General features: G+C 36.5%; 1 protein-coding gene across 1 annotated transcript; it reads right to left on the reverse strand.

Moving 5' to 3' along the window:
- Positions 1-3,739: 3,739 nt before the first annotated feature.
- On the reverse strand, positions 3,740-59,515 carry LOC145688223 (2-hydroxyacyl-CoA lyase 2-like). The gene is made up of 11 exons (XM_081762133.1): positions 58,939-59,515; positions 54,599-54,757; positions 47,901-48,045; positions 40,401-40,565; positions 39,764-39,875; positions 30,239-30,339; positions 28,748-29,076; positions 23,223-23,381; positions 22,031-22,164; positions 20,950-21,223; positions 3,740-6,572 (listed from the first exon to the last, which is right to left on the reverse strand). Exons 1-11 carry the CDS (start codon positions 59,083-59,085, stop codon positions 6,387-6,389), a joined length of 1,911 nt encoding a protein of 636 aa, XP_081618259.1. The 5' UTR covers positions 59,086-59,515; the 3' UTR covers positions 3,740-6,386.
- Between the last annotated feature and the right edge of the window lie 12,574 nt (positions 59,516-72,089).

A 72,089-nucleotide genomic window follows, 5' to 3' on the forward strand; every position in this document is an offset into this window, starting at 1 on the left:
TAATTCTTTAAATAGTCCACTAGTGAATGCACTGCCTTTGTCTAAAACAATTTCACAGAAAATTCCAAACTTTAAAATTACTTTATGATAAATAAATGAAGCCAAAGTACTTGCTTTAACGTCAAGAAGGGAATCTGCAATTATGTATTTAGTACAATTGTCTACTACAACCACCAAATATTTATGATTTAACATATTGGGAGAATAATTCTCACCTATGTCAATGTGTAAACGGTAGAAGGGCTGAACTGAGGGATAGGTAAGCAATGTACCATACGGAGAACTAATTTTCGATTTGGATATCTGACAGGTCGTACACTCGCGCTATTTCTGATATATATTTCTTCATGTTGGGAAAATACACTGTTTTTACTAATATATCATTGGTTTGAGAATAAGCAGAATAAGATTATTCCAATGCAGACGTATGACAAGCATTAAAAATGTTATAGCACAAAGAAGTAGGAACTGCAACTAAAAATTTCGTAGCTTGAGGTTTTGTTTTTTATACAAAATACCATCCTTAATAGTAAAATATAACGCTTGGCGTTCTATTTTAGGATTTCTATCTTCTTTCTGTTCCAACCAAAAAAAATTCTTTAAAAAACGTATCTTTACGCTCTGTTGCCAGATTTGGTTCATATAAAATTGAAAACGAATTTGTGTTGAGTAAACAAAATTTTCGGATCTTCTTGATTCTTTTCCTCATGTTCCAAATCTCTAGGAGGGTCAGAGAAACGTGAAATAGCATCTGCTTCTATGTTGCTGGAGCCACTGATATGTGAAATAGTAAAATTATAAGATTCAATTTCACTTAACCGTCTGGAAATTTTACTTACATTCTTTGTTTGCTTCAAATAAAGTAAACTGTGACAATCCGTCTTCATATAAAAATGACGTCCCAAAAGAAAATATGTAAATGAACGTAAAGAATATTGCAATGCTAGTAATTCAAGCTGATATGTGCGTAATTTTCTCTCACTAGGAGAGGTCGCACGACTACAATAACTAATAGGTACTAGATTTGTGTCGTCAGGTGAATTTTGAGGTTGCTTAATTAGACCAGAAAGGGCAACTATGCTGGCATCAAAATAGAGATGATGAGGATAATCAGGCTTATATCTCATTAAACAAGGAGCTGAAATGATTACTTGCGTGATATTATTGAATGCTGTCTCTTGCGGTTGTTTTCGGCGAAAAGGAGTATCTTTTTTCAACAAAGTAACGCTTCTGCCAATTGACTGAAATTAGGTAAATATGAACGAACAAAAGAAGCCAATCCTAAAAAACTTTTGACTTGTTTCTTTGTTTTGGGACGTTGATAGTTGGAAATTGAGTTAATTATTCGTTTAGAAGTAGACAAACCATCTTTACTAACAGTGTGAACAAGAAATCTAATGAGAAATATCCCAATTTTGTTTTTTCTGGGGAAAGCTTTAAACCAATTTCTTTTATTCTTTGAAGAAACATACGAGTTAACTGCACAGTTTCATCAAAACTATCACTAGACCAAAAATAATCGTCAACATAGGCAAATATTTTATCTTGTGGAAGACCTTCTAAGGTGAGTTTTACTGATCTATTCATACCACTACTAGATGTCTTAACACCCTGGAGCAAAAAATTAAAATGGTATGAACAAACGCTAGGAATCGAAAAAGCTGTAATAGGTTTTGATTCTTCAGTGGGGGAAATATTAAAAAATGCTCCGAAAACATCGCTAGAACATAAATATTTGCGTCCTGCCAAATTAGTCAAAATATCCTGTATAGTAGGAACCGGAAACGAGTAAGGAACCATTTTTTTATTGAAGTATCTCGCATCCTCAATAAATCGATACTGTCCATTCTTCTTTTTAACAAGCATTACCGGAGAATTATATGGACTAATACTGGGCTCAATGATCTTAATTTTCAATAAAATATCTACGTGTTTTTTGATCTCATCCCGTAGATGATGATGGCAAATTGCGGGTGACTGACGGGAACATTGACTACCAATTCAATTTTATGCTTAAATCCATTAGCACTACCATAATCAAATACATTCTAAGAAAAACTATAAGAAAATTCCTCTACTAAGTCATATAATTGCTGTTGTTGATGTGGCAACAATTCTGGGTTAACATTTACACGATATTTATCATAACCTTCAGGAAAAGATTTTGTATCTACTGCATTGACTTGATGGACCTTACTGTTAGCGCAATTTTGTTTCTTGAAGTTGGTATCACTGATAACATGTTCGGCAGAACCCAAAACATCTTTTTAAATACAGTTTACTTCTAGTAGGATTAATCACAGCAAGTACTGAATGAATTTCGTCTACAACTGATCTACGCACAAAAATTTCTGCCTGCGTATCTATTAACTCATTGGGAACAAGTAAATTGCGAGTACCTGCAAGATCATTTACTTTCTTTAATGTAACCTGAACACTTGAATTTGGAGGCAAAACAACAGAGCGAACCACTAAAAATTGAGGTTTATATAATTTTTCTATATCGTTAGAAATTTTATCAAAAGACACGTATGGCGGCAATTCAACTCTTGGAGGAATACCAAATTTAACAAAACTGAAAGAATTCTTATTGTGATCAACCATTGCAAGATGATTTTTCAAAAAATCTTGGCCAATTATACTATTATACGGAAAATCTTTATACACTAGAGAAGGCTGCGTAAAATACTGTCCTCCTAATTTGAATTTCACTAAAACGATTTGATCACTTTCTTGAGAATTTCCAGGGACGCCACGAATAAAAGCCGTTCCTTTTGAGTATTTTATGCTTATTACATACTAGGGAAGTACTAGAAGTGATACGCGTGGATCTGCATGTGTTATATATCGCTGGGAAGATCACACCGAGTGTACTTCACATTTGAATTATCTCGCTTGAATGGGGCCTGTAGAGGGCGTGGCGACCATTTGAAGATCAGAACAAGGCACACTCCGAAACACCAGAAAACCTGGACAAAATAAGAAACTATGACGTAATTGCTTTGATAAGTGGTATATATAGGTTTGAAAGATGAATACGAATTTGACATCAAATGTTTACAAATCAAAATGGCGCATCCAACATGACGGACACAAATTACAAAGAAACATGCTATGGATCTGAAATTAGGTATATAGAGATATTCAACGTCGCCATGTATGAATCGGATACCGAAAAGTATATAATTCAAAATGGCGTATCCAATATTGCACACAAAGTGCAAAACACTGCTATGGAACTGAAAGCGGGTAGGTTTTCGTTTTTGCTGAATACGAATTCAATGTTAAAACTACAAAACGTAATATGGTGGATCCAATGTGACGGACGAAAAATAAGAAAAATATGTAAGGAACGGGCATAGGTTATTCTTACGCATATAGTAGAAAAATACCTATAGTGCATAAGAAGGCAAGTAGGAGCAGGTGATGTTTTACAGTAAACAGGGATGTTTTACAGTAAATCATCTGTTCTCCTTGTCAATCATCTGTTGTAATGTAATTCAATTACTATCTTATTAAAAATACATCTTTCTAAGAAAATATTTTTGTCCTCTAGCCTGTAAACCTACGAAATCGGAGTTACGTTCCTCTTGTTCTCATGCGACGAATTGTAATATGTTCAAAATAGCTTGATATTAAAAATGTGGAAACTGCTATACATAATTCATCCATATATAGAATTCGTCATCTCTGGCTATTTCATATAAAGATCATCATAAATAAATAAATAAATGAAAAGTAAATTGCATATTTGGATATTTATTACAATCTCACAAGCATTACTACATATTAAGTTCATATTTCATTTGTAAGGCAAGAAACATATTGCACACTAGTCAATTAAAATGGGGCACAGATATAACAATTAATCTGTGGAACAAATTAACAAAATACGCGCATACACTTTAATGGCAAAAGCACATGAAAGTACTGCTTGGACAAAATTCTATTACGTCTCCTATTATTTTTTCAATATACTGTACCACGTTGCAATAATTCACCAGTGTAACCAAAATCCCCCATACAAGTATAAATGTGCTAGATATAGGAGTATGAAAAATGAGCGATCAATTTCGGGATGTGATTTCTGAAAACAGGCGACAACAAAGAAAAAATTCAATAATTTCTGAATGATCTAACACGCGTAGGGAATTTTATACTCGATAATTTCAATGTACTAACAGCGGTTAAGCTACAAAAGAGAAAACCGATCTAAGGTCAATATATACATACCAAATAATTAACCAAACTACAAACATTTCGTAAATATTAGAGTCTCCTGGAGAAAGAATGGGGTCTACGTGTTCTTGCATATCGCTTCAATATAACCTACACACACAATTTTTGTCAATAGTGATTTTTTTCCTTCGTTTGTGTGTTTTGAATTTATGAAATACTTTCATAACGAGTGAAGACTGCATGTTTCTAAGGGCGTTTCTGTTTCATTCTTGTACGGAATCACTCCTGGAAGCTTGATCACACATTTTTATTACACTTTGTATATTTCGCATATAATTGAACAGATAATAATATCACAACAACAATAACATTATTGTACCCAGACAATAGATAACAAAACTATCCTTGGGCAAATACTAAATTATTTGTACCTCCACATTAAATATAATGAAAACATGCGAAACGGTCATATGTGTTTATATGTAAGGAGATTACACACTGTGTAAATCGTAAGTTATCACTATGCACTATAAGAGTTTCCCCCTCTGCCATACGAGAGAGTTAAATTTACAAGTAAGTGTTTAGATTACAGCATGTACGATAATACATATAACGTTAAGCCGTTTTGCTGTTTCCATTGTTTGGAATATTGTTAAACCCGTTGTTATTTTGCATTTTTCCCCCACAAAGATATATTAACAAAATAATTTATCCAAAAATTACGTAATAGTTGAAACAAAATGATAGAATTGTTTATTCACACATTTGAATTTACTAACTTGTCTAGTGCAACTATAAAGTGAAAATCTACGTAGTATATTAAACACACCTTTTAATGCATTTATGCAACGACGAAAATTAGTTCATTTTACCAAACAACAATAAATAAAAAGTGATTGAAAGTTCTGCTTAAATTGGTAACGTTTATATCAAATAAGAACAACCAACAAACAAATCAAATGAAATCGACATATCCTTGTAACAAGAAAAAAAAAAAAAAAAAAAAAGAAAACTGAAAAAAATATACATAAACATAGAACAAGATTGACCATGGGACAAAAACTTCCTTTTAGACAGGGAATTAAACAGCAATGAAATTTTTCGATCTGGTATTCAATTGCAGTAACTTAACAAATTCACTGTATAATCACTCAACATAGTTTATATTTTCTAGATTTTGCAGCATGCAACTAATGTCTGAATTATTACAATTAAGTTGTTGTAACATTTAATCAGCTGTAACAATGAATGACAAGTTTTTGCTAGGGAGTATTTGTTGAGTACATGATTTAATATTGCAGTTAGAAGATGGATGAGCATATCCATTAGAAATTCCTGCAAAATTTGCTTTTTACACACTATACTGACAATAATAAAAATTCATTTAGTTTTTCATATTATAATAAAAAAAAAGCAGTTTTCCATTACTTTTAGATTCGAACTATTATATATTGCAATTTTAGAAGTATAATGAAATTCATTTCTTTATAAATACATCAGAAACTTGCTACTACAGAACCTCGATTCTCACCCAGCAATAAGCAGATTTAATTTGAATTACGGAACCATATTTTCTATGTATCTAGAAACGCACACGTGGATTTTCATAAAAATCCCTGAGAAAAAATATCACTCACTATTTAAATATTTTATTTCTCTCGCACAGAACAACATAGCCAATATTGAGTAGGTTGTAACTGGTCCCCATTAATATAAATTTATCTAAAAATATTTAATTATCTTATCTTAATATATATATAAATTTTCGAAAAGAACAACATATTAACATATATCACATACTATTTTCCATCTAACAAGGAAAAGGATTTACAGTCTTGCAATAAAGGTTATTTCTTAGCGAGTTTTGCAATATAAATTTAATGACGAAAAAAAAAAAAAAAATCAAACTGAGATCTTTTGAAGATCATTCTTAAAAAGAGTATTCATTGAAATCAAACTTGATGTGCTTTGGTTTTGTATGGGAGACTAAGTCCATACAAAGCATTAAATATTGTGCAAACCACCAACAACGCCCAAACAAGTATACGGTTTATCAGTTAACACATAATATCTCATTTCATTTAAATAATACTGTACAAATGGAACCAAGGTAGAACATTCATTGAAGTTATGAATGTAAGTAGTCTAATTGAAGCGCAGATAGTCGCACTAAATTTCATTTTCTAAAAGAGATCAGTTGCTACTCTTCACACAGATATGCTTCCTTCCCTAAATTTTGTTGACCCTATCAACACATTAATTAGAACACTATTTCCTGCGGCGTATAGCTCCTGTGCTTTCTTAAAAATCGATGCCAACTTATCATCATCATCACGAGTTACCAATATACCCTTTCCACCAAACCCTTCTGCAACTTGATGATAATCTGTGTGCTGAAAAGAAAAAAAAAATATTTATTTGGTGTATATTACATATTATTATAATAAAAGATACCTTACATGACAGTTACAGATTAAAACAGTATGATTAAATGACTCCTAAGCTTACAACATACGAGCTCATCCTCAGGAAACATACTAAAAGGAGAAAGAGAATGTCATGTCTCAAAGTGCCGCAGTCAGCCAGGTTTCAAGTAGTTCCTAGTAGTATACAACATACGTAAGCATTTTTATTAAGCGAAAATGAAATGAAATGATTAGTTTTATGTCCCACGGTTATGCTCTTTAGGCTAAAGGAGACGAGCGAATGATTATGAAAGAATTGGTAATGAGAATATGGAAGAACAGGAAAACTCATCAATACGAAGTTGTCCACCACAAACTTACATGGCCTTGGATAGAACCAGGGACCCCTCGTACCAAAAGTGAGCGTTCCGCAACTGAGTCCCCTTTTATTAAGGGGTCTTACATTCAAATTGCTACATAAGCACCTGGAAATACGATGCACACTGCGATGTACTTTGATTACTGAGAGTAAAGTAACTGTTTTTTGAGGGAAAAAGAGATATGGAAAAAGAAGGATATAATAGAATTGTAACCTATTTTGTATTTCGTGAAACTGTTCACTACGTTAGCAATGAAATTAGTATTTTGTTCTCGAAAAGCTATAGAAAATTTACAAACTGAAATTTGTTCAGGAAATTGCTCTTCAACAGTCAAAATGTAAAAACTACTTATATTGAAAACACAATTATATTACAAAATTAAATAGATGAAAATATAAATAATTCTGTTGGCCAGAAGTTGCTTATTTTTGTAGAAAGTAGATAAAGGCAGCTATCCTGTATTGAAAAAAGTACACACAGATTGGTAATCAGAAAAGCACTATACTTATATTTGTATATTTCGTGTTTTTTTTTTTTTTTTTTTTTTTTTTTTTTTTTTTTTTTTTTTTTCTATTAGTCGTCAATGCAAATTACTTTAAAATACTTCAGAATTTGAGTGTAATTCTTACTCTTTTATTACGTCATGTTTTAATGTTACTACCAAACGGACTTACCAAATTCGCCTTTCACAACCTCGTCACTTACCACAAATATTCCACCCACTGCATACATATTATTTTAGATAGTACAAATTATGTAAGGTAGGGTACAATAATAGGACATAAACAACGAAAATTATAAAATGAACCATGGTTAAGTTGATGATGAGAGACGTTGTAACTAATGTTAATATACCTACCTCCAAGTATATGAACTAATGTCACGTGGCCGCGGTGTTCAGTGGTAGAGCGTTCACAACTGGGGCGTGTGGTCCCAGATTGGATTCAATCTCCCACCAAGTTGAGTTCGTAGTGGACAAACACCGTGTGCATGGGTTTCTCCGGGGTTATCCCGTTTCCTATCACTTTCTTCATTATACCATTAATATTAATCTCATTACCGTCTTCCTTACCCTCGGTACATAACGTGGTACATAACATTTTAAAATAATAGGAAAAAAGTGTGATGGTATACATTAATGACTCGAGAGAGGCAAAGTATGAAACTGCATATTTTAAACCATACCTTGTAGGCCAATAGGAACAAAACTCTTAATGTTTTATAGTATGTTGAATCGAAATATCATGTTTAAATTTTTTGTATTTCATATTTTGAAGAAATTTTCATATTTTGTGTAAATCTTAATATTTATTCATACAAAATAAGTCGTAAATCTTGCAGAATTCCACAACCCAAACAGCAGGCGTGTGTACACGCCGTGATCAGCCGTAGGTACAATGTCAAACTGGACCAAGAGGTAGTGTGGCAAACGGATTATTTAACACGAAGGCCGTCACTCCATCAGTATCTTCAGACAGGTTTTAATTGTAGTGATGATGAGTGCTCAACAATTTGATATCCGAACTGTTAGTGTATGAATTCGAACTTGGGCATAACGGTACAGCAACAACCCGAAACATTTCTGTCTTGCGAAACGAGACGGTGCAGTAAAACAGCACAGAAGCTCTTAGTTCCATAGATTTCGTGTAAAATTATCGGAGATCAGTGAAGGCCCGGCCGCCCTAGGGTAACAGATTTAGAGGACGTACGACACGTTGTTGAGAAAAATTTTGCCACCAGCACACAACAATTTTCAATCCAACGTCCCAGTCCACTGTATTGCGTTACCTTCACGAACTCGGAAAAATCATAAGAAGCTGACGCATTGTGCCACATAAGTTGACCCTAGCTCAGACCTAGAGGAGAGTAATTGTGTGGCGACAATTGCTGCAAAGTCTGGGTGATGTGCATTTCCTGGAACGGAATGTCACATGCGACGAAATGTGGATGTTCTTCCGAAATACAAATGTGCAAAAACGTGGTTGAACAAGGTCCAACTTTCAGAATCGTTCGTACAACAGAGCCATTTCAGCATAAAGTAATGAATGCTCTGTGTGTGGTAGAAGTACGAGGGCGTAATTTACTTCAAGTTCGTTCCTCACGGTCGTCCCATCAATGCCGACCTTTATTCCTAACAGTTGCACTATGCCAAAAATATCTTGCATTGGTGAGCCGAAAGCGCACCTTGTTACAACAGGATAACTCAAAACCACATACGACTCGAAAACCGCAAGAAAAATTCAGTGACTTGAAGGCATTCAACTGATGCCACACCCAGCATATAATCCTGACTGCCTTTTCGGATTAAACTCAGAGCTCACGATTGTACCATAGGTTACAAGAAGAAACCCATTTTGATTCAGGCGAGAATTGTTAGAGGCTACAATATTCCCACGTTGTATTTCCAATTTAAAAATTGCATATACGTAAAAATTATTTTTTTTTTAAACTCCTTTGGTGAATTCTTACTTTCAATAGTTTTGCTGAGGCCAGAACGTTTTAAGGTAAACTCACATCCCCCTTTGCAGCCAGAAGGAATCCTGACACCGCAAGGTACAAAATCCCATAATATGATCACAGCCTGACAAAGTCAAACCCAAGATCTGGGAACCCCCTTGAAACTAACCAGGGGATGCAATCTCAGCCTTGTTTACTCAGATTAGGACTAAGGGACCATATGTATTACTGGATTCAATGACTCATGCAATCCTACCATTTAGGTGTGAGACGAATATCTCTTCCCCGACAGGATAGTCTTCACATTTGGTTTATTGTACTTTTATGAAAAAGAAAGATAATTCCAGCGTACGATTTACTTGTGCCCCAATCATTTTACTTAAAAAATAAGGAGTTTCCTCACGACTATATGGTTAGTATATGCGTGTTCGGCGTGGGAGACCTGAGTTTGGTTTCCGGCGGGAGCTCATGTTATTCGGATTCCTCGTTAAGCTGTAGATTCGTGTCTCATACAACATCGATACTGAAAGGGACGTGTATACCCCAACCAATTTAAAACACAATATTTCACGAGGGACGGAGCTGTATGGCACTAGTGCAAAATTGGGGGAACCGAGATGGTGTCATCTTGAAGCATCTACCACACTTGTTCACAGTGGTGGATGGGCAGTTGCTCTCCGTAAAGCCTTATACCTAGATGAGTAATGATTACTTGTTCATTAAACCCTTTCTGAAGAAGAATAATGGATACCCATTAGCGTGATGAACCTATATCTATCTCTCAATGGTGGAGAGAATTCCTTAGTGAATAAGTCTACCAGCATCTCCACTGATGGTGCACAAGCGTTGCGGCAATCTAATTTCTTTCCTTTGGTGCTGAAGCACCTCAAGATACCGAGTACCATGGTATGAGCATAACCTAACCCTAACCCATTTTTGAAACGCTTTGGCTACTTTAATTTTACATGCTGAGGTACCACGTACACTCTCGGACCAAATGGTACGTATTAGTCGTTCATTTCGAAGATGGAATATGCATCTCCTCCGGTAGTGCCAAAAGAGGCCAACCTCTCGGGCCTCTGGGAAGTGTTTCAATTTTAATTTCTGAGGTATCATGTACATTCCTGGATCCAATGGGCATTTGTTAGTCGCCATTTGGGTCATGAGACAAGCCTCTCTTTTCCCGGTAGGACCACGAGATGGCGACAGTTGATCATTTTCATGTTTGTATCCTTTGTTTTACTCTTATTGTATGTTACTGTATCCTTTAAGCATATTACTAACGCCAACTGTTAATCGTAAGCTTAGTTACTGAAGTAATGGTGCAAACCTACGCTTGAAATGTTTCAAAAAGGTTAATGAATAGTGTCATAAATGTGAGGTAATACATTGAAATAATTTTATAGGTAGAGACAAATAACGGTCCGGGCGAGTCCTTTTCTCCTTCACCAATTTATTATAAAAATTCCTAAATATAGTGTCTTTGATTTACAAAGAGTAAATAGTGTCTTTTCTTCTTATTGACCCAATGAAGGAGATCGGTGTTTAGGACGGTGCCCCTTCTCTCAAAGCAGTCTCCAAGGCACCTGCAAGGTTTTGGTGAGTCTTGAAGGAAAACCCCCCTCAGCCCAAGGCAGCTTCGTGAGGCTTGGTTGTAGTGAGGATCCCTAGTCCAATGCGACCTCGGGTTAAGGAAAGGTTTACCCCTAGTCCATTGCGACCTCGGAGCAGGTGTTGGTTAGTTGATCAGTGGTAAGACTGATACCAGGTCCTCCTCAGGCTGCGCTTTTATAGAAAGCCTCTTGGTGGTTCGCTCCTCCTCGGGCTCCGCCGTCTTGATTTCGTGTCTTCCGTGTTGACTTCTCCTCTGCTTCATTGTTTGTAATCAATAACACGTGCTGTATTGACATGCGCTTCTGTTATGATGTGGGGATCCTTACAATATACATATATAGTTTATCTTTAAGAAATTATATAATTAAAATTTCATATTTAGTACTTTTGATTTTCATATTTTCTTATTTCCTTCTTCATACTTTGCCTCTCTTCAATAATGACAATGTAATCAAATGTTAACATCTCATTTCCTCCTACAGCTTTAAAGTATGAAGCTTAATAAGATGAAACAAGCTACTTGTCAAGAATGCTAGAATGAATGTTTAATTTAGGTTTTATATTTTTAAAAATAATGCCTCAAATACTTTTACTTCGGTATCATTTTTATTTATATCATCTTCACCCTCTCTGTTGAACCTCTCTTATGTTCTTGATTACCTTCACTGCAGATTAAGTGTTTTCGAATCCGTACTGTGCCTTAAAGTTCATTTGGCAGTTTGTTATACCAACAACATACATTTCTCACTGACAACGTCCAGATCCGTATAATAACCTTTATAACTGGTATAAGGTTTTCTCTAAATTTCTCGGATAGCAGAAGGCTAATATAAATTTAAAAGATCGAACAAATTTCGCAGTTTTCAGTCACTTCACAATACTACGAAATGCCCAACAATTTTTGAATCGGAGTGTTTAGTTTCATTGAAGATTCACATTCAAAAAGTCGAGAAAAAAAAACCAAGGAAATGTTAATATTTAATAATATCGTCACAGATATTTATTCATAGACATGGAGGCAAGTTATTTGTAGTATCCCTCCCCTACTTCTCAAGCATCATCCGTTTTACATTTTTGTTGTGTACTTCCAGTTGTTTTATGTTTTCCTACATAATTATGCTACACGAATAAGATATACATATTAGATGGAAAATTTGTGATGAGTAGTGAAGTGTGAGCAAATCCTTTTATATTAGCTCTAAAGCTTTCTTGCGCATTAACAAATGATTATGATCTCTTTTGTTACTCGGGTTCGATCCCAGCTCCTGCCAAGTGAACTTTGTGGTGGAAAACACCGTGCTCGTGGGTTTTCTTGGGGTTCTCCCGTTTCCTCCAACTTTTTTCATTCCACCATTTCACTCATCTCTCATAATCACCGTCTCCTTTAGCCTAACTGGCATAAGCGTGGGACGTAAAACTCAAAGATTTCATGTCATTTTTTCTTTTGTTACTTTGGGCGAAAAACAAATGAAATGAATTGAAATTTTTGAGTTTTACGTCCTACGTTTATGCCGGTTAGGCTCAAGGAGACGGTGATGATAATGAATGAATGAAATGGTGGAATGAAGAAAGTGGGAGGAAACGGGAGAACCCCGAGAAAACCCACGCACACGGTGTTTGTCCACCACAAAGTTCACTTGGCGGGAACAGGGTTTGAACCCGGGATGCCATGCACCAGAGGTGAACGCTCGACCACCGAGCCACCGTGGCCCCTTTGGGCGAAAAGAGTACACACACATTAAGTAAATGGAGATTCACCAAAGTAATTGCGGTGCACATATTCTGCAACTTTATTGCAATATTAAACGATTTAGGATCTGGGCTTTCGGCATCTAACGCCATTCAGCCCGTCACGTTTGAGGGATGACGTCCCTCGGTGAGCACACAATCCGGGGAAAGGGAAGGAAGGAAGCGGCCTGGGACCTATAAGTTAGGTACCACCCTGGCGTTTGCCTGATGGGAATGAGGAAACCCAGGATAAGCTCACTCAGGGTGGCTGATCTGAGAAAGCTTTTTACAACTTATCGAGCGAGTGCCCCCACCGGGAATCAAACCCGGGACCGTCCGCACCGAAAACGAGAGCTTTAGCGACTACGCTACGTGGGGCACTTGCAATATTAAAATTGCTAGAAAAACTTATTAGTTCTTAATTGGAAGAAAGTTCTTAGCAAAAGTTGAAGTTGAAATAATAGCATGTAACGTTATAATACGCAATAACTGGACTTTAATGCTTTCCGCAATTTTGAAAGCAACCAATAGGAAACTATGACATATACTGACCAGCCAAAACATTATAAAATTTACCTAGTATCTGGTATGTTGACCTTTGGCTCGCAGGACAGCAGCAATGCGGTTTGACATGGGAACAACGAAGCCCTGGTAGGCGGCTGGAGGCATGGCGAACCGTAATTACTTACACCCACACACGTTACTTAACTTCCTGTAAAATCCGCGGAAAGGGGGGAGAGAGAGGTTAGATCTGACGTTCAACGACATCCCACATGCATTCAATTGGGTTAAGATCGGGTGAGTTTGGGGACTATTGTAGCAATTAAAATTCACTACTGTGCTCCTCGAATCAGTGCAGCACAACGTTGGCCTTGTGACAAGGAACGTTGTCCTGCTGAAAGATGCCGTTATCAACTGGAAACATGGCCGACATGAATGGATGTATATTATCAGCAATGACTTGCCCATAGCTAGGAGCCGTTACGGTGCCCTTTACACACACTAATGGGACCACGGATGACTATGTGAGGATTTCACAAATCAGAATGGAGCCACCATCAGCCTGTAATCGTTCTGCTGTGCATGTCTCAAGCAGATGTTTCCCTGGGAGATGAAGGATTCTGACTCGGCCATCGACGTGATGAAGGCAGTGTCGTGATTAATCGGATCACGTAACATTGTGCCATTGCTCGGTGGTCCAGTGCCAATGGACATGTGTTCATTCCAATCCTAATCAACAATGACGTGTGGTTAACATTAACGCACGCATTAGACGTCGGCTGTGGAGGCCCATATTCAACAGTATACGGTGAACTGTGTGCTCAGACACACTCGTGCTTTGTTCACTGTTAATTGTGCCACAGTTCGCGCCCTATCTTCGACAGTCAACGACGTCAGACATCTTTATGAAGTGTGGGCGTCCCACATCTTTAGGTTTGATGTTGGCTTCGCCGTCCTTTCCTACCTTTGCCAAAAACAGCATATCAGAAACAATGCGACTTGTCGGGTGTTCGCGAGTTACCGTGGTTAGTGTCTTCCAATCAAAATCTGGCCTCAATGAAACTCTCTAGCCTTTCTCATTTTACGCATCAGCATCACACTGACTGATCAAGTGAGATCTCTGTCACATTTTCAGCAGTTCTGCTGTGCCCCGTGCCTCTTAGGTCAGGTCAACGACTTCGTCCAAAAACTAGAGGGTGGCCATGTGTTGGTTGGTTTACTATACTTCAACGCGCACATCTAAGAGACTGCTCGAGATTTGCTTGTCAATCCCAGTCAAGATTGAATTTTATTTGCACTCAGAGCCGTAGCTAGGGGGGGACGGCGAGCGGGGCAGTTGCCCCGGGCGCTGATAGCAAGGGGGCGCGGAACGAGCAAGAAGAAAGAAAAGGTGTCGGAAAAGAGTAAACGACGCGGCGCCCTTTAAAAGAATTGGCGCCCTATTAAATCAATATTGTCGGTTTGCAAAGAACTACATTTGTTAAAAATTATCTTGCTCGCTCCGCTCGCAACCCAAAATTTTCAATAAGAGTCGCAACAAGTTTTTACTTATTACTTAAAGAAAGTTATTATATACGATTTGTTAATGACGATGTGATATACAAAGTATCGAGTAATGATTTATAGTGTATATATAAATCTTCTGAATTTCCGTTATATTTCAGAAAATATTTTTTATTGTAAAACAACTAACTCTATGGCCTATAGAACCCGGAGTTTCTATGCCGCGTTCATAAAACCTCTCCAATGACTTCTGTTCTTACCCAACCGAATTCAGTTTCTACTTTGTATTCCTATTTCTGCGAGATTCATCTTAATATTGACCTAGGTCTTCCTAATGCAAGTTTTCCGATTGGATTTCCAGTCAAAACGTTGAAAGCATTCCTGCTTTCTTTCATTTCGCTATATGACCTGCCCATCTGAGCTTCCTAGAATTGATGACCCTAACAATGTTTTGTAAGGAGTGTAAATTATGCAGTTTCTCGTTACGAAGTTTCCGCCATTTCCGATTGCCCTTCCCCTTGAGTTTGAATATTCATCTCTAGATTTTATTCTCAAATACTTTCAGTTTGCGTTCTTCCCTTAAAATAAGCGACTATGTTTCGTAACAATACAGAACAACAGGCATGATTATCGTTTTATATATTTTGAGCTTCAAATTCCTCGACAGAATTCGCGACGACAAAAGATTTTGAACTGACATCACGAATTCCTTGCTTTCAGTCGACATTTAATTTCTTCGTGGATATGGTTTTGGTTTGTTAATATTGATCCTAGATACTTGAAAGTATTAACTTTATCGAAAATATTATTTGATACTTTGACGAATTCACAATTTGCAGTATTACGATCCCAGTGAACTTCAATGTATTTAGTCTTTTCTGCATTTACTTCTAAACCTGCAATCATTTAATAATGTCTCTGCATTTCTATCTATTGTTCTGCTATCTTCTCCTATCAGATTTACATCATCAGCATACGCCATAACCTGGTGAATACCATTCAGCTCTAGTGTGAATACCCTGGTTGCTATCTTTGATTTTCCTTATAGCGTACTCCAGACTAAAGTTGAATAACAATGACGACAACGCCATTCTCGACGAGGAAGCTCGTGGAAAGGAATTTTCCTATTCTGACTTTACTTTGGGATTCGTTTAAACACATCTTAATTAATCTAATTAGCTTTTTTCGGTATTCCAAATTTCGCAAGAATGTTGTATAATATTTATCCTAATATAATCGTAAGCCTTTCTAAAATCAATAAATAATTGATGTACCGGGGTGTTGTATTCCCATTTCTTTTCGAGTATTTGCCGAATGGTAAATATCTGGTCCATAGTTGATTGATTTCGTCTAAATCCACACTAATGATCTCCAATAATTTCATCCGCATATGGGATTAATCTTGCTAATAAAATGTTTGAGATGTTTTTATAGAATGTTGACACAAAAGAAATGCCTCGAAAATTATTACCGAGGCTTCAAATTTCGCCTATTCAAGATTCACCTAATGCCCCTAGCTATGCAAACGCCACTCAAAGCAATGACACAGAGTTAATTTTCTTATTAGGCGAAAGTTGAACTTTTTTAAAAACTTGGTTTAGCTCGCATACGTTGGTAGTCCTGCACCTGATTAATAGTTAACCTTTCCTATTTTCGCGCTCTTATTGAATAGTCCAGTATGTAGGGAAAAAAATTTGACAAACTCAGCAAAAATTAGTAGCTTAATGAAAATTGCACGTAATTTCCTTTCATCAATTATAGTAATATCCTAAAAGTCCCCGAATATCCTTCTTGCGCTTCATCCAATATGGCTTCCATTTCCAATTTGACCGCCACCGTCTGTAGAACAATCATGTTTTCCTTGATTTCTTAACTTCGGTTCAATTCTACAGTCTTGGAACTTATAACAAAATATTTTGTAATTAAAATGTCTTTTGTTTAATATATAATTCATCTTTGTAGCTCAGGTAGATATAAAGTTAAAAAATGATAGAGAAGACTTGTATCATTTAATCTTGTATCTGTATATCTTTCAAGCGTATTTTTCTGATTTCCTTATATTTTTATACATATAATATTTATATAAGTAAAAAAATTAAAGAAAATATGTCAAGATGCCATAATTACAATTTATATATACAAAATATGGGACATTATACGGAACATAACTTATTTAGCAAAATAGTCTGTTGGGAAAACGTTGAGCAAAATTCAGTTTTTTTATAAACGATAGAAATAATTTATAGTATATAAAAGACACAAAATTAACCCATCCCTGGCACGGTGCACTGTTGGGACATAACGATCCGGTTGGATCAAACTCACTGCTACTTCAGATGAAAACAATCGCTGAAACAACGAATTTTAAGGAGAGTGTTTATATTTTAGTAATTTAGGGTTCATATAATAAACTACTTCTTTCAGAACAGAAATGGTTACCTATTACACTGAAAAACTAAAAAGAAAACGAAAGAAGGAACTTCGAAATATTCACAAAAGTAACGTATAATTCGAAGTAGTTCAACACTAAAATAACGCCAACACGTCACTTCCATTCTGTTTTTTTTTTTTTTTTTTTTTTTTTTTTTCCTTCAAAATTTTGTTTCCCTACAACTAACGCACATGTCTGAGTAAAACAATCTCGAACATGAACAGTTGAACTATAATTTATTCAAGGAACGTTTAGTACCTCATGTAAACAAATACACGTGGTGATTGTTTAATTTTATTGGTTAAAGAGGCTTGGAACATTCATGTGAGAGAAGAAAATAGTTCATTGTCAAGTAAGCCGTTTTTCAATGTTTTGTTGCTTATAAGGCTCATTATCAGAAACGCAATTTCCTTACAATTAAATAACAGAAACAACACTCTATCTCCAAGACTAAATTGAATTAATGCAATAAAGGAGAATACGCATGCGTAGGAAGTGACTTTGAGCCACCTTACGTGCGAATCACAGTTTACAATATAGTCACGCGCAGGAAATATGTGAACGACAGAATACAAGCACGTGCTTCTCGAAAGAAAAGCTGACCGATAGCCAATCATCCGATGACTAGCGAAGTATTACAATTCTGCAATGTTTACATCAAGATCAGAAGGTTCGTTGAATAAACTTTAAGTACATGCGAGCTTTACATTTTCAATACACTAGCTTCAGAGAAGAGTTTGGTGCTGGTATGTCCAAACAAGTAGTTGGGTAGGGTTCTTCATCGTCTCCTCAGATCCCCAATCAATTGCTGGAATATCTTGCTCCAGCCAAATTTGCTCCTTATGTACACCTTCAATACGTGTCGTTTGCTCGCACTTGCTCTTACGGGTAAAACTGAGGGATGAGTGACTGGTGTGAAATAAGTCTTTTGTATGTGAAATATCGACAGAAAGCGAGTGCGTCACAATCATGCGATGCATAAAAGTGTAATTAGAAATGTTATTCCACTTTTACTAGTCCTTCAGGATTCCCAGTAGATTGTTGAATATTACTCACAACCTGCTGTAATTAACTGTTTATCTCTTGAGTAGTTTCTAACAAGTTTTCTCCCCTTTCTGAAACCAAGCCGTGTCAATTCGTGAAAATTCACGCAAAAACAGTATCACTCATCCATGTTTCCTCCTGTATTTTCATGAATTTAAAAATGTTGTCTGGTTAATGATATCGGTCTTCTTTATGAGAGTTAAAAAAAAAAAAAATCAGAAAAATACGCTCGAAAGAAGCAGATACAAGATTAAGCGACGGCGGTGACTAAATTAGATATGGTAGCCATATTGGGTAAAGTTTAAAGCGGATATCTGAGCACTTTTTTGTGTCATTTCTTATCAGTACTACCAACATAATTTTGCATTGGGCAAATCTTGAATTCAACATTCGCCTACACTTTCTCTTAAGTTAACATCTGTAAATTCCATTGCCTGAGGTTATTAGGCGAATCTTGAATAGGCGAAAATTGAAGTCAGCATTATTACAATCCGCTTTGTCGCCTTTATTGTGAATTGGAACAATGATTCATTCTTTCTACTCTTCTCGTAATTCCTCGTTGTTCAAGATAAGGAGCATGAGTTTGTGTATCTTGTTCCACAATTTTCCCCTCTAGCTAAAATTAACTCACCCAGAATTTCGTTTACACCCGGAGATTTGTGCTTCTTTAATTTCTTTATGGCAACTTCTACTTCTGTTCGGATAGGCTCTGAAATTTATGGTTCTGCTGTACATTTCTCTTTCCACACGAATATTAAAAAAATGAAATGAAATCTTGGAGTTTTACGTCCCACAGTTATGCCGGTTAGGCTAAAGGAGACGGTGATGATGAGTGATGAATGAAATGGTGGAATGAAGAAAGTGGGAGGAAACGAGATAACCCCATGATAACCCACATACACGGCACACGAACATTAGTTTTTGACTGCGTGTTAAGCAAATCGTCAAAGAAATCTTTCCATCTATTCAAAATGCTATCTGCATCAGTAAGAATTGTTCCGTCGTCTCTCTTTAATATATACGCACGAGGCTGATACCATTTCTTAAATTCGTTGATGATCTTGAACATGTCTCGATTTTTTCTTTTACTTCTTCATTATCTTCAAGTTCATTAATTTAATCTTTCAAAAAATCGCGTTTCTCTCTTCTAAACATTTTAGAAGTTTCCCGTCTGATGTCAACGAAATTTAGTGCACTTATATCGTTCGGATTTTGTAGTCAACGCAGATTTGCTATTTTCCCTTTTCCGTTAGTTTGGTACATTCCTGGTCGAATTATGATGTGTTCCTACATATTACCGCGTGCCCCCTATTTTTCTCTTGCTGAAATTTTAATGCTATCTCTAATTTGAACCCAAGTATCCTCAACATTAGAGCTCTCAAAACATTCTAGAAACGATAATTTATTAAACTTCAATCTGATATTTCCCTCTTGCCTGGTTCTCCTCTAATTTCTTTAAACTAAACCTTTCCGTTTCCAGATGTTGAATATTCTCTTTATTCAACAATAATCTGTCTCTCTTATTATTGCTGCTACCAGATAGTGATCAGTGTCAGTCGGGTCCTCTGAACAAGCGAACATCAGTCATGCTAGACTGTGTTCTATCTACTAAAACATGATCAATTTGATTGTGTTCTTCCATCTGGCGAGGTCCATGTGTATTTATGAACGTCACAATGTGGGAATTTTGTACTCTTCACGATAAGCTTTTTGAATATTCCAAAGTTCACGAAACTAACCCCACTGTCGTTACTTTCCTTATGCAGACTTTTTCCCCTATAACCGGTTTGAAAACATCCTGTCGCCCTACCTTTGCATTGAAATTCTCTAATAGAATTTTCATATGGTATCGCGAGACTTAATCGAATACCCGTGATACTTCTTCTTAAAAAGTATATTTTATAATGTCATCCTTATCTTCTGTTGGGGTATGTACATTTAAAACAATAGTATCACATTACCGACGCTTAAGAGTAATAAAAGAAAGTCTATCATTAACAAGTTCAACACGTTTAATTGCTGATAGTCCTATTAAAAGAATCGAAATTAAAGTGCTATTTGTGTGGTGACATACAGAATAAAATTATAAAAGTTTACGATTATTAGTGGAAATTAATGCTGTCACCCAATTCGAACATTTTAAAAGCACATAGTTCCAAATGTCTTGAAATTTCATTTAATATCGATAGTATGAAACGTTACAAATAGTTGTACCTACTGTAAATTTCCATAACTGATTACCACGTGGATCTGTATACCAACCAAAAGTAGTTTTGTCAAGTTTCACAAAAAATCCAAAATAAGCCTTCTGAAAACAGCTCGTACACGTAATGGTCTGTCCAAGCAGCTTGATAAAAATTCAGCATAGCGTAACAACAATGTAGCTGCTTCTCTTATATGTATAAAAAATAAAATAATAATAATAATAATAATAATAATAATAATAATAATAATAATAATAATAATAATAATAATAATAATAATAATAATAATAAAAAGCTTGGTGTGGTGAGTGTAAGGATCTCTAGCTACGGCCCTGTTTCTACCTTGGACAATAGAATAGCAACACCATTTAGGTCAACCAAATTTTAGTAATCTGGGTACTAATCTCGATCCCTACATTTAATGAGTTGTTTAAGGTTGCTACCTTCTCGGCACTTTTCTTAAATATGCTTTCCGTTAGTACCTCAAAAGTAATAATACTTACCACCAGATCACATGCAACAGAACTTCCAAACAGAGGCTTCTGTTCCCTGGCTATCTGTGTCCATCCAGCATCATTGCCCACAATAGCCATTACTGGCAATTTAAAGCGTGTAAAAGTATCAAATTCTGCGATACTGTATCCACAAGATCCATCCCCGTAAATGATCCATACTTCAGACTCAGGACGGCATAATTTTGCGCCCAAAGCAAAACCACCTCCAACGCCTAATGTACCAAAGGCTCCAGGATCAAGCCACATAAGTGGTCCTCGAGGTCTGCAATATATACATTTTAAAAAATCAATTGATAGTTTTGCGCCCAATACATACATTCTACATGTTCAACGAACTTAAGAAGTTCGTTACGGAATTATCTATGTCTGTGTGTCTGTCTGTCCGTCTGTTTGTTATTTGTGATTTTTTCAATTTTGAATCCTGCATTGGATACAGCATTAAAAACTATCAGAGAAAGTGATAAAATTTTTCGCGTCACTCTTACCGAGATATTGGCCAAAAAAAGGCCGATTTCCAGAGATTTAAGAAGCCATATCTCGGGAACCGTAAGTCATAGAGTGATCATATTGGTGTTGCTCAATATCTAAAAGGATGGTAAAAATTTTGGTACCAAATAGTAACCGGTGGCCACTGATTACCTGTCTACTGGCCAACAGGCCACCGTTTCCCAGATATTGGCCCACAAAGTTCGAATTAGTAGATATTTAAGCAGCCATATCTCGAGAACTGTAAGTCATAGAGAGATGATATTTTGCCAATTTTTGCGAGAAAGAGAAGAAGGTGCGCGTAAAAAGATTTACTTTTACATTTAGGAAAAATGACACCGCTCCATATCTCCATTCTTTTTAAGTTCGTTCTGGCAATGTTCTTGGAGCATTGTCAACTGTTTTTTATTGAAACTACCAACATATGATTAAGAAAATGTATCACTTTGTCTCAGTCAAAATAGCATCAATGTACATTCACAATATATTAGTGCTTTGGATAATCATACTGAAAATATTTTATGCATGAGGTTTTTTTTTTTTTTTTCTTTCTTTAAGACGTACGATCTTGCAAAGTTCATACCTTAATATATAGGCTGCAGTAGCTACGAAGTCTCCTCCATCTGCAACTAGAATAGCGTCATCCGGTAAGACCTTCTCCAATTCATACAGAACTTTCATTGGATTCAAATGCTCCTCAGTTGCTTTCTGAGCCATCTGTAAATATAACAACAACATAAAGAGAAAATAGGACTTTGAGATATCCAATTCAGTTACAGTACAAAATCTCACACAACATAGTTAACTCAAGTTTGTTAGACAATAGCCTTTGTTCTTTATTAACTTATCAGCACAAAAATAAATAAATAAACATTTTTTTTAAAAATTACCTTAATGTAGAGACAATAGTTTGTTTTAATGAAGAAAAGATCAGCGATTTAGGAAAGAAAATATTGATATTTATGCAGTCGTTTAATTCTACTGATCCAGAGACTGAAGAAGGGTTAACGAACAAGCTGAATAATACTCATTAAATTGCTCAATAATTTATTGCAGAGAAAAAGTACTTTTTATTCCAGGATTGATTGTCTACCTATGAATGCAATGTCCGATACTGATTCATTGACTGATTTAGTTATCGTCTCTTTATCACTAAAGTTATATAAAATGGAATCTATTGCATAAAGTACAGCGCAAACCACTGCTCGGTTTTATCCAATGTAAACCTCCCCAGCGGGATTAAACCTGAAATCACGCACACAGGAAAGCACTCCCTCAAGACACTTAGGACTCATGATGCATTATCAAATTACATTGAGTGCAATTCATTAGTTTTCTAAAAAAAATTATGTCTAATGCTACATTATGTGGAAATATATTTTCCATTTCGAATAATACATTTTACGCCTCAGTTTAAAGCTTATTTTCATTTAATTTAAATATACTTTTAGATGGTTATTGGAGAGATAATATATATATCTTAAATCCTGATAACTAAATAATTTTATTGCATAATACATATCAGATTAATTTATTCACACACCAAAATTAATTGAATTGCTGGCTTAGAGAAAGGAACAAGTACATTTTTCTTTCGAACGCATTAAATAATTAAAACCTACACTGTATACGTGTGTATACCTTAATATACGTGATTTTCAAGTAGTAGTTCCTTCTGCTTTCCTTCAAACATTATTTTGGATTCATTTCATTTCAAACTGGCGACTTAATTATTAAATATACACAAACAACATATTTAAATATACCAAAAGTACCTCTTCATTAGTTTTCTCTTTCTCCCTATCCCATTCTTTTAACGTATCAATCCAGCTGGGATCACATTTGTAGTCTGCCAAAACAATGGATAATTCATGGATGAAGGATCCAACATCTCCTCTTACAGCAACAGTTGGTTTCCAATAAATTCCTGCATTCTGCAAAGACAATAATACTTTGTTATAATAGATTTATCGCTAAAGTACTTAAGAGAAATTTTTCAGGAAGGACAAAGCCGCCAACACTAAATGAAACTATTGCCAGAAAAGAATAATTTGTTAATGTCTATGTCGATATCAACGTCAACTTTCTAAATCATTAGCTATGTTTATATTATTACTAAATCATTGTCGTAAGTCTCACAGTCACTTGCAGGTTAACACAAACTGAAAAGCTACCAGCAACTATGTCCTTCAGCTAATCTCTGTGTTTTAACGCAGGAGTTCTTCATTTTATAATCCTCTATCAACTTACGATCTAAGTCACGCGAACTCTATTTTGTGCAATTTTGAAAGGTACTGTGGTAAGCACAACAAATCAATTAACAACCAAATTACGAAAGAAAATTTATATGGATACCTTGCGTAGGTCCTGGAATTTCATGTCCACAAAATGAACATAAAACAGGAGTTACGTATAACAAAACATTCGTTTATTATAAAACTTATTACTTGCACTATCTATTACTTGATATACAAATCACTGTACATAATAATAATAAAAACTTATTTGGCTAAAGAACTATTGCTACCTGGAGTCATCAATAATTTCACTTCTAAACTGCACAGTATCTTTATTTTTTGTTTTGTTTTAGGTTTTTATGAAATGCCTAAGTTACGAAGGACAGGATGTACTATTAACGTGGGCTCTGCACTGCGACCCAGACTTGAATCCGGTACAGTTGAAGGATGCTTATGCTTTCATGCAACATAAACTCTTTGAAGTACAGACTCTTCCCCACCACAGTATCTCGAGTCCCAGAAAGCTAGATTAAGGAATCTTATCACCGGTTCCGGGTATCATAATTGTTGAATTAACTTAAAACACGAGGATGACTAGCCACCACCATTATTAATATACCCTAGCTAAACCTGCGCTGTCTACTCAGCGCATCGTTCTGTTATGAGCATGGATCTCCTTCCCACTGTGCATGTCTCCTTACTCACACAAATAAAGGATAGGAGACTCACAAAGGAGGTGAATTGGTGTGTATAGATGTTGGTGTGAGTTTGTAGCAAATTTGAAGAAGTAACACGATATCAAGTGGAAATATTTTTTCTAATAAATCCGTATCCGTCCGATACGCCTCATTTCGTCTCTTGAAGCCTTTGAAGTTGCCAGCATGCAATAGGTTTTGCAATTCAGATTTTGAGAGCTTGGGTTTTTGGGGTATTTTTTAGATTTTCAGTCAAGCAGCTACTGCATCGTCACTATTTATTCTAGGATCATGGTTTATACCTCATTCCCTTCAGAATAGAGCAGGCTTTCAAATGGTATCACTTATATTCTCATACCATATACCAGGAGAGGGAAAAATTGATGGGAAAGGGGAAATTTCCGGGGATTTTTTTGTCACACTTTAGGCACCTCTGGAACGGCCCTATGTGAACGTAGAGATCTGAAAAAATCTGATAAATACTACTTGGTAAAATGAATATGTGTACCAAATTTCAAGCTTCTACCTTGAATAGTAAGGGCGGGAAAATATTTATCAATAATTCCCACAATGCCCCAGATTACCGCAAAAGACCCTGATCTCCTGACCCTGAAAAAAAATTCCTGAGACTTCCATATTCATCCTAGAATCATGGTTCATCCATCACTTTTCAGAATAGAACTGCCTTTCAAACGGTACCATTCACATGTCTCCATCATGTATCTGAGGCGGGAAAATCGCGAAGAAAGAGATTTTTTGGTTAAAATATCCCTTTTCTAAACTTTTTGCTTCTCTGGATCCTCCCTGTGTTAACGCAGAGATCTGATAAACACTACTCAGTGGAGTGAATGTTTGTACAAAATTTCAGTCTTCTAGGTGCAAAAGTAAGCCTGCCATAAAAAAAAAAAAAAAAAAAAAAAAAAAATAGGCCTAACCAAAATCAATTTTTTTCAGGATCTCAGGTTAAAAATTTCCTGAGACATCTATATTCATCCTAGGATAATGGTTTGCCCATCATTCTCTTCAGAATAGAACTGCCTTTCAAACGGTACCATTCACATGTCTCCATCATGTATCTGAGGCGTAAAAATAGCAAAAAAGGATTTTTTGTTAAAAAATACTTCTTTTTTAAACATTTTTGACCCTCTGAACCCCCCTGTGCTAACGCAGAGATCAAAATAAAATCTGATAAATACTACTCGGTGGAATGAATGTTTGTCAAAACTTCAATCATCTAGGTGCAAAAGTAAGCTCGCCAAAAATAATGAAAATAGGCCTAACAAAAGAAAATATATATTTTTTAAAGTTATGACGTCATCACTTCCTATGTCTAGACGCAGGAAGGCGTGAAACTATACGTAACGTGTTTAACAATGCCTCTAAACTTGAAATAAATAAATAAATAAATAATAATAATAAAAAAAAAGCGAACGACGAAGCTCAAATAGGAGAGTTATAACGCAAAATTCCAGAAAACACCCGTGTGGTACGTACAAATTGTACCATAAGATCGTAAAGCTCCTGCAATGTCCGTCAACCCGCCATACGTAACTTATCTACTGGTTGCCTCACCATCGTTTTGACCTGCAACAATGTTAATCTTATGGGCTCAAAACGGCCCCTAAAATGTTGAATAGAACAATAACGACACGGTTTTTGAAAATTTGAATGAGAACTGGACAATCTACACGAAATTTGGAATCGACCAGCGAAAACGGCATGTTTCTAGCACGTGTGGTTTTCGAGATCTCATTATCGAAAGGATTGGCGACAAACATATAAACCTAGCATTTTAATATATAGATAATTTCTCAGAGCACTAAGCTTTATTACGAATTCCAATAAAATGGTAGTGCTGCTTAAACCTCAATACAAACTCTACCTAATACCACATATTTTTAAGGGATTACTGTAATTGTGGATTTTACATGAATTTAATACCAAGTTCTTCCTCACGGCTTCAATGCAATGTCGACTATAGGAATTTATTTCAGAAAAGATCTCACATACTACACAAAATGTTGAAAAGAGCACTTACAAACAAGAAGTCCTATGATTATAGTATGCACCGAAATTGCCAGCAACTAAATTGTTTTTTTCCACAGCCAAAACTGAACAATAATGCTGCTAACTGTTCATTAAATATGCACAGATGAATAATAAATATTGACTGCAGAGATTCTATCTCACTTGTTGATAAAATTATTGACAGGACACACATCGTAATATCAGTGAAAAAGGAATGAAGTTCTGAGTCGTTGCCAGTGGTTGCAAACTACAAAATTCCGAACTCACCCTCTTCTTCTTTTCTTCTACCTTCTATCAAGTCCCTTTTCAAAACAATATCCTAACAGTAAATATTAATTGCTGTTTTCATGACGATTATGTAAATTTATTTTCTGAATGATACAACTTTTTTCTGAATTTATCTGTTTATTTTTTTTTTTTTCTTCTTTGATCCCAACGATTGTTGCGTTATCATTCCACTAGCATTATCCTCAGGGACACATTAAAACATTAGTTCTTTTTTTCTAACAATAATGATCGCTTACTTTTTAACCTAACAATGCACACAAGCATCCTTAAACTTCTCCATTCTCAAATGAAATTTTATGTTCTTGCACAATGCTATTTTGCCATCACTGACTTCTCCGTGTAATGATGCTTATACACATTCATTAACTCATTTTCTTCCTCTTTGGTCATTCGCTTAGTCTGTCCCATTCCACATAAATGGGAATGTCCTACGAAAGAACAATAAGGGACGCGGATGAAATGAAATATGCACAGTCGTAAAAAAAAAAAAAAAAAAAAAAAAACCCTTGCAAGAAATTTCTATTTAACAACCCAAGTGGTTGCTTTCCTCGCTTACTCACAGATCTGCAGCGAATATTTAAATCTCTACGCTGCCTCTCTTACTCCATTTCAATTTTAAAAATGCACAAAATCACGCCAGCAAAGACTGAAAAGAGATAACAGAAATGCTTAGTGAGAACTGAGCTACGTCGTACGTTCACACACTTCACAACTGCCTAAGTGGTTGAACAGTATTTATTATCTTTTTACTATGTGTGATGAACTCATTTAGAACTTTGATTGTGCTTAACTTAGGAACCGGCAGTCTGTACACCATATTGTTTCATATGCTTTTATAGCACGTGAAATTCGATCACGACCGGTTGAGTTCGGTTGATTTTTTCTCTCTTTCGAATAAGTGACTCGAATTTTGACAGCTGCTAAATCGGGAACCAACAGACTGCACATTATTTTATATCAGGTCACGGTCTATCACTCTGTCAAGTTTGATCCTGATCGGATAAGTTCGGTTGTATTCATACCCTTGATCTTTCAGTTTTTCAACAATTGTTTTAGTAAAAGAAAACGTGAATATACTCTTTAGCTTTGATTTGTAATTCTGAAGATTACACAGAAAGAATAGAAAAGAACAGAGCTAACAAAACGAATTAGGGATAAATATCTACATTACAATCGTACAACAATAAATTTGGTAACAATAAATTTACCAGTAGATATATTGTATACTGAATGTTATTATATATTAAATTAAACGAACAAACCCACTGTACGTTTGAAAAAAAGCCAACAATCAGCATTGCTGAAGGAAGAATAAAAATAAAAAGAAACATACGAGAAAGTATAATTTAATTGCTACCGTGCCCCTGTGTCCCTGAGGATGCTAATGGAGTAATTAGCGAAGCTATCGTCGGATACGTAAATTAAATAAAGACGACGTGAATTTCCACAAGTGGTAGTTTTAATGGAAATAATGAATGTTCTAAGCAGTTTCCTTTTTTCTTTAGATTTTTTTTTCCAATATTGTTTCTATAGTTGTTTTACTATTTGTAATTTCTCATTGATTTTCCGTTCAACTCGGCTTTTTTTTTTTTTTTTTTTTTTTTTTTTTTACAAGGCACTTGTTTTTCGCCGCTTATCCACATTTCTACTCCACACAATGTTTACTTATGTAAATAAATGGTTTATTTTCAACATCTAAGCTAAATTCCAGTAGGATCAGACATTTTCATTTGATCCTTGAAGGCACGATTTGATGAAAGTGTGGTAAGATTTCCAAGGCAGTATGTGTTGTATGAATAACGATGTGAACTTTTTTGTTCTTTTCCACCTAGCATTCCAACAACCTCAAAAGTCGATATTTCTAGTCCGGAGGCCTTGACTGCCCCAGTCATACAAAATTTTCTTTCTTTCGTTGGTCAGGGCAAATAAATACAGAGATATTACTGTGAATTAAAAATAAAATACTTTTTTCATTAAATCTCGAGCCTGGATAAAGAATAAAATGTCAGGACGGACAAAATATTCCTTTTGAAAAAAAAAATCAACATTTACCTTATACAACTGACTTTTATCTCTATTAACAGAAATTATCTTCGCTTTTTTCGGAAGCACTCGACCATATTGCAATCTGAAGTCACATACAGTTCCTGCTAGGATCACGAGGTCTGCTTCTTTAAGTGCTTTTGATCTCTGCTGACGAATAAAAATGGGTGACTTCCGTCCTAACAAACCTCTAGCCATGCCACTCAAATAACAAGGAATTCCTAGTGACTCCAAAGCTCGTTGAACAGACTCTGCTGGTGTTGGCGGAAGAACGGCTTGGCTTCCCACAATAAAAAGGGGTCGTTTGGCACGTGACAACAATTCTTCGCATGTTTTAACTGAAAAAGAGAAAAAAATATTAAACTATCTATAGATAAAATTATCCTTACAATGTGTTAAAAGGAATAACACTAACCTTATTTCTGACAGTAAAAAGTAAAATTGTGTACCAATCTTTACACTTCCTTTATAGCTATATAATAAGCATTTTTATTTGTGTGCGGCAGAACAGGACTGGATTCTCAATGGTATTTCATGGTGGCATTTCGGGTGTTTCATTAAGCTCCAGTTTCATGTTTCATATAGATGTGACGATGAAGAGAGATGTTAAAACTCAAAAAAACTAACAAATCCTTTTTAGTTTTCTATTTTTTCTTTCTTTTCAAAAGTTTGATGCAGTCAGTCGATCCCTTTGCATCCAGTTCCTTCAGTTTATTTAACTACTTGTTCTTATTGATTATTTATTTGAGTACCGAAGTAAAAGGCCTAATCCTGCTGCATTAGTGTGATTTATTACTGATTTTTTAAAATATTTACATAGCAAAAATTTACTTCTTGTGATTCAACTTTTCTGAGTGTATAGATATACAACAGTATTACAATGACCTTGGAACTGGACAATACGTGAATTACTCTGTACTTCCCTACGAGTAGTAAATAATAAGCGGGATTGATTAAGTTCAATGTATTGGCACGGTTAGCACAGTTGCAGGGAAGGGGAAACTCGATACAAACTAAACAGCGAGTAGCCGTCCAGATTTAATGCCATGATTGTAGAATTGTACATTAACTTCAACTGAATCCCTCAGAAGAAGAATTGTTATAATGTAAATTACTATCTGAATTAAAGTGTCAAACAGGATATTATTTTTAGATACATAATTTAACTTATAAAACTAAGTATATATGAATGGTGGCAAGCATTGCTGATAAAACAGATTTTACTACAAAGCTTGTGAAATACTCGGCTATGATTTAAACTGAGCTAAGTGAAAACCAGAAGGAAAAGGAAAATCCAAATGAGAAAGCATGTAGAATGTACTCACGCTTCTAATTTCCACTTCCATGTTCCCACTACTTTCCAATTCTCTCTTTGATTCTTTCTTATGTAACTTTCAGTAGTAATAGTACGTATCTAACAGGTAGTATGCATTAATCCTACGGTTAGCAATAATTGATTTCATTATGGATATACTACATATAATGACATGAAGCACTTACTCTCAGCAGTGGAAGGTAACGGTATATCTAATGGCATCGGTGTGGTATCCCTTAATTCCCAAGCTCCAGCAAAAATGTTAGTTAAATAATTCGTTAAATACCTGTGAAGAAAGACAAAAATGAGACAGATGTAAATGTTTTTAAATCAATCATCTCTCCATTCAGGTTGTGGACCTCATAACTGAAAATATATTATGGTCAATATTGTAACATACAACAGTCCATGCCGCCTGAAATATGCTAATGTCATGAAAGTACAATATTTTACTTTCATAATATGAACTAATTAGTTTCTAATAAAAATACAACTAAGGGCGGAGTATATTTGAATTAAGTAAGCCACAGAGAAATTGATTAACTTATTTAGTGAACGTAAGGCTTCACCATAAATTCATTGAGCATAGTCTCGTTTCCTTTCCAGTGAGTTTCAATGTACAGAATTGGAAAAATTCTCAAACTGTTCTCATTTGCAATTGTCTACTCTTGATTTTCTTCAGAAGTGACAGTTTGCTACGCATATTATATATATATGTTGAAACAAATTCCAAAGTAAGAATACAAAATTAATGAATTACCAGAAAATAGTGAAAAGATATTCACACACACACACTAAAAATGGTACATTATAAGAGTTTTCGCAATACGATTTATCAGATATGGAAGAAAGATTTAGAAAGAAAAAAAATTTAAAAACAGAAAATAGCTGTGAAGCAAATCCAGGTTAGTGACTACCTTGGATTAGAGTCACGTCATGTACACTCATGTCCAAAATGATTGTCGCATATCTATAACTGTCTTTTGTAAGAATATAATTCGATAATGACTTTGCAGGGAACTTCTTAATACTGATACTATGTGTATAATCGGGAAATGTATATTTGTCGTAAATTTCACAGGAAAAGAATTATAAATATGAAAATTAGAATGAGTAAAATAAAATGTTGTTAAATGGACAAGAAAGTTTTATTTTCGTTTTATTGTTCTTATTTATTGCTCTTTTGACACGAAATTTGTCACATACATTTCTTTGCCGATTATACACGTACTAACATTATAAGAAATACCAGGCGAATTCAATATCAAATTATATTCATACAACAACATATTTATAGACATGCGACAATAATTTTGGACATGAGTGTACTTGTGGAAAATGGTCAAGAGAAAGTAAGCTATTTCTTCCTCAAAGTGGAAAAATGTTGACCTATTACGGACGTTCGCAAATAAAATCCTAACTCATATAAGCAACAATTTGGAGATACTGTGTCATGTGTTAATCGTGTTGCGAAAGTACTAAAAGAACGAAAGAGCACCTAAGCTTCGCGGATGAGAAAATGCGGCCTAAAGCGAACTACACCGGAAGTTACTGATCAACTTTTGTTAAGGAAAGCACTTTAGAACAGGGAACTAACCTCAACAAAATAAAAATGTATCGTGGTTGAGCACGATGCATCTTTTTTTTTTTTTTTTCAATGTATGTATGGAGAGGGATATTTGAAGGTCGTTTGTAGGCACGGCCATCCCAAGACGAACAAAAATGACGTTATGTCGAAGCAACAATTTCACTGGATTAAGTTGGATCATTCAACAATGGACAAAGGTGAAAAAAGATACAGTACATTTATTTTAAAATTAATACACCAAAATCAACAAAGGTGGACCACTAAACTTTCTTGCTCCACTTCCTTAAACTAAATGATGTTCTGCTGCAGGTATTAGTGGAACACTTTTTTTGTGAAGTGTGAACAAAATTATAATGAGGCTTTGCTTGATGTTACCCTCTGTTCACGTGTTCTGGCTTGGTTCCTTCTAGTGTCCGCTGCTGCAACAGAACATCCCTTTAAACGCCTGGCCTTGCGTACGATGTATCACACATTTTTGGTGACTGCGAGCTCTTTTGATTTCTGTCCTTGCAACGACCGAAAGAGAAGGAAATTGGATGGAGTCATCCTGTGTTAATCGCACACTGAACGGAAAAGAAGAAGAAAAGGGAAAATCGAAGGCTGATATTTTTTTCCTGCTTCTCGTGGGAGAAAGGCTGACTCATTGTTTCAAGAGCGAGGAGCTTTCAATGTGACATTTATAACAAATTATTATGAAGGAGAAAATACTTTCTTAATGCACTTTACGATTTGGGAACTTAATAACATCAGATGTATGTGTACCTTTATTTTCGAAGCATTTAAGGAACAAATGAATATTCTTGAGCTACGTTTTAACGTGATTTGCCTCTGGAATTAGTGTGACAGCGTACACGAGAAACCCCAGATAAATGTGTGTTACACTTGCACTTCAAACAAATAACTGTGAAATACAAATAAATAAAAGAATAACACAACGTCGAAAAATAAAATTTCAAATTTTGCAAAGAAATAGCCTATATATACACAAATTTCTCTTGCTTTTCCTAGCCTAAATGTCAGAATTATCGTGGTTTTGATTAAATTGTCAAGCCTTGTAGGCTAAGTTCAAGGCGGGGAACACTCAAAATTCGGTCCCCGTTAGACTTGTGGAACTTCATGCATATTTTAGAACTTCCTCATGGATATATGATTAGCAAACACACTTTCGGCATAGGATGTCAGGATTCAGTTTCCTGTAGGAGCACCTGTGATTCAGATTCTACGTTAAAGAGTAGGTCTACGTCTTAGTACTGAAAAAGAATGGTCGAATGAATTCCGTATTTGCTTTCGAAACGATCGAAATCAATATGCTTGCATTTCAATCCATCAAGTAAGTAATTATCATGTCCCAACTTCTCACCTCTATTTAGTTTTTTTTTGCATCCGTTTCCAATTACACTGTTAACAAGTGTGTATCTTAAGGGGTATGTTACCAAATGATTTTTACAGAATCGATTAAGAAATTAAACCCGAAGAAATAGGTTGAGCAGCATTGACAACATCAGTTATTTTCCACTGCTTTAATTGCTTGAATTCCTTGTTCTGAGCAATGCATTTAGCAATAAATTCAATTATTCTGTATGTGAGACATATACTGGATACATGATTATGCAATGCCAAATTCGTTGTTCTTTTTTACTATGATATTTGTACCTCACATCGGAATTTATAAAATGCCTTCCACGTGAAAAATCACTAGGGGCCCCAAAGTCGTGGTGTGTTACGGAGAGGGGAGAGAAATTTAGTTTCATTGTCACTGCTGACGTGACTTCCCCTCTTATAAAATTTTAGAGCTGCCAATGAATGAACTACCTCTATGTTTAGGGGTAGGAAGGAAATTCAATAAACCTTCCTGGAGAACCAGATAAGAACCTTAAATTTAAATTTTGGTTCAGATACACTAATAGTATGACTTGTAGGCGAGTGTACATCATGACGAACAGACGGATAGATGTCGGAAAATATATTTTTCTTTTTCGGTATCTATGGGCCATAAAACCTGTAAATCTGTTGAAATCTCGAATTTGATTTCTTTCACGATCACCATATTTTCTTCTCTCCTTTTGTCGCTCGAAAGCAAATATGACACGAAGGAACTCATTGGACATGTTTATTTCAAATAATTCTTTATCACAAATACCTAAAACAAATATCACGTATCTTAGGTAGTGTTCAGTGACAGAACCATACATGTTCATTTTACTTCGATCTCACTCATCCTCGCCCTCGCAGTAGCAGTTGGCCCTCGCCCTCGCGAATGGAATTGTCCATCGCCCTCGCGCGCTCTCACCCTCGCTGTCGAAACTTGTCCTCGCCCTCGCCGTCGAAGCTTGTCCTCGCCCTCGCGCACCCACGCCCTCGCGGCCAAAACTTGTCCTCGCCCTCGCGTACCCTCACCCTCGCCATCGAAGCTTGTCCTTACCTCCGCGCACCCTCACCCTCGCCATCGAAGCTTGTCCTCGTCTTCGCGCACCCTCGCCCTCGCTGCCGAAACTTGTCCTCGCCCTCGCCGTCGAAGCTTTTCCTCGCCCTCCAGCACCCTCACCCTCGCCATCGAAGCTTGTCCTCGCCCTCGCGCACCCTCACCCTCGCTGTCGAAGCTTCTCCTCGCCCTCGCCCTTTTCGTCGAAGCTTTTCCTCGCCCTCGCGCACCCTCACCCTCGCCCTCGCGATAGGTGTTGTCCATTATCCTCGCTCGCCCTCGCCTTCGTTCTCAAAACTTTTCCTCGCCCTCGCGCACCTTCGCCCTCGCGATAGGTGTTGTCCATTATCCTCGCTCGCCCTCGCCTTCGTTCTCAAAACTTTTCCTCGCCCTCGCGCACCCTCGCCCTCATATCATTGAGGGCGAGGAGGCCTCGAGAGGGCCTCCTTCATGGGGATCAGAGCATCAATTATTCAACCTATTAGTTGAATTATTTCCTTATCGTCAGTGGCGGATCCAGGGGGGGCGATCGCTCCCCCCCCAGAAGAGGAAACTTCTTCATTTTATATATACAAATAAAACGCATCGCAGAGTTTGGAGCTCTTAAAAGTAGCTCTAAGTAGCAGTATTACAACCCACCACCCCCACCAGAAGTCCGTCCTGGATCCGCCCTTGCTTAACATACGTCCTAAAGAAAGGAAACTAAACATATCATCATATAACTTACTGTGGAACACCTAAAATGGAACAACTGTTACAATGGAGATCTCGGTCGATAGTGACGTTTACATCATTTATCAACAGTCTGAAGAGTGTTTCTTCCAGACATGTTTTTTTGGGGGGTACTGCCCCCCGAAGCTCTGAGAGCCTTCCCCCGAAGGAGACCAAAATAATACGTCTATAATATAATAATGAATAGAATAGTACCTGCGGTGCCGCCCGGGATACTAAGTGTGTCCCCCACCCCAGAACATTGTTTCTGAAAGAAACACTGCTTATGAAGAACTTCTTTTTCTGTTATCTCAATTAGTTCCAAAGCGGCTGACTAACATATCGAGCCCTTGTAAGAAGAAATGAATATGAAAGTACACTCGGATAGGTTAATTTTTGAGCCATTTTTCGTGGCAATTAAAACGCAACTCCTGTAGCTTTCTTAACTGCACGGAAAGGCAACTAATACGTACTCACGGAACGGCAAATATTTTATGGCACCATTTTCATTCTATGAACCTTAATACATACAAAAACTTTATATTTCCAAATGAAACTATATAGCGACATTAATGGGTCATTTCAAAAGAGTGGGGGGGTAAATGTCCCCCTTTGCCCCCCTAATCGCCGCCCATGCTATGATGTGTGGCACATTTGTGCGAAATTAATAATAATATGATTAAACTGTTTACCCACAACAAAATCCTGCTCGTTTTGCTGAAGTGGCTTTTCCTAAGTTTTATATGTTTCACATATCCTACAGTTTTTTTCAGGCCTGTTTTTTAATTTGTCCAAATTTATATTTCTCCTTTTACCACACAATCGTTCAATACTTGCACTATAATATTTACAATCAGTATATCATCCTGTAACGTATTTTATTCCTAATAAAAATCATTGAACAACACAACATACAAACCCTATCTCACTGGTTTGCACGCGAACTTTTGGTGCATGGGGTCCTGGGGACAATTCCGAGTGGGAGAACATTGAACGACAGTGGATCGAATTCCGCGTTAAACCTATAGGTCCACTTCTCATAGCCTCGCCGACGAAAGAGGACGCTAAACGGCAATCAGTCAACAGTTGCAAATTTCGGCTGCATAAACAACTTATGTCTTGTGGAACTTATTAAATTTATTTTGTTAAAGCAGCTCTTTTAACAAAATTTCAGTATTAACGTGTCAGATATTTCTATTTAAGGACAAGAAAAAACATATTATTTATTTTGTAACTAAATGATAGCTCTACCCACGTAGATTATAAAAGCAGAAACAATGAAAATCGATACAATATTGACTGACATTATTTTAACAAATATCGATTCAGATAATAGTTTGGGCTGTCACAAAACTATGAAAAGTTAAAAATTCCGATCAATTGTAACAACTTCATCAGTGGTGGACATTGGAGGAGGATGTATGCTATTAATCAGCCCATTTCATGGGTATCCAAACTCACGAGCCTAACGCTCGCTAGCTCGGCATTCGCGCTCGACCGTTCTCGGGTTCAATAATTAACCGCTACCCCGAGCGCTAATCAAATAAGTCAGAGCGAGTCCAACTGAGGGAAGTGAGCCCGAGCACGATTCCCAAAGGAATAAATGAGCGAGAGCCCAGTTGAAAAAAATGAGCCCGAGTCCTAGAGAGTCCAGAGCAAAATGACCATCTATGAACCAAAGTCATTCCATCAAGTCTTTTTCCATCTGATCTACTGCAATCTGATGGTTCTCTCACTGATTGTGTTTGTTCAGATATCAGCGCTCTTGTCATTTACAGCTGAATGACGTGAGTGACTGTCTGTCTGTCTACCAACACTCTTTAAACATGACAGTGTAGTAGACACTTCTTATCTAAAACGTCTCCAGCACAGGGAGTGCAACAATGAGGCACACTTACTTCTTAATGAGAGCTCCTCCGTGGCTAAGCGGTTAGCGTACGCGCCTTTGGCGTGGGAGACCCGGGTTCTATTCCCGGTGGGAGCTCATGTGGTTCGGATTCCACGTTAATCAGTAGGTCCACGTCTCATATAGCCTCGCTGATGAAAGGGACGCAAAAACTAAAATCAACTCAACTCATTACTTCTTAATTTAGCGCTATTTCTATCCGGAAACTTTCATGGGAAAAATCAAATATTATTCTTAGTTGCATTATTATTTTTAATAATTATGTACGTACATACGAGAAATTGCCTACTGCAATTAATTGAAAGGAAAAATACGATTAATGTATAACCTTGCTATGACACTAACTTTTCATCTAGGGGACATGGCAGATGATATTTTAAATTTTGCCTCTCTCCAAAAGAGGTCAAACAGCAAACTCCAAAACAGTTGCTTTTAAGGAAGCTTGTCCTCCTCCCTCGCGTGCCCTCGTTCTCCTGAAGGAAGTTGTCTCTAGCCATCGTGCACCCTCGCTCCCGCAGTAACACTTGGCCCTCACCCTCGTTCAACCTCGTCCTCTTCGTCGAAGCTTTTCCTCGCCCTCGCGCACCCTCACCCCCGCCATCGAAGCTTGTCCTCGCCCTCGCGCATCCTCACCCTCGCTGCCGAAACTTGTCCTCGCCCTCGCGCTCCCTCGCCCTCGCGTCACTGTGGGCGAGGGAACTTCTCTGGACAGAACTATCATTTATGCAGAGAAAATACCGCAATATGTAAGGCGAACTTCAACAGAAGCTTAGAAAAAAAAAAAAAAAAGAATGCTTCATGCAATACGTAAAATATTTGTATTTCACGTATTGTGTAAATAAATCTGGAGTGCTATTTTCATGTGTGGACGAGGCAAAATCCATGTTGTAGACGTAATATGAACATTGCAAAATATGTCATCAGAGACTGTGTGGTACCAACAATGAATACGTGTCTTCCGTGTAGTAACGAAATATTTATGCAGAACGACGCATACTGTCATCGATCAAAAACTATGAATGGTGAACTTGTTTCAAGGAACTTCTCTAGCAACAGGCAAAACATAAACACTAATGGCCAAGAAACAGACCAGACATGAACGTATTGGCATTAAAATCAAAGCTAAATGACCTACGATCGAACACAATCTTACAATTAGAGGGAGGACGTGTAATTTTCCAATTTATGCAGAACACTGACTGTGAAGATGCCAAAAACATCTGAAGTTTTAATTTTAGACAAAGGATTGCTTATACAAAGTATTGATGTATAATATAGTCTCAATGGTTAGCCCTATGTATTTAAATTTAGAGAACTAAACGTTTGTTTTTAAAAAATATGTTTCAATTGTCCATTTTGCTTATAACTAGTCCACGTTATTTGGAGTGTTTCAAATAAAAGTTCACTGCTTATGTCACAAACAGCTACAGATTAAAGGATGAAACAAAAATTCAGATAGGAAAATGTAAAAGGGCGTATCGAATGGAGTATTCTGCTTGTCTCACAGGATCCTGGAACTCAAAAATTTTAAATGGAAAGATACACCATCTAATACATCATTGAAATGATTAAGGAGAACGAACACTTTTACATAAAAGAAGTTCTTCATACGGAGTGACGTTTACAAAATGCCCATTTAATTGTGAGTTATTTCACAGCTGTTGTCAATATAATATGGTGCAGGTGAAACTACTGCAATACTAAAGCAAAATGCATCTCCACCGTCTTTGTAAATGGTGCTCCACAGGAATAACTTTTTTCCTACAAAGTTGTTTGTTTACAATGGTGTATCAGATGGTATGCCTTTCCATTTAAAATTTTCGGGTCAACCCCTAGGGTTCCATGATAAGAGGGCTTTGTGGAGGAAGCAAAACAGCCAATTCGATGTGCCCTCTGACATTTTTCTACCTCACTTTTTGTTCCATCCTTTTATCACCAGCCGTTTGTGATTCGTTGATTTGGAATTCAGCGTCCCATTCAGCATCGAGGCTAAGAGATGTGAACCTACAGATCAATGCAGGATCCAAACCACATGAGCTCCCACCGCAAATCGAGCTCGGTTTCTCACACCAACCAGCCATTTGTAATTGACATGTAGAAGCACTGATTATTTTATTTAAAATATCTGTATCCGGTATATATTATACAGGATGATTTTTTTAAAATTCACGGATTTCATTTGGGTTTAGAATTTCTAACTGAAGTCCGATTTTCATGCGGTTTGTGGCAAATTATCAAGGATTTATGGGATTATGTTCACTGTTTAAATTCATCCGAGGTAATATCAGCCACGCCTGAAGAAAAACGGCAAATATTCGCCAGTGTATCTTACAACTGGAATGAGGTGCGGTGCGGTGTGGAAATTTGAGTTTTCTTTATTAGATGACAATCTCACCAAGGTCAATAAGGAAAAGGAAACTGGGCCGTTGTATTGGGAATTGTGTTGTACAGTTCTGTGCTACTATGTGAATATGATCAGGATACAGCGAGAATAGTGTACTGTTTGGAGCAACATGAGTTTATCGTTAAAAGTTTTTGGAGAACAAAACCTGTTGTTGCTACGCAAAGGGCATTTAGAAACAAATTTGCCTCACGTTCTGCCCCAGACAGGAACATAATATGGTCAGTAGTGAATCAATTGGGAGAAACAGGATCACTTCTGAGTGAGACAGGGAAGGGGCGGACCCGCATGTGGGTGTTGTGGAAGATGTCAGTTATCGACTCTTTAGGTTGCACAAGAAACCTCTCCGTCGTTTGTTGCAAGAGACGGGCTATAGCTATTCAACATGTGATTTATGGGTGTTACCACTAATACAATTTAATTTCAAAAGTCCAAAACCTCATTCCAATTGTAAGGTACACTGGCGAATATTTGTTGCTTTTGTTGAGGCGTGGTCGATATTACTCCGGACGAATTTAAACAAGTAAACATAATTCTATAAATCTCCAATCCTTTCTCGATCATTTGCCATAAACCGCATGAAAATCGGATTTCAGTTAGAAATTCTAGACCCAAATGACATCCGTGAGTTTTTAAAAAATCACCCTGTATATAAATCGAAATAATCTAATTAATTTCTTACCAGTTTATGACTCTTCCTTTTATTGATTTTGAACCACCTGAACCAAGAACTTCCTTTCTTACAAGTCCATATGGGTACAAAACATCAATTGGTAACTCAACAAATACTGGCCCTACAAATGAATAGTAAGAACAAATTATTCGAAAATACCTACGATGAAGTAAGTTTTATTTCATGTAATGAAACTACGATAGACTCTCAAAGTATAGGCATCAATATTGTAATCAGAGGTAGTATATTTACCAGTTTCAATAACGAGAAAAAGATATAATTTATTCTGGGAACGCTGAAATCTTATTAAAAATCACTTTTCATTATCTCCCACCCGTTTTATCTCTATTAAGATTCTGTATTGAAAGTGGAATTGGTTAAATCTACTACTTCCTTTTCTATTTTATTTTATTTTAATCACTTGTGTCCTCTAAGAACATGTCCCTTTTACATGAATATGTCTCTAGCACTGCATCACAGCCTTATTATACTGTTGTTATTATTATACTACCCCAAAAAAGACAATGCTATTGTGTGTTAGCTTAACACAACTAGAATTAATTCTATACCAAGCATAAATCTTAAGAATTTTCAAGACATCTAGTTTATATATGTAGTCTTCGTTTGAGGACACAACCTCACCTACCTGGAGTTCCCGATTGAGCAATCTGCATGGCCACTTTCAATGTTGGTACAATATCTCGTACACATGTAACAGTTGCACAATATTTACATACTGACTGAAAAAGCGACAATTGGTCGATATCTTGTAGCGCTCCACGACCCTTTAACAATGAAGCAGCAGCGCCACCTGAAACAAATTATAATGAAAGTTTATGACAGGACCTATAACAACAATAATTAAAAAGTTATGCTCTAATGAAGAGAATACTACATCCCTGGTATATTTATTTGACCTGTGTATATTTTTAGATTACATTAAGATTCTTTCCATACCATTAAATCTCCTAATATACACTACATTATTATAAACAATTGTATTTTAATTAACGTGTAAATGATATATATATCTGCATATCATAATTTCATGGAAATATTAGTGTACTCGCTTTCTGTAAATGACGGTTCTGACAATAAATAAACTGTGTTAACATCTTCGGTAAAATTTGTATATTGTGAAACTATTGGGTTGGTGCGGTTGAAATGTTCGATTTCACATATGGTGGGAGACTATCCTTTGTAGAACAACCAGTGGTGACGCATGGAACGTCACAAACTCCATACATGTTCAGAGAACAGGCTGAAATTCCTAATCAGTAAGTGTGTTGCTGAGTAGAGTCGCATGGAAGTGCACCATGGAGATCACACAACTGCAGGTGATTTTCCTTTATGACTTCAAAATGAGACATTCTGCACAACTAGCCGCGAAAAACGTGAACAGTGTATTTAGAGTGATGAATAAATACAACATACGTTGTTGTTTGAGAAAATTTCGTGTTTGTGTCGGTGATACAAAATTAAAAACAGTCTCGTAGCCACCGACCTACAATATGTTCTGATTAGCTTCTTAGGAACAAAATGGAAGTGGACCCTCAGAAAAGTGTTCGGCAATTGCAGGTGAGTTACATACACCATACCACTATCATTACGTAGCTCAGTATGGTTGTTAATGTGAAGAAGGTCCAACAAATGAATTTGTATCAGCCAACAAGGATTTCCGTCTCGAGGTGTGAAATTCTTTGAGTGTACGGAATCACCAGGAATATTTTCTTCATCGGATTGTCACTTCAGATGAAAAATGGATCTGCTACGACATCGTAAACTGTCAAGACAGTGGTTAAGTCGTAATTAACGTCCAGCACGGGTTTCAGAACCACACCCCACCTCAGGCGTTGTTGCTGGTATGGTGGTCTATGTAAGATGTAATCCATCTTCTCTTTCTCTGTCGAGGCAAAACAATTACTGCGGATCGTTACAGTCCTCAGCTCCACGAAATGCACCAAAAACTTGTCTACAAGCATCCAGCAATGGTCGATAGGTTTTTTGTTCTCATGTTGTATGATAATTTACACTCTCATATTGTCAAAGGACGGTGCAGACTCTTCATGAGTTGCTGTATGAAACCCTTCCTCCAGCAACGTATTCTCCTACGTCTTTAGAACCAACTACCAGCTTTTCTAGCATCTTGAGTACTTCCTGGTAGGAAGAACCTTGATGGAATCGAATCATTGGCTGAGCGATTGCAAAAGTGTGTGGCTGCATCCGGAGACTACTTTGAGTATCCAGGTATCGTAATATTCATATCCTTGGCCTTTAGAAATAACGCATCCGGAGAACACATTTAATTCGCACCAACCCAATATAACCAATTATCGTTAATAACGTAATATTTACTCTTGTTTCTCCTGAACATGGTTATAAAACTTGCTACTGAAGCCCAATGACCAGTACATATTTAAAATGAAATACTCGTAAATCAAAGTCTAACAATTTAACTCATCTAATAACGTGCGCCGGCGATTTATTTCACTTCAATAATATAATTTTGAAAACAGTACACAAATACTTATCTAAAAAAACTTGAATTGATATATTAAGTTTATATATAGAAAACTATCCCTCACTGACCAAAGTTCCAGAGGACTTTTTTTGCTGGTTTCGGTGTCGGGAATCAGCTCCCGAAGTTTGTTCAAATAGTTTCTTACCATCCTGTATACTGGGTGGACCATTTATCTTGATGGACCGTTGTAACTTTTAAACTCATAGACAAAAAACGCTGAAATCTTGTACCATTCAAATATTGGCAGGAGGACACTGTTTGGCATACTATGCGGTACGACTAAGTTAACAGTGTTGCCAACCTAACGTAAAGTTATATTTTTTCAAACTTCACTACGTCAGGTTATTTCACATTATTCAGTGTTGCAAACTAAAGAGCTACACCATCACAAACATCTAAATTCTGGTAGCCGCCACAGCAGTAATAACTCAAAGTGACGAGGTAATGCATATCCAAAGTACTTTATTGTCCAATACTATGATCATAATATAACGGATTTCAAATAAATACGAACGTAGTTACAAGGGATTGAAAATCTGAGTTTTTGCAAAAGCCTTTATTAAAAAAAAAAAAAAAAAAAAAAAAAAAAAAAAAAAAAACTAATTAAATAATTACCTCATCCAATTGCATAGATGATTTTCGATAGATGTGAAGATTTTATAGCAATTTGATATCTCAAACTGTTTTCGAGCTATAGTAAAATCTGCTAAAGTTTGCAACACTGCTTAAAATTATTTAATTCCAAGAACTTGTTGTAATTACACCTAGAATGTTACAGAAGCAAAGTAAATCAAAAATTGTTTTTAAAACTTTCCGCAAACGCCATCTTAAGCAATATATCAAAGAATGCGGCCAACAAAGCATTAGACTTTAGCCCCAATTTCATCTCATGACTTTGCTCGAACTTGAGTGTAAGTGATAGCGTCGATGCATAGAACACGACCCTGAAGGAACCAGAGTGGTCAGATGCACCGTTCCTGCGTTATCGCGTTCCAAAGTGTGAGATCGCTTCTTAACGCCTCGAGGGTATTTGTATAAAATCTGAAGCTATCACATTATAATGGTCACAGATATAACTCCGTATCGGATTCAAATCGTTGATCAAGCTCGTTGTTGCGAGTCTGGAGCACGTACAGTAGGATGTTATTCACACATGGCCACCATTATTTGGTACTCTCTTACGGCCACAACTATGAGTTTGTTGTGCCCGATCATCAATAGTTCAACGTTACTCTTCACATTGAAAATGCTTCCGATGATGAGGATGTTTCTGATTGAGTTTCATAAACTAAAGTGTCACATCGATCTCAACCTCGATGCTGGCGCCATCTCGTGGCATCTCACACTTTTCGAACGCGATATCTCAGGAACGGTGTATCTGACAATTCTGGTTCCTTCACAGTCGTGATCTACGCATCGGAAGCTATCGATTGCAATCACGTTCGGGCAAATGCACGAGGAGACGAAATTGGGGCTAAACCTGGAAGCACTCTTTTATCATTTATTCATATCTCTCGAATGGTTTGAGACATCAAATTCCTGTAAACGGCATTGTATGTTTGAGACCCTTGTCCCAGCACGCATCTGTCAATTCTGATGCTATTCATTTCTGGTAACTTTAAGTAACTTTAACCAGTCTGTAATTAATGATGTCGGTATGCTGTCATCCCAACTAAGTTTCTCTTTCCATAGTGTTTGTAAAAACATTTTGTAAGTAATAACAACTGGGCTTATAAGTCCGAGTGAATCAAATATTGATGACGCAATTGAAGTTACTACTCGTTTTCTGTGGTCCTACTTGTTTATTGCACTGTCACTACTTGAAAATTTGTTGCATACTAGGAGTTTGTCTGATTTTGGACACCAAACCAAACCTAACGTTTTGATGTTTTCTTCATTCGTTAACTGAACTGGTGAGTTTACTTCTCTGAGTTCAGGAGATACTGAATTCACTACTTCCTCTAAATTGGAACACCACTTTCGAAGATTGAAATTACCTCTTTTTAATAATGAAATAAGTTCCGACTGCAACTGTAAAGCTTCTTCTACTGTGGAACATCCTGACAAACAGTTGTCAACATAAAAGCCTTGGAGTAATATCTTTGCCGCTTGCGGGTACATATCTTTTTCTTCGTTAGCCAATTCTTTCAACACTCTTGTGGCCAAAAATGGCGCTGATGCGGTGCCATAGGTGACTGTGGTGAGTTTGAAAACACTAATTGGTTTGTCTGTAGTCTCTCTCCACAAAATACATTGATATTGTTGATCGTATTCATATACTCCAATTGCTCTGAACATTTTCTCGATGTCTGCAGAGAATGCTATCTGATGTTTTCTGGAGCGTAACAAAATTGAATACAAATCATCTTGTATTATAGGACCGACCATTGTGTCATTCAGTGATACTCCGTTTGAGGTTTTGGCAGATGCATCAAACACTACACGTACTTCGGTGGTGGTGCTGGATTCTTTTACTACTGCATGATGTGGGATATAATATTTTATGTCTGCTGTGTTGTTCCTTTCAACCTGTACCATATGGCCTAGCTGCTCATATTCCTGCATGAAATTGTTATATTCCTTCCGCAATGCTGGTGGCTGTTGCAATAGTCTTTTCTTTAATTGAAGAAATCTCTGCGTTGAGTAACACAGTGAATCTCCAAGTACTTGGTGACCTGGTCGGAATGGAAAATGCACGATGAATTTTCCTGTTTCGTCTTTTGTCGTGTGTTGAAGAAATGTTGTTTACACTCCAACTCGTTTTTGGATTTTTGGCGAACTTCGTCTTCTTCAATTTCCCAAAATCGTCACAGCTGAGTGTCCAGATTGTCTTCGTTGCGTAGAAAACACGTAACAGGAACTGTTGAGCTTCCACCAGTTTGATGATAACGTCCTGAGAATATCCAGCCAAATTCTGTATTCCGAAGAATTGGTAGATTGGGATGAAGTATCTTCCTTCCTGGACGTAGAATTTCCAAAAAGATTTCTGCTATCGATAAGTCTATCCTATCCGGAATGTGAAAGGCTGGGTCTGCTAACTTCACATTTTTTCGGTAAACACCAATCCTTGATTTGAATTGATGGTAGGTCACTCGTAATACAAGGTAATACTGCACAAGTAATAAATGAAGTACTTTCTTAAGTAAGTTCCAGAGTCATGATGGATAGTTGTAATAAATGAACTATAATTACTTACTTTAAAATGTAGTTGAACGTCTACCACATGCGTTGTTTGTAACACAAATTTATTGATCCCTTGTATTGGCATGTAAACCTTGCGTTTACGCAGTCTTAACTTTTGCACTAAATCTTCTGTAATGAAGTTTGACTGCGACCCATTGTCTAACAACACTCTGCATGAATGTACTTGACCTAACTGATCGCTCACATTTAATAACGCTGTGGACAACAGCACTTGAAATGAAGATTCTACCTTAAAACTATGGTATGAACCTTGTACGTCTCCTTGATTGCTAGTAACATTACCCTTTTCTGTATTATTAGCTGATACGCCCTTAGTATCTAAAACTACACTTGAAATTTGTGAATTATCCACTTCTGTATATAATAATGTGTTATGTTTTTGATTACAATGTTTACAATGCCCAGATTTACAGTCTTTCACCCTGTGTGAACCTTTGAAGCAATTAAAACACAATTTGTTTTGTACTAAACACTCGCGCTTTTTCTGGAGACTTGCCTTTATGAAATACGTACAGCGAAATAACTCATGTTCTTGTTTACAGAATGGACATGTGATATTATTATTAACAGCTACATAAGACTGTGATTTGGATGCATTTTTGTTAACCTTCGTATTTAATTTAATTGTCTTTTTACCTGTAGTTTCACTGTCAGGATTTATATTCTCTAATGCTTGACACTTACGCTCAACAAAACAAAAAAAGTCAGATAATTGAGGAAAAGATTGAGCAGTTTGTTTTAATTCCCATTCACGTCTAGTTTGATTGTCTAAACGCTCCACGAGTAGCTGAAGTAATATTCTCTTCTAAAGGAACGTCCAAGTTCAGTGCCTTTAAAGCATTCACGTTGCTTGTGAACGTATTTACAAAATGACGTAACTCACTAGCACTTTCCTTTTTTACTGATTGTATGTGCAAAATTTCCCGGACGTGCGTGGCTGCTATCAGTCTTTTGTTTTCATACCTATCGGATAACAGTTTCCATGCTACCTGATAATTCTCTTCTGTTATGGACAAATGCTGTACTAACTGAAGTGCCTCACCTTTTAAGACTGAAATTAGATACTGCAGCTTTTGAACATTTACTAGTTTAACACTGTTGTGTACCATTGCCTTAAAGCTGTCAGAAAAAGCTAACCAAATCTCGTATTTGCCTTCAAACTTAGGTAAAGCTAATGCTGGTAGTGTAACATTATCGTTATTTCTGACAGTATGCCCTTCATTGGTACCTTTGTTTTCCCTATGCCTACTGTGATCAACTATACTATGCATTTTAGATTTTAATTGAAAGTACTTATTTTCCATCTCTACTCTATAAGGTTCATGATCTTTGCTCGTGTCTTCAATTTCTAACGTAGTTTGAATGTCATCAATTTTCATTCATAATTCTGCTAAATGTTCTGCTCGTGTCAGTTTTTCTGTTATGTTCGGTGACTCACTAAATGAAGAAACAAATTCTTCTATGCCTGTAATTTGTCCTTTTATATTTGATCTTTGTTTTAAAAGACGCTGCAACTCTTTTTCTTCTATTGCTAAGGTTTAAAGTACTTATGGTTTGGTAGTGCAGAGTGAAAATAGTCTTACTTTGCTTTGTCGGCTTCTGTACCTGTGATTTTGTCACTGCACCGCAATAGTCACTGGAACTGACATAGTCATTGAAGCACTAGCAATTGTTACTTGAACACACACACACACACTGAAAAAATCACTAAAACAGTTAACTATCACTGTTGTTATTGTTCTTATCGATACGACCCAGGAGGACCAAATGTTAATGTTTGAAATGCGTTGATACGTGCAATAGTGAACTGAAATCCACACTGAAAATGAGATACACTCAATTTATTTCTACTGCACTACAATACCTAAAATTATAAATGTTTAAACTGCACAAACGTAACAAATGTTCAACACTGCACTAAATAATTGCTCTGATGAGCCTGATAGAAATTGTCCTTCATTTTGATGCTTCAACACTCTCACTTACTACTACTTTTCACTGTTGCCAGATCAATCACTACTGTTTAACACTGTTGCCAGATCAATGTAAAAAACATTAACTGAAATTGCAAAAATCCCCACGTAGTGCCATTTGAAAACCTACAACTTTATATTTGTTAGCAACTGGCTGTATATCAGAGTATGTCAAACGATGTCCCCCTGTCGACATTTGCATGGTATGAAATATAAGCGTTTTGTACTTATCAAGATAAATGGTCGATGTCATGAAGATTTCTATCACAGAACTAGCTTTCAACATAGGCTTCCGGCGAAAACTAGATCTTCAACTTTGAAAGGTTGGTATTCCAATAATATTGAATCAACAAACACCACACCATCAGAAACAAACATAAAAGATGCTAATCCCCAAACGGTGAATAATCTGCATGTGTTCTTAAACAGAATCCTCATTAATACAAACCTAATAGCAAAATAGGAGATTCTGCCATCTGTGCATTTTTTACAGCTGTTAAAGTATTAGTAAGTCCAGGACCTGCAGTGACAGCAGCAACCCCAATAGTGCCAGACATTCGTGCAACGGCATCTGCTGCAAAAACAGCATTCACCTGAAGAAATAGTAAACTTATTAGCTTTTACGCTGCTGTCCACTTCTGATGCATAACTCACTACAACACAATATATTTAGTTTGAATGTAAAATTCTGAGCTAACTTGCCCCTGTTTCAAAAGCAGCTCACTCACAACAATAGGTAGTGTTCTGATGCAATAAAACCTCAACATTTCCTTCTACAAAATACTTATAAATATAAGTACAGAGGCTTTCGCTGAATGACAAAATAAAACTGTTAACCGGGAAGAAGTCATAGCACTGTTGAGTTGATGAGAGTAGTGTTTAAGAAATTATGCAGTTTGGCAGAATTCAATATATTATATCTAAAAGAGTCAACAACGTTACAACTATTCAAAAGATCCAGAATTATTAATGCAATCTAGTTGAAGGAAACAAAATTTGGACCAATTCAAGCTATAATGAGAATGTGACTGTTAATATTAATTTCTTAACAACAAAGCTCATCAGAGTATTGGGACCATTAAAAACAATCTTTAGTTTAACGTCCTGAGGGTTAAAGGAAACTATTCAGTTATGAAAGAGCTGGAGGAATAAAGGTAATGGGAAATTCCCAGACATGATGTTCATCATAAGTTCACATGTAGTCGGATCAAAACAATATTCCTTGTTAAGAGAGGTGAAAGTCACCGTACCTCTCCATTTTTAAGTGAAACAGATTCACCCGCACGTGTGTATTTCGTTTACTCTTACTAGTTTTAACAATAGAAATGTTGATCATAACGAAGCATAGCAACGGGAAATTTATAACTGAAGACCGGCAATTGTGGGAAAACACAACACTAAAAATGACACGAAAAATAAATTTTAAAAATATAAATTTAAATTATTATACTTTTATGTCGACAATTAAATAATATATCAAGGAGAGAAAAGAAAATTACAAATCATAGAAACATAAAACGGCAGAGAATGTATACCGTGATCAAAAACTACGAATAAACAGTTCATATTAGATAAACCCTAATCTGGCACCTGATAAAGCAGTTATGCTATACAACACACAATTCACAATTGTAATTAATTCATATCGATTTTCTTCAGGTTGTTCACAGAATACACACGCAAAGGGAGTGCCTGGTTATACCCCCTTTACAAGAATGATACGAAAAAAAAAAATAATAATAATTTCAAGGTATGAATTAAAAAAAAAAAACTGCGCGTGTTCTGAGCAAGAAGAGGTTGTGTTTCAATTTTCACAAGCATTTAGAAAATTACCATCATTATTATTTAAAATATCAGTGATAAGAACTCGGGTACTTAAAGTCCCTCTATTAATGAAATTGTGAGTACGCCACACTTCATACACATGTTGTTTCTCGCCGCTAAGATGCGTTTGAAGCGTTGAAAAGATTGTGCAACAACTACCGATGGGAAAGAAACACATTTGAAACAGGCCACAGCATTGGTTTCCATGTTATTTGGTTCGTCAACAATTACTCATCCTAAATTCCTTATTTTACTGGTAATCTGTATTCCATGAAAGAGAACAACGTGATTTGTACTTCTCCGAGAGAAAGATGAACAAAACCTTGGAAACAACCCTAAATAGCAAATGATCACAATAAATGGAACTTATTCACGGTTTATTGCAAAAATGGCAAAATATGGTGTTTGGTTACAACTGCCAGTTATTACTTATAACCATGGTTGTTTCAAATGTTCCCCAGCCCAAAAGTATCCAGTTGTTTTATTTTATTTTCGGTGGTGTGTATGTGTGTGTTAAATCCCCACCTCCAAAAAACACACTTAAAAACTTGGATTGAAATGATAACCTCAATGTGATTATAATTACTTTCTATAATCGTATTTCTCAATACACGTCTACTTTAAGAATTGGCGTAAAATATGTATTTACCAAGAGGACATTTTCAGAACAGAATATCATTAAAAAGAAATACCTGGGAATCATGCATAACGAATTTTTTCGCATCGCACTCGATCAAATTGGCTGTAATAGTATTAAGCCCGTCTCAGACGGAACTGAAGTAAGGCTGTGATTCACGATCTAAAATTCACGACCTTACTTAACGATCGTGTGAGAAGTAACTTGCCCCTAGTTCAAGTTGAAATTTTCTGCTGTCCTTATTTGGATCCTGACTTGGAAGAAATAGAAGCAGTTTCTATTTTCTTCCTGACTTGCATACAACTACCAATCAGTAAGGAGAAGCGCCTGACGACATTCAACTTTATTTCTCGCTGTAATTTCAAAACAATGCTGCCTGGACAAGAGAAGCATTAATAGGGTCATACGAAAAATATGATTTTTTTTGTAGCACGATTTATATAATTTAAAAAAATGCAAGAATAAAGACCTTAGAGGAGGTATGCAGTGATGGTATCCGTCCGAACGCTACAGGTGTGAACAAATGTAATTGCATCTTTTAAAAGAATAAAAATAGGTGATTTAAGTATATTGTGTAATTTGTATACCAAAAAAACGTAACATGTTTAAAAAAAGCGCGCAGGTTTACTTCTGGCGCACCATTCGAAATAAATGCTCAAAAATTAGAATTCTTTCACTAATTACCTTCTTTTCGTTTTCTAAATGATTTATGCTGGGTGACATGAAAATATCCACATGGCATAGTTAAAATTCAAGGGGGTTTCTTAAGCAATCGTTGAAAATTATAATTCTTTTACGACTTGCGTATAAATACAGAGTCCGGATGCATACATAAAACCTACAGCCCAAAAAACACAAAACAACCTGCGCTAGGTCGCCACTAAAAAGCACGAATGCTATCTAACCGAGTCATAGCGGAGCGAAGCTGTAGGATCCGAGAGTTAGCGAGGGGGTGCGTCTGAAGGGAACGGGCACGTCAGGGAAGGTGGGTATCCGCATAAGCGAGGGTAGTGAAAACGAGTAGTTTTAATAGCATCTGTCATGGTTCCATACTAATAGCGTTCCACTTGTAAACAAAATACAACTTCTGTAAACTGTGCAGAAATTCACCGCCGGTGGAAAATAGTTTCTATGCAGGTATCTTTCATATCAACTCACTTATTTTATCCGTCGTAAAGTACTTGTAATAATTTTAGACTAGTAATCCTACACTTGTAAACATAAAACTCAGATGTGATGCGCCAAAAGTAAACCAGCGCGAAAAATAGAAACAATGAGAGTATTGTCATAAGTGTTATGTGGCTTTCGTGAAATTTTAGGGAACAGTTCTACAATGCTGGCACAATACAAAACTTCCGGGTGTAGTGCATGAGATGGGATCCCGGCGGGTTTAATTTTACCATATGGGCTATGTGGGCAAGGGCGCCGATTTCTCTGTAAATTTGGGGGGAGCCATTCAGATGCAGAAGGCATATATGAGGATTTTAAGACAAATTGCATTCAAATTATGCCAAATATTGTATATTCTTAAATAAAATAAGGGGGACTCATATCAGCTTTGCCCCCCCCCCCCCCCCGGGATCGGCGCCCTTGTATGTGGGCATTTTTTGTAGGCACTGAGCTGAGCGGATGCACTCAGTACCTATACTAGAAAATTGCTTTTTCTTCTTTATTTTAGCTTTCCACACTTGATAACTGCCCTCATTTACATATTTGGACAAGTCATTTGATTTTCAGTTCTACAATCTGGTGGATCCAAGGATCTACAGACCATTTTTCAGCTGATACAGACTCCTCCATGTTCGTATCTCGCTGCTGAATTTTCGGAGTTACTAATTTCAATAGCGTATGGAATTCTGAATAATCCATTCTATAGATTTTTTTTTATTTTATTTATTTATTTTTTTTTTTTTTATTTTTAGGGACGAGTATCTTCTGTAAGTAGTTCATTATTCACCATTGAAAATACGGTGCTTTCCTGTGCATTATTGCGGCGAATAATTCACTTCCTGGTCCACCAGCTCCTCTTTATTCTTTCTCTCTTGTTTTCTTTGGAGTGGGAAGGGAGGGCGGATTTTGTGTCAGCAACAGTGCAGATATCGCTGCTATGGCTATTTCATCCTCTTCGGATGAACTCATATTGTGAAACAGAAAAACAATAATATTTACGATTACGACAGTCGATTGCCCTGTGCGTAAAAAGTTTCTCGTCTGTTTAATACAGCGACCACGAGAGGCTCTGCTGGTAAAACCCACTTAGTTTTAAGGATCGTCTGAGACCCCTATATCACCTCAGGATAAAAGAAATTGCATGGAAGTTTCAGTTAAGCAACACTGTTAAGTTGTAGCCTGGGTTGAGACCTTAATTCAGATCCGTGTGAGACGGGCTTTAGACTGTAATTTGGAACAATAAGCAATGTGACTACACTCCCTTTGCTTTTGTACTAGATAGGCTCTCCTAGTGTATTAATATAAATAAACAATGAAGTGTCATGTGACAGTTAATTACAAAAAGTGCCTCACTTAAAAAAGGAAATTACTAAGGATCTACTATTTTCTCGATATTACACTTGAACAACTACATATATAAAAACGAAAACAAGTCTCATTACAAAAGAAACAAAATATTCTCTTACGATACTTACAAATATGCAATATGGACACCCTTTTAACCCTAACTAATAGATACAAAACGCTGAATTTTCTGTCATATAAATATCGGCAGAGGAATATTCTTTGACATATACTGCTATACAACTAGATTATCAGCATTGCCAACCCAACATAAGATTGTATTCTTTTTTTCAAATGGCACCACGACTGGTCATTACACATTTCATGTACATGTTAAATGAAAACTTACAATAGCATCCTTTTTATGCAGTGTTGCAAACTAAGGACGGTGTGGTATCACAAACATCGCAAAAATCAATTGAAGACTTGCACAATAGTAATTATGCAAGGGACGCAGACAGGGAAACTCATATCCAAAGCACCTTAGTGTCGAACACTGTGGTCGTCATACGATCCATTTGATCTTTTTCAAAGGACAGTTTATGTACACCGTCAAGTCGTTTACAGCAATTTGATATCTCAAACCGTTGCAGAGATATTAAAAAAACTGGTAATAATTGCTATATTGCTTAAAATGACGTATTTGTGGGAACTTTTTAAACGGCTGTTGCTTTCTTTGCTTCTATAACATACCAACAATAGTTTTTGAGGTCTAATTACAGTAAGTTCTTGGAATCACGCAATTTTGAGTAGTGTTGCAAACTTTACCAGTGTTTACATGACTCCAGAACGGTTTGAGATATCAAACTGCTCTGAACGGAACTATAATCTTGACATCTATTGAAAACCATCTATGTCATTGAATGTGTCACTTATCTGAGCAGTTTTCGAAATAAAGGCTTTTAAAATCAAATAAAATTTTCAGTCCCTTGTAACTTTATATTCCTATTCATTCGAAATCCATCATATCATGATAACAAAATTACACATTAAAGTACTTTAGGTGTGCCGGATGTACATTGATCCGTACGTCTCACTTGCGTTTTACTGCTGTATAGGTCACCAAAATTTGAATGTTTGTGACACTGCCGCGTCCTTAGTTTACAATATACTAAATAATAAATGTAATATTGTAAGTTTTCGTTTGACATGTAGATTTGGAATGCGTAATAACTTTGCGTAGTGCCATTTGAAATTTGTAACTTTAAGTTGGGTTGGCAACATTGTTAATATGGTGGTATCGTAGAATATGTGAAATAATATCCCCTTCCGATATTTGTATGGTACTAAATCTCAACGTTTTTTCTGTATTAAATTAAAAGTTACAAGGGATATCAATAATACCTGGACCACCCAGTATGTATATTTGTAATATCATAATTTGAATCAAAGACATTACGAACGCTTCAGTTAAAAAAGAAAAAAATAAAGATCTACTATTTTCTCAACATTACACTCGAACAACTACACAAATAGGAATGAAAAGAAAGTTGCATTAAAGAAAAAGATCGGGAAACTCCCGAATTCTTGAATTTCTGGTGGAGTATGTGGCGTATTGTAAGGTTATCGCATGTTACAAAGGTCCTATAATCGTAAAATCTACTTTTTGAAAGAACCGACTTATTATTTTTCTTTTCTAAAAAAATAATCAGTCCATTTCATAAACCAATTTTCATATCTAGCTGATAACCTTCAAGTATTATCCCAGTATTTGCCTGACGTGTTTTGAGGAAAACTAAAGGAATCTTTAGGCATGCTTCTTGACCCAGGGTCTGAATCCTTGGTGTTATAGGGATCCTATTTCATATTATATAGAATTATCCACCTCTTTGTTACTCTATTTCCTTCTTTCTAGAACTCGATATATAAGATATTGTCAATGATACAAAATATATCCCACGAAACGCGGATTGGGATTCACGGATTCCCTTTCTGCGACAACGGAATTCCATAGTTTCATGTATGTAGAATATGATTGGTTAAATGATATTTTACGTAGGAATACGGCCTTAAACATAGGTGAAAATTTAATAAAATCAAATTTTGTCCAATAAAACCCAATGAGCTCTTTTTAATTCCTGTGCTTTTAAAAATCCTGCTTATAACACGTTACCGTCTTTCCAAATTACAGTGTAAAAACTTGTATCTCAATAGACAATATTGTTTTTTACCTCATGTCTTGTATCAACAACTTTAATTCCAATTTTCTCTGCAGCTACTAAAATAGGAGAAATATGACCTCCCACTAATGTGAATAGATATTTCACATTATGTGACTTCAGTACTTCAGCAACCACTTCTCCACCGTGTTTCTCCGACTTTTCATCAACCTGAAAAATAAATAAGAAAAATTCAGTATCTCGTAATTCACAAATCTTGATGTAAATTGATTCAATTCCACTTGTTCTACTTAAATAATACCAAAATAAAAGACCTTTATGGGATATATACACAGTATTTGAAAACGAAGTAATTTTTAGGTTTAACATCAGGATGCACTACTACCAAGAAATGATGTTGACTATAAACTGAAATTAATTTTTGGAATGAAATAACCGGACACAACACTTACCTCCTACTCAATTTACTTGAATTGTATTGGAAGTGGGTTGCAGGTATACTTAAAGGTTTGAAACTTAATATCAACACAATGGAAACTACGCAAGTTATTGGCAAGGTTCTAGATTACTGGTCCCCCTTCCCATTCAGCAGTAATAAAGACACAAAACAACGTGCCCTGCGAGTCTCTAACCCGCCTTCACTCGCTAACGCTCGCTCGGCAATACTGTGTAAATTAAATGTATAAACTTAAGTACAGAAAGAAACCAACCCAGCTACTAACCTACATGGGGGACCAATACTCTAGAACCTTCCCCAAGTGATGCAAGGCATTGACACGTATTTCCAGTAATTATAGTAGCATGAAAAATTTTATACCCTTACAACCAAATTTGGTACACGACAAAAATATTCATGAGGAAACTGATAATTATTTTAGATAGTTAGTGCGAAAACTGTACTATTTTTAGAAGGGAAGAATGCGAAGTAAATATTCAAATCACTAGTTTCAAAAATAGCTACGGTGTTAACATTAACTTACACAATGATACCACAGCATGGAATCGATTGAAAGTTTGCTTCCCATTTTGTGGAAATTAAGAAATTATAGTCATGGTATATACTATGATACTGTACCGATTGTACAGACTTAACGACAGCTAAGCTTCCGCAGATGGCGATCCCAGAAAACATACACATGTACCTGTTTTCAACGTTGTGTTGCTACATTTTCATGCTTCCTCTGCTCTTTCCTACATCCGTAAACATCTATATAGTATTACAGCGCGAATTTAGTATCCTCCAACTGTTAAGTGTTGCGACCTACGCACTATTCAGAAATTACCAGAAGAATGAATCCTTACAGTATTACGTAAATAAACTTTTAGAGAGGATTTCGGGGTGGTGCTTCCTATCATCATTTGTCCCTGGGATATTAAAAATTACAACACTCATACAAAAGTAGTTCTTTCCTGCGCACTATCCCATTCTATAGAGGCATACTTAATGAAAAATGCATTCCTTTTAGCATAACATGCACTAAATGAGGAGCTCCATTACTAGTTGCAGATTGGCTTCAGTAGGGTTGTGTATAAAAACAGTGTGGACGTATGGCATAAAAACTACAATGTATAAAATATAAACCAACTTGTGGTAAGTGGCAACTAAGAAGCACAAATGCTATCTAACAGAGTTAGGGCAGGAGCGCAGAAGGGAGGCCCGAGTGGTAGCGAGGGGGTGTGTCGGTAGGGAGCAGGCGCGTCATTGACGGTTGGCATATGCATAAACGAGGATAGTTGAAAAACACATCATATAGCCTTCTGTTGCACAGTTTTGCGACACTTGCATGATCACTTTATACACAACCTTAATATAGTAATTCACTTTATCATGTCTCCCTTTGGAGTACTATGTGGAGACAGCATACTTTCCATTTCGTATTTGTACTTTAGTATACATGTAAGATGTAAATTCCCGATGTATCTTAATTACTTGTGCAATCCCATTGTGAAATCAAGTAACATATTTCTTCCGTGGATTTTTACAAATTTATGATCTCCCCCCCCCCCACACACACACACAAAAAAGAGCTCCCAAAATTTTGCCCCATTTCAGTACACTCCGTTCAGATGTAATTTTCCCTCTTGCTAATGTCTTCTCTACATTTCTGTATTTCCTTTCATGACAGCAGCATATACGTCCTGGGTTTGATACAATGTCATATTACGCGTTATTGCTTATTTACCCTATATTACATCAATCCGCGAACTCACATAGTCCAGAATTCATCTTCGTTTTCCTCCCTAATTAATCAACCTACATTGATGACCGTTATTGCCTTTTTTCTCATGCTGACATTTCGGCCGAATTTGTTCATTTCTCCATAAAATTTTGTATTTCCGGGCCGCCGTGCGTCAGTTAACCATTAACAACAAAGTTTACACCTACATTTAACAACACTCTTTTAACTGTTCAAATCTTTATTGGCAAAAGCAGAAACTCATACGACCTGTAAAATTATTCACATTGCAGAAATCAAGGCAAGTTTAACTGTCATAGAAATGACGTAAATATTTCGAATAAAATAGGTAAGCTAGTCTTATCTCCTCATGTGCTAGAAAAACCAAGAAGTACCTCCAACTCCTATTTTGACATATACAGTAACGTACATAATCAAAAGTACTTTCCTTAGTACAGATCAAGAACAAGGGACCCCAACATGTTCATTATAAATATAGTGTATTCTACATAAAATCAAAGAACACTGTAAAATGAAACATAAGTTCTCATTTTCTGGAGGTTCTAATTTTACCAGGTATACTTACACATAGAGAATTTTCTTCGTACTACAGTGGGGAGTATGGTGGTTCGAGAGGGTAAATGAATATGAATAGCAAAGTTGAGAAGCCGAAAGTACAGGGGCGGTGCTATTTAGAACTCACTATTTGAAGAGTGTACACTGTGTAGCAGTGCTTCCCTTATGGAAAATCATACAGTAGTGACGCTTACATTATCTGTTACTTCGAACTTATTAGTTTAGTTAAGAGGCATACCGCTCACGTAAGGCAATTTCTTAAGACATATTATTTCTTTGTTAAGTACTATATTGCATATACAAATTTATCGAATTTCAGCGCCCATATTCTTCATCTGCACATTTAGAATCTCCTACATTATTGATAACATATTTGGATGGTAAGTTATCTATAAATAAATGCATCCTTTAAAAACAAACAGCTAATAACAATAATTCTCATAAGAGTTTATGTTATTCCAAAAGTCACTCATATCAGCTACATTAAAATATATACACTGAAAAAAATAATAAAATTACAATCAAAATGATAATTTCTGTGTGGTGACAAAGTACATATAAAAATATTCTGGTACTATCCTATTTCAAAGGGCATAAATTTGTACAATCTACGGCTGAAAAAATGTCAAACGATTTCACAATAGAATTGTATAAATAATCAAAATGAAATTTTATAGCTCAACGTCCCACGGGTGCCCTTTAGATTAAGGGAGACAATGATTAAGGAAAGTAAATGAAGATGGAAGAAATGATGTAATGAGAATGTGGGAGGAAACGAGGGATAAATTCTAATTACAAGGGACCATAATTTTTCCTAAGATTTCATACTTTTCTTAACTCTAGCCTAATTTTGGTTAGGTTAGGTTACATTACGTTGTATTCACCTTCCTAGTTTGTATCCCTCCCCCCGCGATTAGAATTAACCCGAAACGAGTACATCGAGCAAAGCCAAGACACGATGTTGTCCACCACGCTTGCTTGCACGGGATCGAACCAGGATTCTCACGCACCAGAGGTAAGCACTTTACCACTGTGCCAACGGGTCCCCCTTGTAAGTTATCAAAATATATCTTACTTCTCACATGTATAATAAGGGAAAAATGCAAAATGCAAAGTACGCTGTTTACCATGTAATACATCATCATACAAGTGCCGTAAGGCATGTTTTTATGCCATATGAAGTGTTTTCTTTTTACTATTCGCATTTATACTCACCGTCGTTGACAAGCCTACTTCCTACGGACGTACCTTTGTGGAGGCTCCCCAGCTACACCCTTGCTCTGACTCGGTTAGATGGCATTTGCCCCTTCTAGTGGGCACTTAGCAAACGTTGGTTTGAGTTTTTAACTGTTAGCTTTTCATGCACTCTAGCTTATATGTCATATGTTCACATGCTGTATTTATAACCAATCCCTAAACTCAACCTGTAACCATTAATTAAACTCCTCTCTTAACAAGCACTTTCTAAAGGCAGTAAGAGTACATTTCCTACTAAAAGAAGGCAATATTTCATGAATATAAGTGTGTCCCCTAAAATAGAATAGTACGAATATTTTTAAACATCTATATTTATAAAATATCTAATTTACGTTTATGTATTACATATTTTTCAATTCAAAGAATTTTACCATAACTTACCTTGTGTAACAAAATATAAATTAAATTAAATCGACTAACAAAAAACCCAACAAAAATTCCTAACGCTACACAAATCAAAAATATTGTTGAGTATAGAATATTTATTCCGGCTTCTCGCTCTAGCTGTTCTTCGTAATCAGCCTCCATTCTTCGTCTGCTTTGAACAAATTGGTAACACAAGTTTGTTTATAGGGCCGTCTTATTATTATTATTATTGTTTTTTTTTTTTTTTTTTTTTTTTCACAACACGAAGATGGCACTCTGCACATACACGGTCATAAATATACAATCAACACTATCACCCTTCTGTTACAGTATCTATCCATTCACTTGAACCGAACAAATATTTCATGCATAAAACACGTCGAGTGTGAGAGAACTCTGAACTCGTCACGTCTGCATGAGTGTCTGCTGTAACTTACTATCGCTTTCTGCTCTTAAATCACATGATCAGCATGCAAACTGCACAGTCATTAACCAACACGTAAAATACCCGGCTACCTTGCCTGAGGCATAATTACAGAACAATATCAGAGATTCTTCCCTTTAAAAATTTCCATGTCGCTTTTGCTTACTTAGGGCTTAGAATCATGCAATGAGCAGGGCCGTAACTTGTAGGGGCAAGGAGAGCAACTGCCCCCAGAGATGATCCCTGCCGTTCGATTACTTCAAGGCAAAATTTTCTTATTACATATACGATACGAACATTAAATTATAAATGAAGCATCAAACAGGTTCACTACATTACATAAACAAAACAGCACACAAAAGGTAAACAAAACAAAAATGAGTCGTGGGTCTATTTCAATAAAAGATGTCTACAATTAGAGGCACTAGAAATAATATTTATGCGTATGGCTTTGATATTTGTCAATATTTTCCCCTTAATTAATTTGTCATGTATGGAATGGGTCCAGGGACGTGCGGGAGGGCCCACAGGCTCCAGGGGTCCACAAAGAGTAAGAGATGATGGAAAGAAGAGGCCTGTTTTCGAATTTTGCGGGAGGGCCCAAAACAACTTTTTCTAGGGGGCGCAAATATTAATGCTTGCCCCCCAGAAAAAATCTAAGTTGCGGCGCTGGCAATGAGATTAGATAGATTTGATCATCACATTACATCACATTTGATCATCAGATACATCACATTACGATGTGTATCACTGTTGGGAATTTTCTACTTAATAGTATATACTTTTCATACCCAAGTAGCACACATCGTTGGTGCAACGTTGGGGAACAGCGAATTCGTTAAAAAATTGTTGGGCCAACGTTATGCCAATATCTGTACTACATGAGTAAACAGTACATAAATAAATAAATGCTACGTTCCAGCAGAATGACAACAGTGAACGGCATAAGATTGGCAACGACAAACATACCTTGTGCGGCATAAAAAAACATTCTTCTGATTTTCTTAAAAACTACGCACCACATTATACCCAGAATAATGCTATTTTGTTCAGCTTGATGTGATATATCGATTGACAGATGTCTTATATTTAGACAATGTAATATTTAGACAAAACTTAAAGTTTAAAAGTTAACAATAATTTTGAGCTATAGGGGTCTATCTTATTAGCCATGCTACACGCTGTCATTTTGTTCATGTCACAATGGGAAGCTTGATGAGGTGAATTTTAGTACCAGTTTGCCTTAAGAGCTGGCGTAGTCATTTTACACCATCAATTTTTAGGTTTACAAAAAAATAACTTTCTTCGATTTTTTCGAAAAATACGCATGAAAATTTTCACTCACATACATAATTTTGTTTGGCTCGGTGAGATCTCATAACTGGTATATGTGTTATCTTTGTACACATTTTTTTTTGTTTTCGGTAAATAGTATTGTACATTTTTTTGTAGTCTAACATAGGTCTATTTGAAATACAAAATAATTTTCTAAAATTATTTTTTCTTTTCTTTTCTTTTCTTTTTTTTTTTTTTTTTTTTTTTGCTTTTTTTATATAGAAACCGTTTGCAAACATTATCCATGCATGACTTAGCTCATTACAGGCGACCTTTGATGACAAGATTGTGTTACTTATCTAATACTTTATCTAAAAATGCACTAAACAGTAAAAAAAATAACATAAAAAACGTAATAATTATATGTCTAAAACGTGTGGCACGTATAGAAATATAATGAGTATTTTCAGTGTATTAATTTAGGATTTAACTTTAAAAATGAAAAAGAAACTAATATAAAATGACCCTTAAGTCATAATAACTACAGAACTCTTTGCACAGAATAATATACAGGGTGTTGGAAAAATAACTGTTGCAACTCGTGGGAGGTGATTCCTGCCATTGAGACAAGAAAAAAAAAAGTCCTCTTGAACTTCCGGCGATTGGACATAATTTCGGATGTACGTACAAGGTGCCGAAAACTTGGGAAAATGACTTTCGGACGCCAATATTGCTGAAGCTACCCAACATACAGAGCGCGCGTAAAAATATGGACATAAGATGTCATACCTGGTCTATTGAAATATGAATGTGGCAGAAGCTTAGAATGCACGCGCAAGGGATTCCCCAAAGGAACGTAGAGATTCCTGAATAATCTGCCAATAATTAAATGGATATGAATGGATAGGGTTCCCACACCTGGTAACAATAATTCGTGTGTATTAAGTCGGTATTTCAAACAAATATGAAACAAATACAAAATGGCGAACATTTGCAGGCCTCTTGTGTAGTTGCATAATCGCCAGGTACGGATGATGTTCAACACTGATGTTCTGAGAATTAAGTACAGTAAATTTGTAGCCGAATGGTCGGTAGTGTGTACATTACATCATCATTAACGAAACCAAAGAGAAAAATATTAAGTGGGGTTAGGTCAGATCATAGAGGCCAGTGAATAGGACCACCACACTCAGTCCACGTATCAGGCATATGTCGGTCCAATGAGGCACTGACCTCGCATGGGTTATGTGCGGGAACATCATCATGTTGATATCACATAATGTCTTCTAACAACTGTGGCAACATATCTCTGACAAATGGAGTATGGTATTACTATTAAGTTTTCCATCAAACAAGTCTGGTTCGTTAACATGGTTACCCAGGAAGCCACACTATAGATTGAGAGACCACTTATTCTGATGAGGAAATAGTCGCTGCCATGGTGGATCGTCCCCAGTCCAACAATGGATATTATTTCGGTTTACGTGCTCTGTATTCGTAAATGTAGTTCCGCTGCTAAACAATATGATGGATACGAGGTTTCGCTCTCTATTTTCTACACCTTCAAACCATACACAAAAATGGACTCTAGCATGGAATAATTTATTGATGATTCCTGATGTAATATAAGATGGTATGAATGCAACTTGTATAAAATACACACTACGGATCTTTGACAAAGTATACTGTTCTGATCCATTTCTAGTACGTACAAGAGAGTTTACATTTCCTGCTGCCAAAAGTGCTGTTGCGTGTTCTGCATCTATTGCTGAGGGGTAACTATCTGAAACCTGTTTTCTGACTGCACTACTCTGTTGCTGCGGACGTGTATTCAATCGCAGAAAAGTCATACAAAAAGATTGTGAATTGCGTGTTCCATACATCCGTGTTGCGTCTCGGGAGTTTCGTCCGCACTCACTAATACTAACATATCGACACATTGATCAAACACAGCTACTGTCCTATTTGCATGTTGCTCACACTAGTACTAGTAGGACCCACGGTATTTCCTTGCAAAAAGTGTGTCTATTTCCTTGGATGCAATATTCTTTACCATAGTACTCGTTGAAATCCCGACGCCATTTCAGTGGATAGGATATATCCTCATTGCGACCTCTACTTCAAGTCACTACCACCCTCACAAATAGGTATGTAATGGGACAGCCACGATGATGTAGCCATTGAACAACAACACTTAACAAGAACAAATCACTAATAATCACAAAGCTTTGACCAGAGGTGCATTATGTGCGAGAGCGCCATCATGTTGATACAACCTACACATACGTTCGTTGAGATTTCTCACATGCTCACATCACAGGATATACTTTGTGGTATGACAAATCACGAATTCTTACTGCAATACTTTCTAATATTTCAAGCATCATTGCACAACACAATGCTTCCAAAGTATGATTACAGGTTATGGCAACAGTGATACAGATAAAATGTCCATTTAAAGTCTTCTTTTCACATTTCACAGGAGGGTTTAACTTAACATTATCCGTCCCTTCAGGCGGCGGCTTTGTTGACACTTGAACCAAGCGTATGTTTGTAGAAAAAATGAAATGAAATCTTTGAGTTTTACATCCCACGATTATGCCGGTTAGGCTAAACGAGACGGTGATGATGAATAATGAATGAAATGGTGGAATGAAGAAAGTGGGAAGAAACGGGAGAACCCGAGAAAACCCACGCGCACGGTGTTTGTCCACCACAAAGTTCACTTGCCGGGGTCTGGGATCGAACCCGGGACCCCAAGCACCAGAGGTGAACGCTCTACCACTGAGCCACCGCGGCCCCGTATGTTTGTAGAGTACAATGTCATTTTCCAATAAACGTGTATATTTTTAGCGTGGAATCTTTTCTAATAAACGTAATAAACGTTAAAAATATAAAATAATTAATGATTGGAATAAACTGGACTATACCAACTATAGAAATAGAACGGAACAAAAAGCAAGCGATTAGTATTTGGTATCCACTAGTAGTATTAGAGAAGACATGAAGTATGAACGTCAAATGAAAGCAACAGCAAGAATGGAGAAATAAGCACTTAGGAAGAAGAAACATGGACATTGAGTGAGTGTACTTGTAAGTGTGGACATGAGGAAGAAAATTATCTGGTTTGAGCGGAAGTAGCGTTGTCAACGGCTCGAGCGGCTCGGCTCATGGTTCAATCACCACCAAGCCGAGCCAACAGCTCACCAAACCAAGCCGGCTCGAGCCTTCGGCTCATTTGGGCCGAACCGAGTCGAGCCGATGGCTCACCCCAACCGAGCCGGCTCGAGCCGATGGCTCACCTGAGCTGAGCCGAACCGAGCCGATGGCTCACCTGAACCGAGCTGGTGGCTCATCGCAATCGACCCGGCTCGACCTGATGGCTCACCTGAGCTTATCCGAATTGAGCCGAGCCGAACCAAGGCGATGGCTCATCGCAACCGAGCCGGCTCGAGCCGATGACTCAGGTGAACCGAACCGAGCTGGTTGGGTGTAACATTGTCCTGATTAACAAGAAAGAAAAAATACAAGTCCGCTTAGAAATATTTTTTTCAGTTACTGAAAAGCAAATAGAAGTAATAAAACAAAACAAGTTTAGATAAACACAAAGGATACCTTTGAAAAACTGCATAGATGCTGTTGCACGACCTTAACAATAATAGTTGTAGGCGTACTCGAACTTTTACACATTTGTACTATTATTTCATTAGTTTTTTGAATGATATTTACAACAAAGATCAAACTAGTGCCCACTGATTTAAAAGATTGATTAACAAATCAGTTACTACAAACTCAAATATAAAACACTAGCAGCGTTCACCCCGCTTCGCTGCGGTCACCCCGGAACGCAATAAACTTTGTTACTTAGATAATTTTTACTTTTTCGCTTTCAAGTGATATGATAAAAACCATAGAAGATTGCAGTAAATGTTAACATTATATCGCCTGTCATTTATGTTAACCCGCCCCGCTTCGCTGCGGTCACCCCGGAAGTTTTCGCTTTCAAGTGATATGATAAAAACCATAGTAGATTGCAGTAAATGTTAACATTATATCGCCTGTCATTTATGTTAACCCGCCGAGTGACACGGTCATGCGGGTTGCATATAAATACGTTTATTTTTACCTATGATGAACTAACAAAGGATTTGTACGTTATGGACACTTGAATGGTCAATTATCTCAAGACACTGGTAATTAAAAATTAAAGTGATATGATAAAAACCATCTAGGGTCCAAATCCTAATAACCCCCCAAAAATAAAAGAAATTGGTTCAGCCGTATTAGCGTGATGAGGTAACAAAGGATTTGTGCGTTCTCTTTTATATATATAGATTTTGCTTGTCTTCACGTAATCCAACTTCAGAAATTGGGCTTTTAACATTTCGTAGCAAGTAGTTAGCAACTATAATCTAGTGTTGTCAACAGCTCGAGCGGCTCAGTCACCACCGAGCCGAGAAGTGAGTCGAGCCAACAGCTCACCCAACTGAGCCGGCTCGAGCCCTCGGCTCAGTTGGAACGAACCGAGCCGAGCCGATGGCTCACCCCAATCGAGCCGGCAGAGCCGATGGCTCACCTGAACTGAGCCGAACCGAGCCGAGCCGAACCGAGCTGATGGCTCACCTGAGCCTAGCCGAACCGAGCCGATGGTTCATTGCAACCGAGCCGGCTCGAGCCTATGGATCACCTGAGCTGAGCCGAGCCGTTGGCTCACCTTAGCCGAACCGAACCGAGCCTAGCCGAACCGAGCCGATGGTTCATCGCAACCGAGCCGGCTCGAGCCGATGGCTCACCTGAGCCGAGCCGGTGGCTCATTCGCAACCGAGTTGCCTCGAGCCGATGGCTCAGTTGAACCGAGCCGAGCCGAGCCGGTTGACATCACTAAGCGGAAGACTATAAATAAACTCTTTTTAAAAGTGGGAAGATTAAAAAAAAAACAAAAATAACTAGTTGTTACGCCCGAGTCTTCGGCCTGTTGTACCCTATATGTTAAATAATCAATAGTTGTAATTGTGTACATTTAACATTTGAGGTTTGATCACCAACATACGGTTACACAGGTATTAATGCTAATATATATCAATATGGTAACGACCATTATCCTAATGATAAACAGCAAAGCATGTTCATGTTCAATATCATCACTATTCATTTTCAAGGATCGTGTATTTCCAAGCACAAGACAAAGGTTTTTTTTCGGTTATTTTGTGTCCAGAAGTATGGGGTCATCCTGTTTTCGCGGCATGCAGAGTGGAGTGGAGTTTCTCTTTCTTGAATAGATTCACGAGCTTTGATTAAGCTCTAGCTTTAGTCCTAGGCTAGTCGAGAAAGCGTTACCCCCTGGAGCGAACGCGGCCAAAGTGGCTATTCAGTAATTTTACTTTCATCAGATGTGTAAATCATACTGTGAGCCAGTCAGGGTTTCCAGGTCTTTTTGCCAGGTCCAGCGTCCAGGTGTGTAATAGCAGAGTTCCAATACTCTGCACAAACCATCTTCCAAGCAGCTGTTTCTTGCTACAATCCCTTTGCCTGGCAACACACCTTTCCTTTTTTTCCTTCCTTTTGAAATCTTTTAAACAGCAGGCGGTCTATTGTTCCGACCCGCACTAAATACGCTCGAGCTGACGTTTTCTCAGCGATTTTATTGCTTTTTCGCGTTTATGATTAGCCATCTACATTTAAATACATGGTCAGCGTATTCCAAGAGTACGCATGAGCAATAAATACGCTTTGCGATCGCCTCAAATAGCCGGGTACTTATCCTCTTCTTCGCCTACCGCTTTAGCCCTGAACGTTCACAGATACAGTAGCCCCTTCCAGTGAGGAAAACTAAAGGAGGTCTATATCTGATTTGATTTTTAGCGTAGCTTTATAGGAAGTTCTGAAAATATACCCAATATGTGATGTGATGTATTTTTTGTAGTCCTTCGTTTAAAAAAATGAGGCATCGCCTTGGATATAGAAATATACGAAAATTAAATTGAAACCATACAGTTTAAGTTACAATTAAATCGTCACAATATATTACTATAGTAATATCGAAACATTAATGATCAAATTTAAATACAATTATGGCACATGTCCTATTTTAATAAGTGGCGTACGCAGTAGTTCGTCAGAGGATCATCCTCCCAAGTTCATACAATTTCAGAGAAATAATTACATTGAAACAATGTAGTTTTAAGTTGCAATTAAATTGTCACAATATTTCTACATCAGAAAATTGCCTGCACGCTAGCGGCATCTATTAGCGTCAGACATGCAGGCATTGAAAATAGCGACATCTACTAGAATGACTATTTACCATTGGGTCATTCCATGTCAAGTGGACCAATTTTGAAAAAAGTTCCCACTCCAACATCTTGTTTGTTTCAAATTTTGCACAAATGTTACCTGACACCAACAATGAAGAATGGTCAAATTTGAGTTAAAGATCTGTATTGGTTGCCGTAGTAGGGCGTTTTCAAAACGGCTACTGTCTCAGCAAGAACGAGTACCAAACGTCTTCTCCCATTTTAAAGTGCTTGCCATTTTGAACTGGAAGCTCTGATAACCTTCAAAATTTATTTCCTAGGATAACTTTTACAGTAGATGAAAGTCAGTTGGTCACAAATTCTCTTAGGGATTCACAACTTGTACAATAAATTAACAAAGTTGGCTAAAAAGTGTATGAACGTTTCATGTGTGCCATATTTAGACTCCCATAAAGTTGGATGAAGTCAAGTGAGTAGATTGATAATTAAAAGAGAGAAACCATAACATACATACTTTAGAATAGATAAAACATTTAGCCTTTAGTGCATATGGTTTAAGGGATATGTGGCCTTAGAAATGGAAAAAAATGAAAGTATGCGAAAAATGGACGTTTTTGGTACCAAAAAAGGTCCATGTTGCCAACCTTGCACTAACTTGTAACCATAACCAATGCAAAGAGCATGTCTTGATATAGTTAGGAATGAAGTTTGGTGTTGGTGCCTTGATTGGTTTTTGGATGGTTGTAAGTTATATTGTAGGTCAGTTAACAAAATCACCACATACTTAATTTCTATAGTATATCTAGACAAGTAGTAATTTTATTGAACATTTGCTCTTTGTTATCAAGTTACATTAAGAAATAACAATGCAGATAATATGGCTACATCAAGTGATACTGGTCTACCAGATTGTACTATATAGGCGAAAATGAAGGCTGTACATGCCAAAGAAAAAGTTTTCTAGAAGTTGTGGGTTTAAATGTGTGCAGACTTTACCGAACAACAGAGATAATTATCACTTATGCAAACAGAGTACAGAGTACTATCAAATGATGCATCTATATGTCTTCACCATGAACACCTGCTACTGGTTAAATACGAAGACCTGCAACTCCACTGTTGCAACCCATTCGATTACCATAAATCAGTGTTGGGTAAGTTACTTGTAAAAATGTAACGCGTTACAAATTACTTTACTTTCCCTTAAAATGTAACGCGTTAGTAACGCGTTACTTGCCTCAAAAAAGTAACTGTTACCCTACTTCGAAAGTAACGAAGGTCCGAAACTTTGAATATGTAAAAAATCTTATTACTTCAATTTTCCGTATTATCATTATTATTATTATTATTATTATTATTATTATTATTATTATTATTATTATTATTATTATTATTATTATTGCACATTCCGATTTTCCCTAATCATCGTAAATGTTTAGAACTGTAGGTTGATATAATAGTAGCGTTGGTATATCCTTTCACGTGGACAGTTTTTTTTTTTAATTTGATGTGCTTCGCTAACTTCTTAAACGCAATATTGCACGTTCTGAATCGCTTTGTGTAGATGCAAGAACAAATTCTTACTTGACAGCTGTACAAACATTTTCATATAATGTAACACTGATTAAAATGCCACACTGCGTTAGAAAAAATGGCTGCTTATTATTATTCTGCTAAATTAATTATAACATTGTTATGTAAAAATTAAAAGTACAGAATATAGAGCAGCATTGCACTATAACTAATAAAATAACACACGAACTGCGGGCGAATCAAAACTTGCCAATAACTCTAAAATCGATACATGCTTTTAAAGCTAGTTGTTCTAAACTCTATAATCAACTGGACTCTAGGATACGCAAACTGATCTGAAAGAACTCCAATATTAGATACCATCAATAAACTATTCTCTAGTAATAAGATAGGCCTGCTCATCAGAACACAGTTTATTCATATTAACCCCTTACTGTATGTTGTTAATTATGGCACCCTAGCTGTTGATAAATATTTCTCGCTTCACTTCACACCAGGGATAACAATGAGGCGGAACTTGGGTAGACACCCTCCCCCTACTTTCAGAAAATACTATGGCGTCCCCCACTTGATAAAGAAATATCAATGGGCAAAGATTGGCACGGGGACGGCGTGACGTCATGCGTTCCCTTACCTTTTCAGATCCACTTTTACCCCTGCTTCATACACTTTACTTTTAAATTCTGTCCACCATCATCCTCATCCACCATCATTTGAAAGTATTCTTTCTAATGTTCGAAGTGTAAAATATTTTCCTTGTAGATCTTTATAAAAATAACACCAATCAAAGCAAAACAGACCACCATTGCATTTGTAGTTCACTCGCTGAATGTATTGACTTGGAGCTATCAAAATCTATGACAAAATCTTACAGGTGCTTGCAATCAGTTCATGTGATTTTCCTGAGGTTGTACTCATCTTCCAAAAACAGCAAGTGGTACTAAGGTCTTATCTGTTTCTCTGTATGTCGGTGACTGACTGTCGGTCACTGACATATTTCATGCTCCATTTCACCATTCTGAGAAATTCACTTACAAGAAAAAAACATGTTTCCGAAAAAATATATATACATATTTTGTAATTCCTTATTCGAAATGTAACGCAAAAAAAGAAACACAAACTAGGTACGTTACTTAAAAAATTGTAACGCGTTACTGTTACAGTTACTTTGGGAAAATGTAATGCGTTACTAGGAAACGTTACTTGCGTTACGTTACTTCCCAAGACTGCCATAAATCAACATTGCCAAAAAATCACTACGAGTCTTTGATACAAAAACAGCTGAAGTATTAATAAGAGTACAACAATTTTTTTGAAGAAGATGATTTCAGCAGGATGTGTCTTGTTAAAAAAAGACTGTGTGCTGGTAAGAATTAATGGACAAAAGGTTTAGAAACAAAAACGGCTGTTGCTTTAATTTGAAAGCAATTTACTCCATATACAAAATGAGATATGGACCTAGGGATGGTATCGAGACGAGACGAGACGAGACTTTGTACAGTCTCGGTCTCGTCTCGGTTTAAAAATGTCTGTCTCGGTCTCGGTCTCGTCTCGAGTCAAAAATCGCCGTCTCGGTCTCGGTCTCGTCTCGGTTAACAAATGCTAGTCTCGATCTCGGTCTCGGTCTCGAGGGCCAAATCTCGGTCTCGTCTCGGTCTCGTCTCGAAAGTCTCGAAATAAAAAGGTGAAATTAAAATTGTGAAAGTATTATTATTGTAAAGTCTGTCGTTTCTGCTTCTTATTTTTGGCATTATTCTTGACTTAGAATTTTACTATGGTGTACTTCTTCAGAGCTATTCTGCTAGCGCTGATGCCTTCTATGCGTGTGTTCCAGTTTCAATCATCAGTATGTATATAATATCTGGGATAAAATTCTAATAGTAACCCATATTTCACTTTCAGCAAAAGACTTTCTCATATGGCCTCAGTACTGCCTATACAATTAAACTCTATTAAATTAACTTCAGTATAGTAGTTTATTTTCTTCCTTAGAATAAGAATTGTTCAATACATTCTAACGGATAACGCAACACACAGCAGCATGAATGTATTTAATCGTACCGAAATTGAAATTTTACAGTTTCTCATTTATTATCCAATACATTCTGTTTTGACTGTCATTTTAAAAACATAATATTACGTTCATTATCTAAATAAATAGGGTAAATTATTACTATAATATATTTTGTTTAAAATTGATCAAATGCTTTATTACCGTTTCACATCTACGTGTTTAATTGACACCTTATAACACGAAATTCCTGAACTTTGTGGTGAGAGCTACGGCACACATCTTTACTATGTGTGGCCTTGGGTTGCATCACGAAACAAGTTAAATTCAAAGTCAGTTCGCATAGTTCGCGTCTAAATTTAAGTACATTCTGTTTCTTATACAAGTTCCTAAAGTTGTAATGCATTACATACGCATACGTATATCCACTGCCGTAACATAGATTAAGCTTATTCCTCTATTTTCTCTCTCTCGCCAAAACAAGTGATTCTTAACTTTCTAGTTTTCTTTTGTATTAATTTTTGTAGTTTTGCAGCAACATGAAGTATTAAATAGTAGAAAATATATTTTTTCGCTGTATGACTCGTTAAATTTTGGATCCAATTTTACCCTACCTTACCTAGTAAATTCATACAGTCACTTTTTGGTCAAATTGAGTTAGAATACTTTTTTAATAGACTATGTTCTTTCTAGTGGTGTAATAATGTAAGACTAAAGCCATCTTACTACTTTGTAACTACTTAGTTTAGTTTGAAAAACAGTATTATAGATTTTAGTTAAGGAACCGGTTTTTCGCTTCTCCTGTAAAATTACGAAATTATGACTTGGTTTAGTTTACCTCTTAGGTCTCGATATAAAATCATCATAATCATAATCAAGCATTATCAATCCACTGCTGGAAGAAGTCTTCCCAAGTTTTCTCTACAACTATCTATCTTGGGTAATTCTTTTCCAGGTCACTCCCCAGTGGTTCCTGATTTTGTCACAATTTCTTGTATGCGGACATTTCCTAGACTGTTTTTGTCACGTGGCATCCAATTTAAAATTGTTTTCGTCTATCGATCATAATTTCGTTTTGCAATATGTCCATCACATTTTCCGGTCTATTTTAAACATTAATTCATTAGTAGACCCCTACCAGTCATTAGTTGCCAAATAATTCATTTCTATATATTTGGGCTACAAATAGTTCATATTGTATCCTCTACTTTTGGAGCACAGACACGCTACTTTTTGATCTTCGGATCTGGCAACACTGACTCAATTATTTAAATCAACACAATGTAAGAACCCCCATTTGCTGTAATGGCTAGTACGCTTGATTTTGGTTCGCATGGTCCGAGTTCGATTCCCGGTGGCGGTAATGTTCAACGACAAACCAAAATCAACACAATGTGTACTACTAACTGTAAGTCTTTCAATAATTGAAAGTAGTTATATGGTATGGATCGAGTTTGAGGTGGTCGGTGGTCAAACTATAACAAATGAAATGCAGTTAGGGTGTAATTAAAATTTTAATAAGCCCAATGATGCCATTTGGAATCACAAACTTTTTATAACCATAAATCTAATATTAATTCATGCAGTTTCCCCATATAATCATAACACTCTTCTTTCGGGTCAATCTAATAATTTGGTATCTCTACTTACTCGCGTTGAACCAAAACAC

Source organism: Thermobia domestica, chromosome 6 (assembly GCF_964235325.1).
Source record: "Thermobia domestica chromosome 6, izTheDome1.hap1.1, whole genome shotgun sequence".
Taxonomy (NCBI): domain Eukaryota; kingdom Metazoa; phylum Arthropoda; class Insecta; order Zygentoma; family Lepismatidae; genus Thermobia; species Thermobia domestica.

What these genes read in the sequence shown, in the direction of transcription:
- LOC145688223 (XM_081762133.1), bottom strand. Translation starts at nt 59,085, where the DNA reads ATGGAGGCTGATTACGAAGAACAGCTAGAGCGAGAAGCCGGAATAAAT. An exon ending in GTTACCTTCCACTGCTGAGA is followed by an intron (nt 29,077 to 30,238) that starts GTAAGTGCTTCA and finishes TCTCTTTTTCAG; the next exon opens with TTAAAACATGCGAAGAATTG. An exon ending in ACTGCAGCCTATATATTAAG is followed by an intron (nt 21,224 to 22,030) that starts GTATGAACTTTG and finishes TATATATTGCAG; the next exon opens with ACCTCGAGGACCACTTATGT.